This window comes from Lissotriton helveticus, chromosome 12 (assembly GCF_964261635.1).
Source record: "Lissotriton helveticus chromosome 12, aLisHel1.1, whole genome shotgun sequence".
In the NCBI taxonomy this organism is placed as follows: Eukaryota; Metazoa; Chordata; class Amphibia; order Caudata; family Salamandridae; genus Lissotriton; species Lissotriton helveticus.
In genome coordinates, this window is record NC_136073.1 from 90,567,954 (window position 1) to 90,640,042 (window position 72,089).

Consider the following 72,089-nt stretch of genomic DNA (forward strand, 5'->3'; position numbering starts at 1 on the left):
GAGCCAGCCTCTCACACTGCATCTTGCTGAATATTCTTGTAGCCTGTAATTTGAAAGCCTCTCAGGCAGATATGAGAGCCACTTCCTTTTAAAACAATTGTGATTTGAATCTGCTTAGCTTATTAAAGTCTGCCTTCAAAGTTGGAATGGAAGGCCACAACAGGCTATCGACAAGTCCTTGCGTAGTGGGGGGGGTTTGAGATCTAATAAAACATGATCTTCCTACACACATTCCACAACAATGTTTCTTGCTAAGCATTAAATAACTGCCATGTGAAAGGACAATAATAAGTAGAAATATTGCAGAAGTTGGTATTCCTTTAACAAAACAAGCCAAATTCACTACTGAAGCATTACACGTGCTGTGCAAAGTAATGTGCTTGGAAACGTGTGAATGACAGACAGAAGAGTCACATTCTTTTCCAGTAAAGAATACGTCTTTGCCATGCGTTCACAACAACAGGAAAAGGAGAGTGACCATAAATCATGAATGAAGCTGCCTTCCAGGGGCTCATATCAACAGACTGGCAAATGTTTCATGCAGGATGTGAATTGTGAAATGTTGAAATAGGTAAAGATATTACCCTGCATATTACCCAGACAGCAGAAGGTGTGAAAAATAGTTGTTGTTTTAACTTTTCCAAATGCAACATTTTATAGGTTGATTTTTTATTACCATCAATTCTTATGTGCGTGTTAAACTGAAAGTAAAAAACAAGCTACTGGAATTCAGAAAACGCAAAGGTACGCGCCCATTCTTAAGGATTCAAAGTGCCCAGCTAAACTGCATAATAGATCTAAGCTTAGTCTGCCCATGATACAATGTTGACATGTCACTTTGCATAATATTAGTAACAGATGACACAATAGGCTAGATGTAGGTGGGCTAATACCAGTCCATAACGGCCGAAAATTGGTAAATTTCCTGTTACTGACCGGTATTTAGCCCTTTGCGATGTAGGAGGCTGGATTTAAGGATTCAGTAATTTACCAATTCGTTATTTTAAGGAATTGGTAAAATACCAATTCCTTAATTTAGGGAAATGGTAAATTACTGAATCCTTAAAGCCTATCAAGTGAGTGCATTTTTGGTTTAAGGATTCGTTATTCACCACCAACTACAAGTTGGTGGTAAATAACGAATACTTTAAAAAAAGCAATTTTGTGCTTTTTAAAAAGTTCCATGTGGCAGACATAAGTTCAAGTTCAAGTTCGGGCATTTATAAAGCGCACTACTCACCCAGAGGGTCTTAAGGCGCTTGGGAATGTGAAAAATTATTTGTCGAATAGCCAGGTTTTAAGTTCTTTTCTGAAGGAGATGTGGTTTTGGGTAAGGCGGAGGTGAGTGGGGAGTGAGTTCCAGGTCTTGGCTGCCAGGAAGGAGAAGGATCTTCCTCCCATGGTGGATTTCCTGAATCGCGGGACTGCGGCGAGGGCTTGATTGGACGATCTAAGTTGGCGGGTGGGTTTGTAGAAGGATAGTCGAGTGTTGAGGCATTCGGGTCCTAAATTGTAGAGGGCCTTGTGTGTGTGGGTGAGAAGACGGAATGTAATTCTTTTGTTGACGGGAAGCCGGTGGAGGTCTTTTAGGTGTCCGGTGATGTGATCTTGGCGAGGGATGTCTAATATGAGTCTCGCTGATGCGTTTTGGATGCGTTGGAGTTTTTTCTGTAATTTTGCTGTGATTCCGGCGTATAATGTATTACCATAATCCAGACGACTTGTGACCAGTGCGTGGGTGACGGTCTTTCTTGTCTCGAGGGGGATCCAGCGGAAGACCTTTTTGAGAATGCGAAGTACGTTGAAGCAGGAGGTAGAGACTGCGTTGACTTGTCTGGACATCGAGAGAGAGGAGTCTAGGATGAAGCCAAGGTTACGTGCATGGTCTCTGGGTGTGGGTGCTGTGCCCAGAGCGGAAGGCCACCAAGAGTCGTCCCAGGCAGAGGGGGAAGATCCGAGTATGAGCACCTCCGTTTTGTCTGAGTTGAGTTTTAGGCGGCTGTGTTTCATCCATTCTGCTACTTCTTTCATGCCTTCGTGCAGATTGGTTTTGGCGGTGTTGGGGTCTTTGGTGAGGGATAGGATCAGCTGGGTGTCGTCAGCGTATGAGATGATGTTAAGGTTGTGTTGGCGCGCGATGGATGCGAGTGGGCTCATGTAGACATTGAAGAGGGTGGGACTGAGTGAGGATCCTTGTGGGACTCCACAGATGACTTCAGTGGCCTCTGAGTTGAATGGGGGAAGTCGGACTCTTTGAGTTCTCCCGGCGAGGAATTAGATGATCCAGTCCAGGGCTTTGCCTTGAATGCCGATGTTGTTGAGGCGTTGTATGAGGGTGCTGTGGCAGACTGTGTCGAAAGCGGCTGAGAGGTCGAGTAGAATGAGGGCCACTGTTTCTCCGTTGTCCAGTAGAGTTCGGATGTCGTCAGTTGCTGCGATGAGGGCGGTTTCGGTGCTGTGTTTGGCCCAAAATCCGGACTGAGAGGGGTCGAGGGAGTTGTTGGATTCAAGGAAGGCGGCGAGCTGGCTGTTGACGGCTTTCTCAATGACTTTGGCCGGGAATGGGAGGAGGGATATGGGTCTTGCTGGAATAGTATAGAAAGTCCATCCAGGACCGGCTTGGGAGTTTGTGGCTTTCCCTGAACCTCTGTCAGTACTTTTCAGGGTTCAGCATAAATTTGGTAAGAAGAATGGCCTTCATGAGCGCATACGTGGTCTGGTCCTCCAACGCTAGTGTCAAGAGTATGTCCCTACCCACTGTGGGCATGTACCTTCACATGATTTTCCCCTGATCTTGTGTACCCTCAGAGACAAGTCATACATTGAGAAGCATTTACCTATATCATCTCCCTACACATAACTGGGCACCAGGTCCTTCAGAATGCAGACCCTCACCTCTCCATTGTACATCACTGGTATGCTGCCACCATTACTGCTGGACTCCAATTGCTTGGCCTTTAAGTCCAGCTCCTTGAGTTTTAGTCCATGGACCATCCTTTTCTACCCTATCCATAGCTTGGCCATCTCCAACTTGAACTTCCTCTCCTACCTCTAGTCCTCTAGTGCTAGAAACCCTACGGTCTTTGCAGAAGCAGAATAGCCGCTGTTCCCAATGCCCGCCCACCGGTACCGCCGCTATTCTAAGCAACGAGATACAAAAGGGGATGATGGACGGAGCGCTTGTATAAATCAAACACTCACCCCCGGTCAATTGATCTGGGTTTAATCCATCACCATTCTTTAGTTCACTCAGCCACCCCAGTTCAGACATGGCTATATGCAAATCAGTCTGACCCTGTGCCTTATGGGAACAGTCCAGCCCGAACTGCCAAGCCATGTCTTCCCTGGACCGGAAACAAGCATCCTGGGACTGGTTTCGGATTCATAATCCTCATCAGCCAGGCTATCTTGAATCCAGTGGCCAAGTGAACAAGGGACTCACGTCTGAGCATACCCTGCCACACTTAGGGCGAACAAAGCGATACAAAAGGGGATGATGGACGGAGTGCTTGTATAAATCAAACACTCACCCCCAGTCAACTGATCTGGGTTTAATCCATCACCATTCTTTAGTTCACTCAGCCACCCCAGTTCAGACATGGCTATATGCAAATCAGTCTGACCCTGTGCCTTATGGGAACAGTCCAGCCCGAACTGCCAAGCCATGTCTTCCCTGGACCGGAAACAAGCATCCTGGGACCGGTTTCGGATTCATAATCTTCATCAGCCAGGCTATCTTGAATCCAGTGGCCAAGTGAACAAGGGACTCGCGTCTGAGCATACCCTGCTATTCTAAGCAACGTCACGAGCAGGGGGGAAAAGGGAGTTGGATAAAAGGAGTGATACTCAGTGAACAGCTACCACCCTCATTGTGCTGTAGGATTCTTCTGTAGTTGTGTTCCTTGCCTTACAGTGGGTACCTAATGCACAGATGGAAAGATCATGTACATAACAACTACTACAATGATCCTCTACTACACATAACTCTAATAAGAATTTCTTCCTACCAGCTGTCTTCAAAGTTTTGCCTCTCTTCTGTAGTTTAGTGATTAATGTGATGTGGTGGGATACTTTGCTATCTGTAAAAGAAGTAACAAGGTTAACAAGAGACTCTATCTGCCTTTTCCTGTAGGGATGTGTAAGGTTGACTTAATACCTGCAATCTTCTCAAACGCCTTTGAAATAAATTCCTTGCGAACTGCACTCTTTTAGAATTACTGTTGAAAATAGATCCTTTCTTGCTTTTGAATTAGTCTTGTCTTATTGCTGCAGACCTTGCCAGTTTATTTACATCCTTATTTACATCCACTCGAAAAGCGCACAAAAAAGGGACAGGGAAGGAGAAAGAAGGAAATGGAAGGAATAGGTAAAGCGCCCAGAGGGAGGTTCAAAAGGTTACTGAGTTTGGGTGAGGCTCTGGTAACTCTCCTAAGATCCTTACTGTAACAGAGTCCGCTCATGTCTCGTAGTCCTTGAAAACCCCAGCATCTTCTCTTCAGAATATCTCCTCTAAGATTCACGCGACTCTGCGGAACAGAGCAGACCAGACATCGAGTGACGAAGGACTATACTAATTATACTTGCTAAAGATATTCTCTCGTAAAACACTAAGAGAGAATTATTTTGAAAGAGGAAAGTATGCTAATTAGAGGAGGGGGAGGCTAATATCCGCGACTACTTGGAACTACTGTTGAAATTCAGTCTTCGGATGTCGGCGGAACAGGAAAACGGTACTCTCTGAAGAAAATCTCAGTTGAAGTGCGCAGTTTGGAAAGCGTGCACTCCACTCAATGACTAGACTGTATCTGCCGATTAATGATACCAAAACGACGGCCACAGCGGCGGCCATCTTAGGGTGCGTGCAAACTATATCACAGTATACCAGTAGGTTTGATGATCACTCGCCTCTTTTTCCATCATGTATGTGTCCCTAAGTGTACAATGGAGGCAATGGTGTGTTTCCTGACATCTAGTTCCACTGGGGTCAGACCCCTGTCAGACACACTCCTTCATTCTCCAACTTGGGCATCTGGGGCATCTGGGAGCAAAATACAAAAACGTGCTGACTATGTGGGAAAATACAATTTGGCACAAAGACAAGATATTTGGTAATGTGTGCAAAGCAAAAGCAGCCTACAACTTGAATAGTTGGTCTAACATAGGGAACACAACAATGGGCTAAATAGAAAACACATGACACTCTCCCTATTGTCAGGGCAATAGCACAACAAATAACTAAATAATATGATTCTAATCACAAGATAAGCAAATTCAAAGCTCATCTAATAAACATGTTGACAATGCATGATTACAGATATGGAATAAAGAAAAAATGAATGTGTCGGTTTAGAAAAAAGAACCAAATTAGGATGCGTCAGAGGTATGTTGGAGGGATGGGCGGAAACAGAAGCGAAGGAGTCCCAAGAGGCTTGCAGAGGGGCAGAACAACACAGAAAGGAGTGATAAGTATAACTATTTAATTTTCAATACTCTTTCACCATACCCAAGTGGAGGAAATAGTGCCGAAATGAGGGAGCAGTCAAAAAGAGAAAGAAAACATGTGCACTCCTATAGATATATTCCTGTTATCAGTTTCCCTTTTTTAGTTTGTTCTTCAGTTTCCCTGTAACTGCTATGGGGCTTTTTATGAGGGAGAAAAAAAGGAGGGGGGAGTGCTCAAAGTGGTGGAAAAAGTTGTACTTGAAATAAAACATAAGGCAGAAAGAAAAACAAATGCAATTTCTTTTCTTTTCTTTCCCTGTCGAGAGACAAGGGCCCTTTTTAATTGGGGAGAGGACTCCTTTTTACAACGCGCTGCCTTGACCCACTACCCGGCCTTCTCCCTTGTACCAAGTGTCAAGTACTGCCCTGTGCCGCAACTCTCCAGAGTTGCGGCGGCTCCTGCGCTACCTCCGGGGACCACCACTCTTCGGACCAAACGGCGGGAATCTCCCTGGCTTCAGCATCTTTGGTGATGGTGTTGTCCTCTGCAATGCCTCTGCTGTTGGTTTCCTTCTTGGCTGCTACGTTTCAAACGGTAACATCTTTAACGGTGTTTGCCTCCTTGTCAGCATCTCCCTCCTTGTCGGCCCTCTCCTCAACGGTGTCCTCCTCCTTGCGAGCATTCTCTTCCTGGTTGTCCCTCATCTGTGTTTCCTTCTCCTTTTCCCCGTCCTCTCCTATGTCTGATTTGCCCTTGTGTATCACACCTTTGCTGCGTGGTTGGTCCGACCGCTGTATTGCGGTGTCTCCGCCCTATTGGATTGAACTATAGTACTTTTTTATTGTCTGCTTCTTTTCCCAGCCCTCCTGATCGTCATCAGGTCTCCTGAAGCATGGAAACCACAGAAGCGGCACGGGAGGTAAGTCAAGGGTTCCAGGGGAAGACTGTGGTGTTTTCTCACAGGGAATCCATGATGTCACTCACAAATTCGAAGGTCAGGAACCCCATAAAGGAGTCTGTCTCTGCAGAAGACCATTGATTGACAGCCCAGGCAGCAAATTCCAAAAAACCAACTTGATCCTCGGTCTCAGCCAATGCTGAGATAGCTACCTGGTATACTGCATCCGTGTTGGTAGATTCAGGAGTTAATGATCCATGTACAGATGCACATCTCTCCTCTTGAAGGAGTGGCTCAAAGCTTGCATAGTGGGAAAGCCACAAACCCAAGGGACATCTTTGAAAATTGGTAGTTAAAGGACTCATCAGCAGATCCATGTCCATGGGAGCAGGTGTGTGCAAAGCTATGCAAGGATCTAGTGCCCATTTGAAGGGGCAATAGTGGCAGTGTAACAGGTTGTAAGCAGTGAAATCAGGCAGGTCAGAATGTTAGCGACTAATCAAGGTCTAGTTCTTGAAGCAACACGATAGCCAAGTATTGAAGCATACACTCACTACACTGTCGGAGCGGTGGTAGCTCCAGGTGTGGCTTGCAAATGAAACATCCATTGCGGTGAAGCAAAAATAGAACCAAAAAACATCAAGTGAGGAATAACAGCAGCAGGAATCTTCCAACACACTACAAAAAAGAGAATGAATGAAAGCAGATTTTAGTCTGAAGATAGTTTGAAAAGAACAAACTAAGCCAGAACTTATGATCTGAAAGAAATGCGCAAGACCGACAGTGATAGATGCTCTAAAAATTCAACAAACTAATTCACCAAGGTAGGATTGTGTTTAACAGTGCTGTATGTAGGAAGGTAGGATCCTTTTGCATGGTTACCCCCACTTTTTGCCTGGTGCTATGCTGGTTCTGACTAGTCTGACTGGGATCCTGCTAATCAGGACCCCAGTCTCTCTGCTTTTTCTCCTAAATGGTAATGGTAAGTACTTAGGGGGAAACATTCATTACAACACAGTCATTACATCACACTCCTTTTACAATGTAACTGTTACAATGCAGCTGCCTTTATATCGCATGCCATTACATCGCATGCCATTACAATGCATGTCACCACAACGCATGCTATTATAACACATGCCAATAGAATGCATTATAAGGTAAGTAATGGAGGTTTTTTAGTTTTAGCGTGGGTATGGGTTTTGGTGTAGATGGGAATAGTAATTTTTACCCCTACACTATCCAACACTTTCCCTACTGTTGCACTCACTGGAGTGGGAATTGCAATTTTTACCCCCACACTATTCAACAATTACCAACTGTTGCACTCACTGGAGTGGGAATAGTAATGTTTACCCCTACACTATCCAACACTTACCCTACTGTTGCCCTAAAAGTATTATGTGTTGTAATGGTATGCGTGGTAATGGAAAGCGTTGTAATTGTAGTTTCTAAAAATGCATTGTAAGGCATGCATTGCGAAATCATGCAATGTAATGGCAGTTGCGATGTAAAAACTGCGTTGTAAAAACATGCATTGTAATTGTGTGAGCTGTAACGTCATATATTCGTACTTAGGTACATCCCAGATTGGATACTAGGGTACCCTTATAAGTCCCTAGTATATGGTACTAAGGTACTCAGGGCATAGGTACTCCAGAGTTTCCCAATAGGCTGAAGCATGTATTATTCCACCTATGGGAGACCATTTAAACTATCTCTAGAGTTCTGACATTCCAGCCTTTTAAGCTTGTGATAGCACCACTTACAAAAGATATAGGTTTACTTTTATCTAGGTTACTGCATTTAAAATCTATAAGTCACCCCTACAGCAGGCCTTTTCAATCCTGAAGACAGGGTGCTTTTTTCTCAGTGTGATAGGTGCCCCTGCATGAGCAGGACACCCCTACCACCTTTGGAGTCATTTTTCACGGTTTGTAAGTGAGAAAGCCACATAACATACACAGGGGCACCGTGCCATTATTTGATGCCCATCTTGAAACTGGCTATAATGAACTCTGTTTTGTTTAGTACCACACATGTTGAAATCATATCCCATACCATGAACTGTGTGGGAGGTATGATTCCAAGCACTGTAAAGGCCCTCCGTTAGGTTCTCAGTGCTCCCGGGTACCAGTCTGCCAGACCCGAACAGCAAACTATGGCTCCTGCCGACCAGAGACAAGATTCTACCCTCCTGGTGCTGAGCCAAGCTCGAGCAGAGGAAGGCAGAACAATAGGCATCCTGTCACGGGGAGGTGTGACCACCTCCCAGACAGGGTTTAGTGTATTGGGGTAAGGTGGGAGCACTTGCCAGCCCCACATAGTCTGCGCGCAGGGTACATTTGGTGTACTCCATGCACAGTCATGTTCAAACCAGTTCAGGGAGCCGTTGGCTCCTGCTCTAGCACAAAACTGGACAAAGGACAGGGGAGTATACTCCCCCTTGTCCAGCCCCTCCTTAAGGAGGGATCCCTGTATCATCCCAACCCTTTCCTTATTGTACTTAAGGACTCATCTGTAATTCAAAAAACACTTCAACTTCAACCGTTTGGGCATTCTGGACTTCGCTCCGGGTATCAAGGCTGCAATCGGGAAGACTCCTGCTGCTTTTGATCTCTTAGCCCTGCTGGTCTACTGCAACATCTGTGCCTGTGCTCCATACAGGAACCCGTCCAGGGCCTGTGGACATCCAAGACACCTGAAGGAATCTCCATTGAAGTGAAGGAGTCACTTCTCTGCATCTACAGCCACTGCAACTAAGCTGACCGGTCTACTGATCCTGGGCTCCTACGGACTCTGGAAGGCTCAGTAACACAGGTGGTGTAAGGTAAGGTAAGGTACATTTTATTATGCATGATTAATTAAAACTATTGCATACACTAAATACATGTTAAAATCTGGCTCATTGCTCAAATACAGCAACACAGATGGTTGTCCTTAACATCCCTTAAGACTTGCCCCATCCTCTCACCAAGATCAAGGCAAGTATCCCTTATCAGAGCTGCAGGAAACGAACCCCTGTGCTCTGCGACAATGTGCAGTTGCAAAGGCTTATTGGCTTCCTTCCACCAAGATCTTCGGGCTCCAAGTAGCCCCACCCTCAAGCATCTCCGTGATCAAGATCTTTGTCCTCACAGTATCACTTGCACCATGGGCCTGCATCTTTTGTGAGCTCCTCGAGGTCCTCTGTGAATCCAGTGCCTCTGGCCTGTGGGTCCTCTTGGAGGTCACTTTTGAATTCTTTTGGGCTCCCCAGATCACGCAGGGCCTGCCCTGACTCCCCTGCTAGTGGTGAGTCTCCTGGACCTTGCTGGTCCCGACATTGCACCTTCTTCTACTTCCACATTGTTTGCAGTTGCCAAGGTTTGTTGGTGCTGGCGCTGGACACTACCCCTCAACTCTCAACATTTGACATGGGACAGCTCGGGTATGGCACCTGGTCTTGCACACTGTTGTCTGGTTCACACAGCTGCGGTCCAAGGTCACCGTCAACTCTTTTACATCACCCAACATCGTTGGGTATTTATCTTCTGTGCCTCCCGTTCATGTAAAAGTGGCATAGACTCCTTCCCCTCTGCTTTCAGGTACTTTTCAACTTGAATCCACCTTTGAGTTCCACTGGACATTTTCACCTTCTCCAGCAGTGGCACTTTCCTGAAGTCCTCTATTATGTTCAACAGCGGTTTCTGATGCCACTTCACAGCTATTCATCTGGCTCCCCTGGGGCAGGTATCCAGGTTCCTAAGGTACCCATGGATGGGGTGGCTCTCCACCCTTCTGTCTTCCATGGGGTTTCTTCAGGGTCCACTGGGAAAGGTCTTTCTTCTTTAAAAGTGCAACTGCGACTTACACGCTGATTTGTACGGAGAACGCAGTCATGTTCTCACACTGCACACAACCTCCTTGGGGCTCCTAGATACTCACTGTGGGTTGTTCCTTGGGCTCCTGCATTTCTATGTCCTCTGGCTACTGTCTTGACTCGAGTCGTGGTTCACATACCACTATTTTAGTATATGGTCTGATCCCCTCCCGGTGACCACTGTGTATCCTGTGCTACATACCTGTTTCTATTGCAAAGTATTGTGTGTATTGTGTATATCTCCAGCTAGGAGGTATCTAAGTGTGTTTTAATAAATACATATTTTTGTAACTACACTGTGTGGTTCTTTTTCATTTAATCTACTACTATCAGATTATATGCTGGTGAAACAAGCTGCTCTATACTCCTTCCGGAATAAGCCTGAAGGCTGCTGTCCACAGCTACCACGAAGAGAGCTTTCTAAGGTTCTCTAAGACCACCAAAATCACAATAAGGTTTGTCTGGATCAGTGCAAGGTGTCCACTTTCACAGGTGTACATCATATACTGAGCCAGCCTCTCACACTGCATCTTGCTGAATATTCTTGTAGCCTGTAATTTGAAAGCCTCTCAGGCAGATATGAGAGCCACTTCCTTTTAAAACAATTGTGATTTGAATCTGCTTAGCTTATTAAAGTCTGCCTTCAAAGTTGGAATGGAAGGCCACAACAGGCTATCGACAAGTCCTTGCGTAGTGGGGGGGGGGGGGTTGAGATCTAATAAAACATGATCTTCCTACACACATTCCACAACAATGTTTCTTGCTAAGCATTAAATAACTGCCATGTGAAAGGACAGTAATAAGTAGAAATATTGCAGAAGTTGGTATTCCTTTAACAAAACAAGCCAAATTCACTACTGAAGCATTACACGTGCTGTGCAAAGTAATGTGCTTGGAAACGTGTGAATGACAGACAGAAGAGTCACATTCTTTTCCAGTAAAGAATACGTCTTTGACATGCGTTCACAACAACAGGAAAAGGAGAGTGACCATAAATCATGAATGAAGCTGCCTTCCAGGGGCTCATATCAACAGACTGGCAAATGTTTCATGCAGGATGTGAATTGTGAAATGTTGAAATAGGTAAAGATATTACCCTGCATATTACCCAGACAGCAGAAGGTGTGAAAAATAGTTGTTGTTTTAACTTTTCCAAATGCAACATTTTATAGGTTGATTTTTTATTACCATCAATTCTTATGTGCGTGTTAAACTGAAAGTAAAAAACAAGCTACTGGAATTCAGAAAACGCAAAGGTACGCGCCCATTCTTAAGGATTCAAAGTGCCCAGCTAAACTGCATAATAGATCTAAGCTTAGTCTGCCCATGATACAATGTTGACATGTCACTTTGCATAATATTAGTAACAGATGACACAATAGGCTAGATGTAGGTGGGCTAATACCAGTCCGTAACGGCCGAAAATTGGTAAATTTCCTGTTACTGACCGGTATTTAGCCCTTTGCGATGTAGGAGGCTGGATTTAAGGATTCAGTAATTTACCGATTCGTTATTTTAAGGAATTGGTAAAATACCAATTCCTTAATTTAGGGAAATGGTAAATTACTGAATCCTTAAAGCCTATCAAGTGAGTGCATTTTTGGTTTAAGGATTCGTTATTCACCACCAACTACAAGTTGGTGGTAAATAACGAATACTTTAAAAAAAGCAATTTTGTGCTTTTTAAAAGGTTCCATGTGGCAGACATAAGTTCAAGTTCAAGTTCGGGCATTTATAAAGCGCACTATTCACCCAGAGGGTCTTAAGGCGCTTGGGAATGTGAAAAATTATTTGTCGAATAGCCAGGTTTTGAGTTCTTTTCTGAAGGAGATGTGGTTTTGGGTAAGGCGGAGGTGAGTGGGGAGTGAGTTCCAGGTCTTGGCTGCCAGGAAGGAGAAGGATCTTCCTCCCATGGTGGATTTCCGGAATCGCGGGACTGCGGCGAGGGCTTGATTGGACGATCTAAGTTGGCGGGTGGGTTTGTAGAAGGATAGTCGAGTGTTGAGGCATTCGGGTCCTAAATTGTAGAGGGCCTTGTGTGTGTGGGTGAGAAGACGGAATGTAATTCTTTTGTTGACGGGAAGCCAGTGGAGGTCTTTTAGGTGTCCGGTGATGTGATCTTGGCGAGGGATGTCTAATATGAGTCTCGCTGATGCGTTTTGGATGCGTTGGAGTTTTTTCTGTAATTTTGCTGTGATTCCGGCGTATAATGTATTACCATAATCCAGACGACTTGTGACCAGTGCGTGGGTGACGGTCTTTCTTGTCTCGAGGGGGATCCAGCGGAAGACCTTTTTGAGAATGCGAAGTACGTTGAAGCAGGAGGTAGAGACTGCGTTGACTTGTCTGGACATCGAGAGAGATGAGTCTAGGATGAAGCCAAGGTTACGTGCATGGTCTGTGGGTGTGGGTGCTGTGCCCAGAGCGGAAGGCCACCAAGAGTCGTTCCAGGCAGAGGGGGAAGATCCGAGTATGAGCACCTCCGTTTTGTCTGAGTTGAGTTTTAGGCGGCTGTGTTTCATCCATTCTGCTACTTCTTTCATGCCTTCGTGCAGATTGGTTTTGGCGGTGTTGGGGTCTTTGGTGAGGGATAGGATCAGCTGGGTGTCGTCAGCGTATGAGATGATGTTAAGGTTGTGTTGGCGCGCGATGGATGCGAGTGGGCTCATGTAGACGTTAAAGAGGGTGGGACTGAGTGAGGATCCTTGTGGGACTCCACAGATGACTTCAGTGGCCTCTGAGTTGAGTGGGGGAAGTCGGACTCTTTGAGTTCTCCCGGCGAGGAATTAGATGATCCAGTCCAGGGCTTTGCCTTGAATGCCGATGTTGTTGAGGTGTTGTATGAGGGTGCTGTGGCAGACTGTGTCGAAAGCGGCTGAGAGGTCGAGTAGAATGAGGGCCACTGTTTCTCCGTTGTCCAGTAGAGTTCGGATGTCGTCAGTTGCTGCGATGAGGGCGGTTTCGGTGCTGTGTTTGGCCCAAAATCCGGACTGAGAGGGGTCGAGGGAGTTGTTGGATTCAAGGAAGGCGGCGAGCTGGCTGTTGACGGCTTTCTCAATGACTTTGGCCGGGAATGGGAGGAGGGATATGGGTCGGTAGTTTTTAAGTTCAGAGGGGTCTGCTGTGGGTTTCTTCAAAAGGGCGTTGAGTTCAGCATGTTTCCAGCTTTCTGGGAAGGTGGCAGAATTGAGCGAGCAGTTGATGACATCACGGAGATGGGGTGCGATGATGGAGTCGGCTTTGTTGAAGATGTGGTGGGGGCAGGGGTCAGTTGGCGAGCCAGAGTGGATTGAGTTCATTAGGCGGATGGTGTATTCAGTGGTGATTGCGTTCCAGGCGCTAAGGATGTTAGTTGGTGGAGTAGGATCAGAGGGGGGTGGGGAGTGTTGATCGCTGGAAGTATTCTCGAAGCTGTTGTGGATGTCGGCAATTTTGTTATAGAAGAAGGAGGATAACGCATCGCAGAGTTCTTGGGAGGGAGTGATGTCGTTAGATGCTTGGGTGGGGTTGGTGAATTCTTTGACGATGTTGAAAAGTTCCTTGCTATTATGTGAGTTGTTGTCGAGACGCTCCTTGAAAGCTGATTTCTTGGTTGAGCGGATCAGTTGGTGGTGTTTGCGGGTGGCTGCCTTGAGGGTGGCCATGTTATCATTGGTTGGGTTTTTTCTCCATGTTTTCTCCAGGGTGCGGCATAGCTTCTTGGATTTTTTTAGGTCATCATTGAACCAGGGGGCCTTTTTGCTGGCAGTTTTGAACTGGTGCTTTTTCACGGGTGCTAGTTCGTCAGCACTGTGGGTGATCCATTGCTTGAGATTGGTGGCCGCTTGGTTAGGGTCCAATGAGAAGGTGGGAGGGTTTTGGTTGAGTGAAGCGAGGAGTTGGTCGGCGGTGATTTTGTTCCAGTTTCTCCGAGGAATAGGTTGTGGGCGGTTGTGGGTCAGGGTGGTTTTGTAGCTGAAGTGTACACAGCTGTGGTCCGTCCAATGGAGAGCTGTGGTGCGGTCGAAGGAGATGTGCTTGCTGGAGGTGAAGATAGGGTCGAGCGTGTGTCCGGCTATATGGGTGGGGGTATCAACAAGTTGTTTGAGTCCGAGGTTGTTCAGGTTGTCCAGAAGGGTGGTGGTGTTGCTGTCGTGTTTGTTTTCAAGGTGGTAGTTGAAGTCTCCTAAAAGAATGTAGTTCTCGGAGGCGAGGGCATGTGGGGTGATGAATTCTGTGAAGTAGTCGCTGAATTGAGTGCGGGTACCTGGAGGCCTGTAGATGAGGGTGCCTCTAAGTGTGGTCCTAGGGTCGGTGTGGATCTGAAAGTGGAGATGTTCGGCGGTTGTAAGATTTTCGTCGGAGCTAGTCGTGATTTTGATAGTGTTCCTGTGAATGATGGCGATGCCTCCTCCTGTCTGAATGGTGCGGTCTTTACGGATAATCTTGTAAGCGTCCGGTATGGCTGTGGCGATGTCGGGTGCTGAAGATGTGTTCATCCATGTTTCTGTGAGGAAGGCGATGTCCGGTGACACAGTGTCGAGTAGGTCCCAGAGTTCAGTTGCGTGTCTGTGGACCGAGCGGGTGTTAAGCAGGATGCATTTCAGGCGGTCAGAGTCGGTGCTTTGTACAGAGAGAGTGGATTTGGTGATGGACCTGGAGCAAAAGAACTTGCAGGAGAGGCAGGCGAAAGGGCCGTGGGTACGTCCAGGGGTGGCAGCAATGAGGTGTGCGTCCGGGGTTGAGGGCGTGGAGAGTTGCGGCATCATATGTGACTCTAGTGGGTAGGGAGCGGCGGGGACCAGGGGGACAGGCGCTGGGCGCGGTCCAGGCGCGGACGGGCGTAGACGGGCTTACCTTTGGCGCACCTTCGGCGCGCATAGGGCGCGTCCGCTGCGCGTGAACGCTGCGTGCAAAAGCAGCTGTCATATGTGGATGGTGGAAGGGGAGGGGCGAGGGAGGGTCAGCTGGGAATGCGGGAGCGGGGTAGAGACTCGGGCAGGGCGACACAAACAACAATATCAACAACAAAATGGCCGGCAGCGCGAAACGGAGCAGGCAGCCAAAGTAATGCAAAATGTGCAGAAAAAACTCAATGAAAAGGCAGTCAAGGCAACACAGCGACGGCACAGTGGTACAAGCAGCTAATTAGCAGGCGAGGTGGTTCAGCGCTATATGGGACAGCAATTAAAAACGATCCTGCTATGTGACTAAAATAAATAAATAATAGCGATGTTTCCAATTAAGGCGGTCTTGCAATGCGAGATGATTAAATAAATATCAGCGATGTAGTCAATTAAAGCGGTCCTGCTATGTGAGTGAAATAAATAATTAACAGTGATGTTATCAATTAAAGCGGTCCTGCAATGCTAGATAATGAAATAAATGGCAGCGATGTTTTCAATTAAAGCGGTCCTGTAATGCGAGTTGAGTTAATGATAGCGATGTGTACAATCAGCTGAGCAGAGCAACGATACCAGGCTGTGAGGGTAGGCAGGTCGGGGAGTAGCGTGGAGGAGCGACCGCGTCTGTGGAACACATACATGCCCTTATGTGAGCCACATGTGCACACATGCACGATTCAGGGGTGCAATAGGGTGTCAATGTGACACCCTGCAACCCTTGAATATGCTCCCCCTATTACCGATTCGGTAGTTACCGAATCAGTAATAGTGAATGGCTTCCCATTCATTCCTATGGGCCTCCAGGCCCATAGGAATGAATGGGAAGGTATTCCTTATTACCGATTCGGTAAATACCGAATCGGTAATAACGAATATAACCGAATCAGTAAAATTAACCGATTTTTTTACCTACATTCTATTTACCGATTCTTAAATACCGAATCAGTAAAATTCGGTATTTAGGAATCGGTAAATAGAAATTACCTACATCTAACCCATTGTTATTTAAAATATAAATGTGAGAAGACAGCGTGTTAATACTATTATGAACAACAGCAAGCACGTTGTCCAAATGATCTTGATCAATTTGTCTTAAACATTCAGCAGCTTCGATTTGTGACAATTTACAAATGTCATATGTAGCATAGATAACACTTTTAGATGCAGACACCTTGCTGCATGTTTAATTGCAACACAAATGATTTTTTTTTAAATTACACTGTCCAACAGACTACTACATGAAAAATCCAAAAGAAGTTGATCCCCTGATGGTGGATCAGTATAAATGACGTCAGCTGCTTAAGACGCAGTAGTAAGAACATTACTGCTTGTTGCAGACTCATTCTCCCCATTCCCACAGCCAGGGAGTACCAGCTTTTGTGGTGCTCACTAGCTGCAAAGGAATATCCTGTGTAGTAGCACAGACACCTCATAGCCCACTATTTAGAATCAGCCACATGGTATAATTTGACAAGTTCAATGGAGACAAAGCATTTGTCTTTAGACCCAGGAAGCGGTGGCAGGATCACAGTCATTCACAAAATCGGTAAATTTTACTGATTCGGTAATATTCGTTATTACCGATTCGGTATTTACCGAATCAGTAATAGTGAATGGCTTCCCATTCATTCCTATGGGCCTCCAGGCCCATAGGAATGAATGGGAAGGTATTCCTTATTACCGATTCGGTAAATACCGAATCGGTAATAACAAATATTACCGAATCAGTAAAATTTACCGATTTTTTTACCTGCATTCTATTTACCGATTCTTAAATGCCGAATCAGTAAAATTCGGTAGTTAGGAATCGGTAAATACAAATTACCTACATCTAGCCCATTGTTATTTAACATATAAATGTGAGAAGACAGCGTGTTAATACTATTATGAACAACAGCAAGCACTTTGTCCAAATGATCTTGATCAATTTGTCTTAAACATGCAGCAGCTTCGATTTGTGACAATTTACAAATGTCATATGTAGCATAGATAACACTTTTAGATGCAGGCACCTTGCTGCATGTTTAATTGCAACACAAATGATTTTTTTCAAATTACACTGTCCAACAGACTACTACATGAAAAATCCAAAAGAGTTTGATCCCCTGACGGTGGATCAGTATAAATGACGTCAGCTGCTTAAGACGCAGTAGTAAGAACATTACTGCTTGTTGCAGACTCATTCTCCCCATTCCCACAGCCAGGGAGTACCTGCTTTTGTGGTGCTCACTAGCTGCAAAGGAATATCCTGTGTAGTAGCACAGACACCTCATAGCCCACTATTTAGAATCAGCCACATGGTATAATTTGACATGTTCAATGGAGAAAAAGCATTTGTCTTTAGACCCAGGAAGCGGTGGCAGGATCACAGTCATTGTGCCGTAGATCACAAGGACAAGTACTGGTGCTTGGTATGATGGCCCAAATTTAATTTTATAAGGCACCTCTTCTAGAATGCGATACCCAAATTTCAGAATCCAACTGGAATATTCTGATTTCACGTTGGTACTCAAAGAAGAAGATTAGTTCAAATGTTTGCTGGAGTTGGCATCACAGAACTTTTGTAGATCCTGTAATGCTGTAAGAAAGAACAACGATTATCTGCATCACCGGTTGCGGCAGCCAACATCATTTTTGGACCGTCAAGTTCTAGAACAAACCTCTTAATGCCAAAAAGCACTTCGCATGGGTTCCTCCCACCCAGAGATCATCTAGGGAGGTTATTTAGAGCCCTCTGAGCCCCACAGAGATGATGAATTCAACTATGCCCTGTGCCCAATACTGTAGCTGTTAAGGACTGCTTTAAGTCCCAGTTAATTCTTTCCACAACAGAATTGCCATTGGGCACATACGGAAAAATATTAATTTACCCATACACCCAGGGATACATGCTTGCCATACCACGGTAGTCAAACTAGCTTGGCTGATGAGAGGTGATACCTTGAAATCTGTCCCTAGATGCTTGTTTCTTTCCAGGGAGAACCTGAATTGACGGTGAAGGCTATAATGTTCCCATATGAAGCAGGGTCAAGACTGATTTGCAAATGGCTGGGTCTAAACTGGAATGACATGGTGGGCAAATCATTTTTATTTAGGCCCAGATGTCTGTACTGGAACTAAATGTTTGACATTGTTTCAGCATTCAGTCCATCAATTATTCCTTTAGCATTTGTCACCTTAAGTGGGAAGGGTATGCCCAGATATGGGTCCCTTGCTCACCATGTCACTGGAGTCAAGTTAGCCTGGAGGATGAAAGGTGATACCCTGAGTCTCTATATGCTTGCTTACGGTCCAGGAAGGACCTGGCCTGGCAGTTCAGGCTGGACTGTTTCCATCAGGAGGAGGGTCAAGACTGATTTGCATATGGCTGGATCTAAACTGGAATGGAATGGTGTGTAAAACAACAATAGATTCAGGCCCAGATCTCTGAACTGGGGTGAATGTTAGACATTGTTTCAGCATTCCATCCATCAACTGTTCTTTTTCCATAGAATCACGGTACACTTTTGACACAATAGTCGAGCTATGGTCTGAGTGGAAGGCACGGCATGCGTGTGCACAAACAGACTTGCAGTTCATGCATTAGCCGAATGATGTGGCCAAACCCATAGGAATCAAGAGCAAGGATCAACTGCAACTAAAATAAATTTGAATGCCGGGACTGAAATCCGTGGACTACAGTGATACAAATAAATGCAGCCAAAGGCTGGATAGAGATCAATAGGTGTATCTGTGATGGAAGAGCCATTTTGGAAGCAATATTCTCTTGACAAGTTTCACAACACAGGACATATTTTCATGGCCTGTTGATTTATGCCTTGCCACTAATAACATTGCTGTAACAGCAAAATAGTGGCTGCCACACCAAGCAAATCTTCATTCTTGGTTGGGAATCAAACAATCACCCACCTCAGGAATTGTCAAAAAAGCAGTATTTTGTTCATTCAAGTGATAAGAATATTTAAAAGAACAACCCTTAGGTAAAGGGTTGCAATCTTTTATTGCATTAACGGCAGCCAAGATATCACTATCTATCTTTGTTTTAGGATGAGTAATCACAGCAACAGTAGCTGTGGCAACTGCAGATTTGGCTGCTTCATCAGCTAAAGATTCCTATGGGGTGTGCTACCACACGCAGATTACTCAATGTATGTATTACCTGAGTCCTGGGAAACCGGTCTTTGAGATCTTACACCTTAATCCAAAGCATTTTATGTGTTATTGTGTTAGCTTTAGAATCTTTAAATCCATTCTGCTGCCAATAATGTAGATTGTCATTAAAGGACTGTACACAGAAATACCAATCGCACACTATAAGTGTGGGGAATTCAGGATCCGCATGTTCATGTGTAAGAAGTAAAGATTTCAGTTAAGCCAACTGCGCAGTGCAGTCACTCATTGCCTCTGTACACGTTATTTGAGGGTGTCATTCACTTTTCACCATAACACCAATAACAGTATTGCATGCCACTGAGTATTGCTGCTTAGAGCCTATAGCAGGTTAAGCTGAGCCATTAGTGTAAATAATATATTTATACTGATCAAGAGGCAAAAACAGAAGAGGGCTTGGTATAAACATGTTTGTACTGCAGAAATTCTTGTGTCTGTAAAGACGGGTCGAAGACTAATTTTACATCGACAGCTGTTGCAGGATGTTGCCGTCTGTATCCATCTAGGATTAAGGGCTTTAGCATTTGGAAAACTAGGCTTTGTGACAGCCTCTAAGGCCAGCACAAGAGTAATGACAATGATGTGTTTCACTTGTGTAAGTAGCTGATCTTTAAGGATAGCCATCTGCACTGCAGTCAGTAATTTTAAAGTGAATGCAAAACGCGTCTCTGCATTGGAATATAAATGCGATTTATAAGCAATAGGTACTGGTTAACCTTCATTAAAAGTGATGTATGTAAATCTAGTTGCACCTTGCAAACTATGGATGATCGGGTTTGTGGTATTGACACATGTGTACATTACATGTTTCCAGCAAATCAGATTGCAAAGATCTGAGTGTATCTGTGTGTTTCAATGTCCAACATGTAGTGGAAAAATCAGGGCTTATTAAATCATGAAGTTGTTTAATGTCTTCTCCATAACCTGGTATGTATGTTCTGAAAGAAATTTTAACAGGGACTGTAAGTTTTTACAGCATGTTTGGAGGTTACCGTTGTGCACATTTCTCCAAAATGTGCGGGGAAATGCTCTTTTCCTCATTTGTAAGTTCATATCCTAGAAAAGGGCACTCAGGAAAGCTGTATTCGATTTTTTGAAGTTGTATTTATAGCCAATTTCAGAAAATCCCAATATTATGGGATCTAATTTGGCCAGGTGAAGATTCAATTTGCAGTCTGTTTGGTAGATATCATCTATGTAGGACAGTGTATCAGGGTCAGTTTCTAGGAGAATCGACATAATGGGTGCAGCAAATAGACCTGGGCTACTGTTATAGCCCATTGGGAGTTGTTCATATTGCATTTGAAAACCAAGTGTGCTAAAAGTAGCACAATCTCAGCTTTCAGGTGCTAGATTGTGGCTGAAACAACAATTGGAAATGTCCAAATAATTTTTTATTTATTATGGACTACATTGTTATTCAATGCCATACTATGTGTGTTTTGTACTTCAAATTTACATGTATGAGTGTTTAAATGTCTGTAGTCAAAGACAATGCAATATGAATGGTCAGGTTTTACAACAGGAAAAAGATTATTTATCTGAGAAACACAGGGTCCAAATACCCCCGAGACGTCTAATTGAGAAAGTTTTTCTTTAGCGGGTGTCTTAGCATCTTCTTTTATATGATATTGCAGTTGCACTTGCAGGCTGTACCCTAAAGGTATAACATGATAAGGAGAATCTTTATCCCAGCCATCATGATTGCGATAGAGTGCAGGTGTTAGTGCAAGAGCTCTCTCTTCTACATCAGCTTGTTTGACTTGTTACAGGAAAAGAGTAGAAAAGGAAGGAAGTATAACATCCTCTCCTTGGAGAGATGTGAACACAAATGGTGGGGGCCAATCAACCTCCACCAAGAGGATGTCATAGGAAAAAGTCACATTTTACCAGAATATTACTTTAATGGTGCATTGTACGCCACCTTCTATTTAAATATATAAATTATGCAATCTGCCTGAAGGGGCTGTATGTCTATTCACAGTTTCAACTGTAGCAAAAGAATCCGTTTCTCTCACTGCCAGAAACTCCTGGAGATTCTGGCATACTATGGTGACTGCTTCCACAATGTCAAGGATAGTCACCACCCAACTCTTGTTCAGGAAGAGGGTTTTCTGTGTCTGTGGCATATTTAGTGGTTACAGTTGCAACTTTTCTTTTCTGAAACAGGTCCCTATATTGAGGAGGTCTAGCCTACTTCTTAACAAACTCATGGGCTGGCTTGGCTTCCTTGTCCATACTAGGTTTGCCAAGAGGTGGTTTGGCAGGTCTGGTTCCCAAATGATTGCGTCCTAAGGATATATATACATCAGCAATAATTATAGGCAACTAGTATTTTCGGTCTGCTGGTGCAAATGCTGCGAGCCCCTGGCGTATAGCCAGATATATTGCTTCACCTTTAACATTAGACAAAATAATTGCAGACACAATTAGAAAATTCCCTATTAGTTAAATACCCAAATCCAGGGCAGCAGCTGCTCCTTGTTTGTTTGGTATCTCTTTGAGTACTTCAAAGAAGTGATGTGGCAGATAGTCTAGACTCTGCCAAAATTGTCTCAATTCTCCAGTAGTGGTAACCATCCCATTGGGTAAGCACAAGTCAAAATCCTGTGCTTATCTTGTGACAGAGTAAGGGGAAACACAGCTTCGAGTTGATCACATGTTTGGGTGACCCAAAATGGAATTTCCTCACAATTAGTGTTTTTTTTGCCAATAACTGAATGAACAATTACAGGACTTGGGGTCAGCACTACAGATGTCTGTATAAGGCAACCAGACTAGTATATAAATCTTGTGTTTGGTCAAGATTTTGATTAGTCATATCAGGGTAAAGTGTATAACCTGCAAATAAATACCAGACAAGCATTGTTGGCACCTTGTTGCAGATATACTGCTCAGGAACAGGATTATGCGCGGACCCATAAAACATCAGCATGTAGGGACTGAGTCACCATACCCAATCAGTAACTACCCCATCAATAACTATGGACCCGAATCTGACTAACTTATAGCGCCCCGCTTACCCTCCTAACCATTCCAGAGAGACAAGTGATTTGGCACACCCAGACACAATACTCCCGACCATCTCAGGGATTGCAGGAGCAGGTCAGCCCCCTCATTCATGTACTCTTACTTGTTCAAAATAAATAGAAAAGAGACATGAAGGAAGCTTACAATATTTATTTAAACTATATGCAATAGCTGCACCACAATTAAAAAGTATACGCAGGTCAGTAATGTCATTAGCATGGTTAAAATACCATATACAAGAAAAAGTTCTGTCATATTAGCTGACGGATTTGCCTAAACCCACCCTCCCTATGAAGCTACATAATTATAGATTATAGATCTCTGGGTTTAGTGGTGGACCCCATACCTTTGCATACACAGATAGTTATTCTACATCTCAGCCGTTATCACCATCTCATCTCAGGACCTTTGTTCTGTGTGCAAGTTTTCTGCTTAGTGAAAAAACAGAAAAGCACATCCCGGGCTATATGAGAAAACATTGCTTTATTATGTGTAGATGCTAGTGTCTGACCAACAAGGAGCAGTTTTGTTCGACCTTGACTAAGCTGTTCAGACTAAAATCAAGGAAAAGTGAAAAATATAAAGCATGTGCTGACTATGTAAGAAAAAACAATGTGGCACAAAAAACAAGTGTGATATTTGGTAATGTGTACAAAGCAAAAGCGACCTACAACATGCATAGTTAGGCTAACATAGGGCAAACAACAACGGGCTATATAGAAAACACATGACATGCGCTGGATCCTCTCTCTCCTCATCCTCTGTTTGTGCTCTCTCCTCCTCATTGTCATTCCCTTTATCCTTTTCTGAGGTTGCCTGCCACCTCTACACTTCCTCAATGGCTCTGAGAGCTGCCTGGAGATCCAGCTTGGTAACCCTTTTGTCTGCTTCCAGTGCCTTCTTTTGCAGAGTTTCAGTAGGTCAGCCCTGCTTAGATTTTCAAAGTTGCATGGCTCCATCTCAATGGTGCAAAAAGGAAGTGTGGGAACTTAAATTCAGAAAAGGGAGAAAATAGCCAATGGAAAAAATAAAGAAGAACTTTAAAAAGGGTCACTTTAATGTTAAATTATTTGTCTCGGATAAGTGGTGCAGGCCCAATGGTAGCATTTAATGTATAGGCCCTGAGTATATGGTATACTCTGTGCAAGGGACTTACATGTAAATTAAATATACCATATTTACTATATTCTCCTTTTACATACCCTACCAGAAATTACAGGACATGAATTATTACTTCAGCCATTATTACTGGATGCAGCAATACTATGTCTGCAACTGGTGACCAATCCTTCCAGTTGTAACTTTGTGTCTGTTGGAATGAAGTGGATTGCCAGTGCAGTTTGTCTGATTTCCATCTGTAATTCTCCAGTCCATGGAGCCCTAAGAGAATCAACTTGTGATCCACTACTAATACAGGGACCCAAATATTACACATACCCCCCGGTATTTTTACAGGTGTGGTATTAGCTGACCTGATGGTCTGGATAATTAATAGGCCCAATATTCTACATAAGTAATAATCTCTACCCTATGCTAACACATCCAAACAACCTCTATTTGTATTGGGACCTTTTACATATTAAATTAATGAGCATTAAGACATGACTTTACTTTCCTGTTTACTACTCACACTATCTGACCCATACATGTATGAGTTAGTGTCATCAGAACTATTTTGACTCACTGGTTTCAATTCCCACTTTTCAAAAGCATGTATTTCATTTCTCTCACCTGCTTTCATCGGATTGACTAAAGCCTCCTTTGGTTAATGTTTCTGGTGTTAAACTATATCTGTATGTATGTATGTATGTATGTATGCATGTTTGTTTGTATTTGTATTTGTATTACAGCTCTGTACAGTGTGAAAGAAAAAGATAATGTCCACAAGGAATTGGAGAGGTATCTGGAATCTGATACCAGAGGTGGACTGCTTCTGCATTGTGATGTGGTGTTCTCCAAAGAGGTGCATCTTGAGCTTTTTTCTGAATTGGAGCATGGTGGGAACAGTTCTGATAAAGGCAAGAATTGAATTCAAGAAAAAACGTAAGTGTATATAAAGAAAAGGCCTGCTGCCTTTCGCTACCTTTATTCACTGCCTCCAGTCTGATGGTGTCCTAACTGCAGGTATTTCAAGAGCCACTAGATGTGATGAGCTTTTCAAACAGATATCCAAGATTACTGGTCAGGAATGGGTTTATATATGATTGTATCTCTTCTGTCTCTGGATGAGGTGTGCTGCAAAGGGTAGTATACACTTAAATGAAGCCAATGTAGTGAGTGGGATAACTGGAACAAGTTGTTGCCACCATCCAGATGGGAGAGGTATGAGGGTTTGAACAGCAGTTGTGAAGTAGGTTTCTTGTAGGAACAGATTCATATTCATTAGTAGAAAGAACTGGCACCAGGCCTTCTTTGTTTTCTTGGCACTTTGTTCCTTCAGGATAAAGATGGTGTCAAGAGTGACACCAAGTGGCGTGGCATTTTGAAAAAGTTGGGGTTTGAATCTGTACAGGTCCAAACCATTGAACCAGGTTATAACTAGTTGCTGCTCATGGTTCCTGGCATGTAAGAGGAATTTTTGTCTGAGTGAAGGTGAGCTTCACATAGTTGATCGACATCCAGGTATCAATGAGGTGCAGACAGTATTTGAGGTGTGGGATAGCTGAAGGGGAAGAAACTTCAAAGTAGAGCCATTTATCAATGGAATATCGATGAATATGTATGCTATTTTCAAGGGGCTCTATCTGCATGTTGAAAATAATGGTTGGCATGATGAAAACCTGATGGAAATCTTCTGGGACTTGAAGGTGCCCATGTAAATAAACTGGTCTGGAATGGATAGGTAAGATGAGAAGCGCTGAGGAATGTTTCCAGTGAATTCCAATCAAGACTACAGGGTGTGGAGGAAGCTGGGATGGTCAACTGTCAAAATTGCTCAAAGGTCCAGCAAAAGGAGGCAGGGGCATCATATATGATGTGTAAGGTAGCCGTCCACATGCTGCAGTGTGATCAGATGCTTGACTGGTATCATGAAGAATTGGATGGTGCTGTTGTGAGTTTGGAGTTGTGTAATCTATTTTTAGCAATCTTTTAGATGATGGTAAATGAGTGATGGGCCAGTATCTGGCAAGGTCATCAGAGTCTAGTTTAGGTTTCATCAATATTGGAAAAACTGGCCAGTTTTTAGGCTTTTGGGACGATGCCTTGCATGAGGAAGGCATAGGGAATGGTCAATATGAGTGATAGAGCTTTTACTAAAAGGGCTTTGATGAAGAACATGGGTAAGACATCATTTTCCTATGATGTGGATTTGAGGAAATTCAGTATTTCTCAAGATCTGCGGTAGATAAGGCCTTGAATGATGCCTATTATGTGATTCTGCCTGAAGGGCTGGGTCTAAGAGAAGAAGCATGCCTGCGGTTGTAGATGTGCCTATGGATCTTATGTATGTTCATTTGGGGGATGCAGCTAAATCTGAAAGTAATTCTCTAAATTAATCAGCCTGCCCGATTATAGATGGCTCATCCTTTCATCAACGAGATGGCTTGCACATGAGTACATTTTGAAATGAAAATCCTTCCCACTAGTTCCTTATATCTTGTCTACAAATGCATTTTTTGTAAGATATGAAAGAGTGAACTAATTTCCCAATTTTCCAAAGATTTCAGCTTTATAAATTTTATGCAGCATGTGCTACTCTCTAAAAAGGACTGGATTTGTATGCAAATGTTTTGGGATCATTTGTGAGTAACAATCACCTTTTTTTTACACTCAGATCCCTATCTCAGTCTGTAGTCCCAGTTGCCTCTCTGGATTTTGGAAAGCTGCTATAGAAGGAGAGCCTAGCTGCTGCTTCCAATGTGTCCCATGTCCGTTTGGAGAAACATCTAACCAAACAGGTGAGTGGATTGGCACTAGCCGAATTTACAGTGATCAAATAAACCCCTCTAGTACCTCTAGCGGACTTCTTTCTTCTTCCCCATGCTTGCTCAAAAGGTTTCACAGTAACTGTGGACAGGAAACCATCTATTGATTATGTATATAAGGTCCCCCAACATATAAGACCCAACCTGTGATTTCCAAATTTTCAAGTTATTTCTTGCACTAGATTATGTATGGGACTCAGATTGCAAGAACCTGCTTTCGAGTTACATCAGTAAGGCCTGCTGATCTGCCTTATTATTGGGGTTGATCTTGTAAGCTGTTACCTATCCTCAAGTAGAGGCAACAAATGGCTCTTGGAATATCAGTCCTTATTTATGAATGGCTTGATGCAGCAATGGCATCATAGTTTTTAATCATATTTAACATGGTGCTGGTTTTGTTTCAGATTCACTTGGGTGCTCCAGCTGTCCATGGGACATGTGGCCTAATGAAAGACAAGATCAGTGCATCCCTAAAAACATTGATTTCTTATCCTATGAAGACACTTTGGGACTCATCTTAACAGTCTTCAGTATTACCCTCTCCATTGTTTCTTCTGCCGTCTTGGCACTGTTCAACAGATATCGTGACACACCAGTTGTCAAAGCCAACAACCGATTTCTCAGCTACATTCTCCTCCTGGCACTTTCCCTATGCTTTCTCTCTTCATTGGCTTTCTTGGGATTTCCCAGTCATGAGAAGTGCCTTGTTCGTCAAGCTGCTTTTGGAATCATCTTTTCCAATCCAATCCAAAAATTCTTTATTTCGGCCACATGGGCCATAAAAGAAGCAATAAAATACAATACAGATAAAAGGCAATATGTACAATAAAAACCCAACTGAACCTGCAGTCTTTTTGGGAAGCGTGGTAGAGGAAATTTAGCCAGACATTTTCTTTCTTATTATCCATGCTGCCATTAAGAATTTGGAGACCGCAAACACAATGTGGCCCTGGGTATTAGTTTTCAGCACCCTGTAGGCTTGTGAGTAGTTGTTGAAGCCCAAGTTTCGACATAAAGGGGCTAGCCAACGCCTCCTCGGGCTCCAGTAAGCTTGGCAACAAAACATTATGTGCAAGTCATCTTCTTCCCTAACTTTACAGCATGGGCAAAGCTTGTCGCCCCCTAGCGACCACTTATGAGTAAAGACTTTAGTAGGGAGCGTACCAAACCTCCATTGCAGGAAGAGTTTCCTCGCCAGAAGGGGATGAATAAAATCCATAAAAAGTTCGAAAAGATAGGAATTTTTGGATGCAATAAAACGATCCGTCAGGGTGCCACTATCATGTGCGCTATCCATGTCAGCAAGGGTTTTATTCTTGTAGAGCTGTGCCAGGGTTTTGCGTGGGATCCTTCTACAGGCCTGAGCAGGGTCATCCCAGAGGTCTGGCAAGTTCAGGCTGGAACACTCCGATTTGATGAGCGCCAGCCAAGGGATCTTGCCGTTAACATCCAGCCTCAGGACATGTATGAGGTCCTGTCTGTAGTGGTGCAGCTCCTCAGTTGACCATAGCCGGTGCCAATACTTCACCGGCTTCGACCGTAGATCCTCTACGATTGACGGGAGGCCCAGGTCAAGTCTGAGGGGGAGGAGTGGTGTACCTTGCGGGAGAGCAAGAAGACGTCGAAGGAAACAATTTTCCACCCCTGCCATGGCCTTCCCAGCTTTGTGGCCCCACAGCTCACTGCCATACAAGGCAGCTGCCTTCGCCTGGGTCCTGTACATTTCCAGAGCCGGGCTAACAGGCTTAAAGGTGGACTTGTTGGATACCCTCAGGAGTGCGCCCGATATCTGAGAGAGTTTCAGCCTAGATCTTGCCACCTGGGAATCCCAAGTCAGATTTTCTTGGAGTGAGACCCCCAGGTATGTAAAGGTAGAAACCCTTTCCAGGCAGGTTCCCCCCAGTTTTGGATTGGGTCTGGTCCTGGCCGGTGGGTTGAAGATCATGAACTTAGTTTTCTCCGTGTTCACCTCCAACCCATGCTGTCTACAGAAGTGGCCAAAACCATCCACTATCCTCTGGATCCCCATAGGAGATTTGGAAAGAAGGAGGGTGTCATCGGCAAACATAATTGCCGGAACCCTCCTTCCTGCCAAAACCGGGGCATCGTTGTCCCCGACAGCGTCAAGATGTTCAATGACGCTGTTGATGTACAGACAGAAAAGTGTCGGAGCCAAAACACAGCCCTGTCTGACACCTCGGCGGACCGGGAATTTCCCCGAGGGCCTGCCATTCCTCCCACACCTCACTACCGCAAAGTTGTTCTCATGCAGTCTGATGATGATACCAAGGAGATGGGGGGGAACTCCCAGCTTCTGCAATACCTCCCATAACTTCCCCCTCGGGACGAGGTCAAAGGCTGACCTCAGGTCCACGAAGACCATGTACAATCGACCTCCCTCTAGCGTTACCGTCTTCCAGTACAAAAGAAGGAGGCGAAAGATTTGGTCCATGGTCGACGTGTTCTTTCTGAAGCCAGCCTGTAAAGGGCTCAGGATGTTATTGGCCTCGACCCAATCTAGGAGATGATCCAGAATGAGACGCGCAAAGATCTTTTGGGGCACATCTATAAGGCTTATAGGCCTGTAATTGGAAGGGAGCAGAGTGGAGCCCTTCTTGTGGATGGGCACAATCTCTGCCCCCAACCACGACCCAGGGATCGCCATACCTCCAAGGATGGCATTAAATAGAACAAGAAGGTATGGGCCCCAGATGTCCGGATGGTGCCTAAATAGATCCCCGGGTAACCTGTCCAGGCCTGGCGCCTTCCCCACTGCTAGACGTTCTATAGCAAGCTCCACTTCCCCCAGGGAAAGTTCCATTCCGAGCTCCCTGGTACCCAAAGGCAGATGCAGCTCCGCGGCCGAACAGGAACTGGCGTCTAGGTAGAGAGCCCCAAAATGGGACTCCCATACTTCAGGGGCTATATTAGGCTCAATTGCTTTGGATAGTTCCCCTGACCCATTGTTAACAAGGGCCCAGAATTGCCGGGGGTCCCTGGATTTAAGGGCATCGTGGAGGTCATGCCAGTGCTTCCAGTCCCACTCGGCCCTTGCAGCCGCCAGCACTGATTTATGGTTGTTCCTTAGGTCACGCACTTTGGCCTTGTCTAACCCCTCCTTTATGGCTGCAATAAGGTCAGATTTTGCTGCCCTGCAGTCTGGGGTGTACCAGGTGGGGAGGGGGGTCCTTTTCTTTCGAATTGGGACCTCCGGATGAAATACCTCGGCCAAGTCCCTCACTAAGACCTGGTGGACGTTTCCCAGTTTCTCACAATAATCAGCAGTTCTTGGTTCGTTCAGGAGAGCCTCCACCTCCATAAGGCTTGGTAGCGCCAGCTCATATAGTTTCTTAATGGACTCTTCCGACCTCACAAGCTTTCCCCACTTGACTCGGCGCCTGTTTGTGGTCAAAAGTAAGTCCCCCATTTCAGCCCCTTGACCAGCTGGGGATGGGTCCGTCAGGGGCGATGGGCACACAATATTTAAGCAAAGGGCGTTGTGGTCGCTGTCTGACCTCTTAATAACCCTAAAATCCAACACTTTAGGCCAAAGTGAAATGTCCACCATAATATAGTCCAGCCTCGACTCATGGCCCCTCCTGTTGAAAGTGCACACCGGGGGGGTGTCGGAAGGAGTACGACCATTACACGCCCTCAGCGCGCTATTCAAGGTAAGGGACAGGAGTTGCAAGGCTAGAGGGGACCAGGCTTTAGGGTGGGGAGAAGAAGAGGGTGGAACCCCCCAATGGTCGTCCTCAGCCGTAAGAGCACCATCAAGTAGGCCTTCCAGGGGCTCGAAGTGGCAATTGAAGTCTCCTCCAAGTACCACCTTGTAGTCTCCCGGAAGTTGGCCCAGGAAGGAAGCCAGATCATTTAAGGTGGGTGATTCACTCGGCGGGGCAACCGGGCGCGAGTAAACGTTGACAATGGCCCACGGAGTTTTGCCAGGCCAAGTGAGCCTCACACACTGGATGTCCTGCGAACCCGTACATACTTGCTCCGCCTGACACCCAATGTGACTCGCAATCCAGATTGCCAGACCACCAGATGGCCTCCCCCTCCCAGCCCATTTAGCAGGGATTTCAAATATTTCAAACCCTCTCTTAACATGAGCGGCCCTCGCCCAGGTCTCCTGAAGAAGAAGGATATCAGATCCACCTACCAGGGAGTCCCAGTCAGGAGAGCCCTCCTTGTTCGCAATTCCTGCCACGTTCCAGGAGAGAATTCTCAATCCTGGGTCAAGTGGCAGGCTGCCCTGGTCTCCAACATGAGAATGCGCGGTAGCCATGGGGAAACCGACATCTATGGCCCCAGTTCCGGTGACAGCGGCGGCAGCACAGGGAGCCTGCTCTGCCGTCCCTGTTTGCAGATTATGGACTGGCCCGATATCCAGAGGGGGACTCAACTGGCACAAATTGTCAGTTGTATCAGGCCCGCGCTCATTAACAGCCTGGGGCCGGGTTAGTTCCAACAAAGGGGTCACCCCCGAACCCACAGGGCCTTGCACCACATCCCCCCTATTCTCAGGGCGAGACAAGATTGGCCTAGTTTGTGGTCAATCGACCTGATCCAGACAGGAAAACCTATTATGATGTGTGAAGTTTGCCTGCACAGTTGATAGGGGAGGCCTTGATCTATAGCGTGAGCCATCTACTGCAAAGCCCACCCTAGTCCATCCCTTCTCACTCTCTCCCACCGTGTTGCTACCACTAGGATAGAAGTAAGAAAGGGGTACGAGTTCTATTGCGGACTTGTCAGGCCTTACAAGCCAGTTGCAGATGTAGTTTGCAACATGTGGGCTCCTAAAGCTTAGGACAATGCAGTCCCCTGACCTGTTCTTTTTGGTCGGGCCGATCCACGGGATCCTCCTTACCATCAGAACCTCACCCTTCAAGTTTGGGGGCAGCGGTCTGTTGATGTTGAGCCAGCTTACAACCTTGTTGCGTAGGGAGTCTTGTGACTCCCTACCACCACCCGCTAGCTCAGGAACTCCCACCATGATTGCCGTATATGGAACGGCTTCTGGCGGCAGATTGACCACCCTACGTCTGTCTGGGGGAGGAACACCACCATCACTTGGGGCATTTTTTGAACCCATTGTTACCCCTGTCTGCGAGGCAGGCCGCGGCACAGGGGGTGGCTTAGATCTCCTAGGAGCCGGAACAGGGGGACCAGGTACTAGTGGTAGCAAAGTGAGCGTCTGGGGGATAGACGCACCATTTGCACTAGGCACTACCCTGCTACAAGCCTGGGGTAATGTGGAAAGAGGTAAGCTATCCCCTATTAATTCCCTGGTGGTTACAGGAACGTTAGAAGCTACGCCAAGGCTACTCCTAGCGAAGACATTTTCCCGGGACTGGAGTAGGTTCTCTATAGCCTCTAATCTAGCTATGATGGGGGTTAACAAGTTCTTAATAATAGCTGCGAGGGAATTAATTACTACATCAGAAGTATTTGAGGATGACCCACCTAAGATAAATGGGCCTGCCGCCACTGGTGATAACACAGGAGTTGGCGAGGCCCCAAGATCCAACCCAGACCCAGATGAAGTGAGCTCGGGGGAGGCCGAAATATCAGTACTATCTCCGAGGGTTGATGCAGGTGCAACAAATCTTGCCCTTTTTGCACTCTCTATTTCAGCAGGCCTTTTCCTTTTTATGGGCTGAGACACACCACTATCTGCAAGGACTATTGGCAGGGCCGGTTGGCCTGCTTCCAGCGTGTTTATGCCCATATTGTCCAAGACAGCAGAGTGGTCGGCAACCCCCGATGACCCTGGGGAGACCCGATCCCTCTGTGTAACCGGAGTTCTTAACTGCCGGAGCACCGACTCAATAGTCTGATCGATACTATCCAGCAGAGACATGTGGGTAGCGTCCGTGGTAATTGGTGTACTGACATCATTAGAGGCAGATTCTCCAAGTTCCAGGAACACACTTTCAGGTTCCATCTCATGGTGAGAGTCCGTGGATGAGTGGCACTTGCTGATTTGAGAGCATGCCTTGGGGAAAAATTTTTCCAGGGTGCTTGCGCCATGTTGCACCGACTTGCTCCTTAATGCTCTGGATGCCATGGTGAGATGGGTGTGGGACAACTTAGCGTGGATGTTAGAGGGGCGGCCCGGTCCGGTCTCTGCCGGCCTCTAACGGCCTAGAACGGCCCGCTCTTTGCCCGGTCTTCGCCCCGGTGACCGCCCCGCGCGCGTCCCGCTGCGCGTGTGAGGCGATTCTCCTAAGTATAACAGGGGGGCGTGGCACTGGGAGGGGGCGCGAGGCGCGGCGGGAAGAGGAACCAGCTGGCGCTGCCAGATGGACTGCTGGTCCTCGCAGTCCCGCTCGCCTCCGCCTCTCACCTCCGCTGCGGCCGGTCGGTCCAGACAAGAGAAATCCCCGTGGTAAGAGCGCCCAATCAGTCCTGGTGCAAGGGAAACAGGCAAACAGTTCAGACTCCTTGCGCGAGCGGCACCCGCGAAGCGGGGGCCGCGAGGAGTAAAGTACAGCTTCAGGCAGGGGGGCGTGGCACTGGGAGGGGGCGCGAGGCGCGGCGGGAAGAGGAACCAGCTGGCGCTGCCAGATGGACTGCTGGTCCTCGCAGTCCCGCTCGCCTCCGCCTCTCACCTCCGCTGCGGCCGGTCGGTCCAGACAAGAGAAATCCCCGTGGTAAGAGCGCCCAATCAGTCCTGGTGCAAGGGAAACAGGCAAACAGTTCAGACTCCTTCCAATAATTCTCTTTGTGTCTCATGTGTTCTTGCAAAAACCATCATCGTGGTCATCGCCTTTAAGGCCATTAATCCCAACAATAGGTTAAAGAGATGGGTTGGACCTTGGTTGTCTTATCTGGTTGTCATTATCTGCACACTTATTCAGATTTTCCAAAGCATTGTATGGCTGGTAATCTCGCCACCTTATTCTCAATTTAATATCTACACTCAGCCTGGACAGATAATTGTTGAATGCAATGAGGGTTCTACTATTGCGTTTTGGTGCATGCTCGGCTATCTTGGGTTATTGGCCTCCATCAGTTTCATAGTAGCCTTCCTTTCCAGAAAACTGCCTGACAGCTTCAACGAAGCCAAATTCATCACATTCAGTATGCTTGCTTTTCTCAGTGTATGGCTCTCTTTTATTCCAGCCTATCTGAGCACCAAGGGTAAGTATATGGTGGCCATGGAGATCTTTGCAATATTATCATCTAGCTCAGCACTACTCTTTTGCATATTTTTCCCAAAGTGTTACATCATAATTCTAAGGCCTGAGATGAATACCAAGGAATTTTTAAGGGGCCGGTGAAGAACCATATCCACAGTATCAAGTTTGTTCATATTGTCATAGATCATAACTTTACATTAATGATGTACTTGTGTTCTTTTCTCTTCATAAATGTAACTGCTTATTTGATCATCTTTTTATGGCAACTTTATTTTTAAGAAGATTTTTCTATGGTGACATGCTCTTTGTTTTATTTTGTCAACAATAAATATTGGACCCAGGCACACAATAACATGTGTATTTGTAAAGTAAACGCTCAGCCCGAACAGGGTATCTTGGCTCAGAGTAACAGATGTTTATTGTTACCCAACTCAATAGTACTCATTTTATTGACCTGATTGATGAAAGGCTGAGTGGAACCGCCAAGATTTGAACCTGTAACAATGAGGTTGAAAAAAGCCCACTGCAGTGGAGGCATTAGTCAAGTGAAATACCAGACCTGGTTGCAATGCAGCCAATACTATTGCTCTCTTAGATTCTACCCTCAGTGAGAGAGGAAAGCACAGATCTCAAGAAGAGAGGGTTAGTGAAATTGCAAATTTTTCTGTTGTCAGTGAAATTGAATGATGAACCATTTACACACTGATCACACATCACAGCTGTTGGCACACTCAGGCCCTCATTATGAGTAGCCCTGTAAATGGGCCTGATTACTGCCCACCATCATTACTGATATTGGGGAAGCCAGTAACTCTTGCGGTGGGAAAAAGTCAGACCATTACGAGTTGCACTGTGAGAGTTCACTATAAAATGAGAAATTATTGGGGAGCAAGTGATTTTGGATCCGATCCCCTCGGTAACTCCTCTTTTTGGGCATTACTTTCACCTGGAGGTAGGGTGAAAGCTAAGATATCCACGGTGTGACTGCATTTCTCACAATTCCAGTGGGGCCAGTAACTGCTGTTACTGGCCCATCAGAATTAAGAGACAACTCACAATGAGAGTCTGAGAAGCTGTGCAGTAAAAAGAAAATAGGTAACAATTTAACAACATGCTATATCTCTTAAATAGTTATTTCTGTTTGTTACTAATATAATGTGGTACACTATCTCCATGATAAGGATGCACTATACATGTAAATTATATAAATACATATGTCAGTTTCATGTAGAACAAACTTTAGATAATGCAGGAAGTTTTTACCCAGAACTCTGAAAACACAAGTTTAAGAGAGAAGATCTTTCAGAGGTTTAATTTAAGGATTGTGTGGGATCACAAAGACAGTCATGTTTTGATGCTTGCAATGAATGTCACAAGATTTGCAAATATGTAATGTAACCAGTTTCAATGTTGAGTTTTTTAAGTCAGTAGGTGTTTTGGTTCCCCTAATGATTGTTTTTGCTGCTCAGTCTATGCATATTATGAGTCTCTGTTTATTGATATAAAGTTAAATCATTATCATGGTCAAAAGTCCATGTAATAGGTTCAAAAAGAAATGACGGCAATTATACTACTAAAGATTTGATTGAAAAAAATTCTAAGATCTTCCAATAATAGTCTGGACTTTATCATCAAGTGTTCTTTTCCTTGGAAGAGTTGACTAAAGGGAGAGTTACTCTTTACAATGTGAGTAATATTACACAATATGCTGTATAGGGATGTGAAGAGCACACAGGAAATATGTCTGCTTGTTTGTCAATTGTTGCACTGAATATTTTTGTGAGAGCATTAATAGTAACTTTGATGACAGAAGAAACAATCACACAAATGTTAAATACCTATTTTCAATGTGCAATAAACCATTAGCACTGTGGTGTTGGGAACAAATGACCTACTTTCTGCTCTAGGAATGCAGATGTAGATTACTGGATAGAGTGATTGTGGGCCCCTGGTCACAGCTGTTGGCCCACAACTTTGAGGTCACTCTTTACTGTGGGGCAGGCAGTGATGGTGCACAATGCCCTGGCCTCACCTGGGTGCCCTAATTTGAGGGTCTTTGGGGAAACCCTAGGAGTGGAAGATTGAAAGGCGTGGCCTTGAAATCCTCGTGGTACCGAAAAAAGTTGGTCCTGGACTTATCTATATAACAACAGAATATAAGAGTATTCGTAATTAGAATCCAAATTATTGCATGCATATAGCCAGCAAACAGGTATCCAATACACACAGAGTCCTAAGATGTGCACAGACATAAAAAACAGCATTGACACCTATTGATTTTGAAGAACATTTCAGTTTTTTATTTTTATTCACAAATACATTCCAAAATTGGTAAATACCATTCTCAGTAATAGTTTGAGGATTGCTCCTAAGGGACGGGCGTGCAAAAAGTAGTGCTCATGTGTGTAACAGATGAAATAAGGGAAGGAAGGAATAAGAGTGAATGTAATATGAAAAACAAAGCATTGCAATTATTCCAAAAGGAAACTGGTTATAAATAGCAACAAAACCAGTTAGACACGGCCTGTCCACCGGGAAACAACCTTTACAACGCAACTTTTACAACGAACTACCATTACAACGAAATTTTTACAACGCAAAAACTTTTACAACGCATACCATTACAACGCAGGATTTTAGAACGCTAGTACTTTTACAACGCATACCATTACAACGTAAGTATTGGTAAGTATATAATTATTTTTAAAATATTATATGTTTGTGTTTTTGGGTATGGGGTATTTTTAGGGTTCAGGGTCAGTTTTGGGTTTTTGGGTAAAGGGGTATTTTTAGGGTTCAGGGTCAGTTTTGGGTTTTTGGGTAAAGGGGTATTTTTAGGGTTCAGGGTCAGTTTTGGGTTTTTGGGTAAAGGGGTATTTTTAGGGTTCAGGGTCAGTTTTCAGTTTTTGGGTAAAGGGGTATTTTTAGGGTTCAGGGTCAGTTTTCAGTTTTTGGGTAAAGGGGTATTTTTAGGGTTCAGGGTCAGTTTTCAGTTTTTGGGGTAAAGGGGTATTTTTAGGGTTCAGGGTCAGTTTTCAGTTTTTGGGTAAAGGGGTATTTTTAGGGTTCAGGGTCAGTTTTCAGTTTTTGGGGTACAGGGGTATTTTTAGGGTTCAGGGTCAGTTTTCAGTTTTTGGGTAAAGGGGTATTTTTAGGGTTCAGGGTCAGTTTTCAGTTTTTGGGGTACAGGGTTAATTTGTAAAAATAAATTAAAATTATTTTTAAATTAAATTAATTAAATAAAATTACATTACATTTAATTATATTTTAATAATTTAAATTAATTTATATAAAAAAAAAAAATTATATACTTACCAATATTTACGTTGTAATGGTATGCGTTGTAAAGGTACTTGTGTTGTAAAATCCTGCGTTGTAATTGTATGCGTTGTAAAAGTTTTTGCGTTGTAAAAAATGCGTTGTAATGGTAGTCGTTGTAAAAGTATGCGTTGTAACGTCATACATCCTGTCCACCATTTGTCATTTTCTTTATAGGCATCTTCTGATGATTTCGAAAAACAGAGAGATATCATCTGTGGATAGGGCGGGATAACGGTGGCATGTGTTACTGGCCCACTTTGTAGGGTATGCCCAGACGTGAGTCCCTTGCTCACTTTGCCACTGGATTTAAGCTAGCCTGGCTGATGAGGGCTGTTAGCCTGAAACTGGTACCAGGATGCTTGTTTCTGGTGAAGGGAAGACATGGCCCGACAGTTTGGGCAGGACTGTTCCCATGAGGCACAGGGTCAAGACTGATTTCCATATAGCTGTGTCTGAGCCGGGGTATCAACGTGAGCTAAAGAACGATGATGGATTCAACCCAGATCTTTGACTGGGGGTGAGAGTCTGAAAAGTTTCAGCACTCCATCCATCATCTCCTTGTGTTTGCTTAATTCACTTATCTGACAATGCCTAAGTTACCATTGAAATAGAGAGACATCACAAGCATAACCACAGAGACCCAGGTATGAGAGGGGAGCTGTCTACTCAAATCACTTTAGCGTACTTAAATTTTTTTAATGAGGAGGTTACTCAGTGTAACCTGTGGGATGCGCTCAAGACTTCCCTTAGCGGGAGTTGTATTGGGTTAACAGCAGAGGTCAAAAAATGTAGAAGCCAGCACAAAGATCAAATGGAATAAAGAGCAACATCCTCTTGAATGAATGAATGAGGCATCCCAGCGCTGAAAGTTACGCAAATACCAGATTCAAGACATATCAGGGGAAGAGTAAGGTTTTTAGCTGTTTACAGAAGTTCATGTGGTTTAATTGAGAACGGATGTGGAGGGGAATGTTTTAACAACGTTATACAGGCTACCTCCACTTCTCATTCATTTAATTTTTGGAACTGTCATCAGATGTTTACTTTCTGATCTTAAAGCTCTTTTGGGCTGGTAGGGATGAATCATCGCCTTAATCATCAGGGATCCTTTTCCAGAAAGTGCTTTATGTGCAATGCACATAGCCTTAAACTGGATCCTCCACTGGATTGGAAGCCAATGCAGAGAGGCCAGAGCAGTTTTGGCTGAGAGATGATTCAGGACATTTAGGAGCAACCGGGCTGCACAATTTTGAACTGTCTGTAGTATTTTAGTTGTGGAAAGTGGGGCTCCTAGGTAAAGGGCGTTATCATAATCAAGTTTTGTCACGATCAGTGCTTGTACGACCAGCCTTCTGGCCAAGAAAGTTAATAAGGGAACGATTTTCCTAAGCATCCTCAAAAGGCCATATCAGGTGGATGCTACTTTCCGAGCTTGTTCCTTAAAATCCAGGTTAGAGTCAAGCACGACTCCTAGGCTTTTTATGTTCTTTTTTGGGGCAAGAGGGCCCAGACAGGTATCTATATTGAGGGAAGCAGCCTTGCCAAGAAGCATAATCTCAGTTTTTGTCCCATTAAGCTTCAAATATGAGGTGTTCATCCATCTGGCCACTTTTTCTAGGCAGGAGGTTAGGGCCGGTCCAGAGTTGTCATTTTTATTCAGGGAGACGACTAACTGAGTGTCGTCCGCATACATACCGATCTGCACCACAAACGGAATGACTATATACACCAGGGAGTTCAAGTAAACGTCAAATAAGGTTGGACTTAATGCAGATCCGTGAGGAACTCCACATATGAGGGGCACTTGTTTGGACATGGTTTCATCCTCAAAGACAGAGAAGACTCTGTTTTCTAAAAAGAACTGCAACCATTTAAGTGCCATTCCTGTCACTCCTACATCTTTGAGTCTGTTAATTCGGAGTGAGTGGTTGACTGTGTCGAAGGCTGTGCTCAGGTCTATTAAAATAATTGCCGCACAGCCTCCGCTCTCAAGGATTTTTCTGGTTTCCTCCACTACCGACAGGAGAGTGGTCTTAGCACCCTGCTGTGATATGAAACTTGTCTGTGAGGGATGAAGCAGGTTGTTATTTTCCAGGAAACCCAAAAGGGATGAGTTCACATGCTTCTCAGCAATTTTACTTATACCTGACAGTAAAGATTATAGGTCGGTAGTTTGCCCAGTCTTCCGGGTCCAGATTAGGTTTTTTTAACAGAGACTTGACCATCGCCTTTTTCGACAGCGGAGGCACAATTCCTGTGAGAAGGGAGGCATTAATCAGATCTTATATGATTAGAGAGATGGTCTTACTAATCCTCTGAAGAATGGTGGACAGAGCTGGATCTATTGGTGAGCCAGATGATTCAAGATCTTTTTTAAGGAGGTTTGGTTCAAAGGGGGAAATTCCTCCAACAGCTCCTGTTCCTTAATTGAATCGGTTGAAGGTACCAACTGCAGATATCTTTCCAAAGGGAAGGACTTATAGATGGTTTGTATATTAGCAAAGAAAAATTCTGCTAACTGGTTACATCGGAGCTGAGGGTTATCTGCAGTCTGTAAAGGGGCCAGCGGGGTCAAGAGTGATTTTGCAATAAGGAACATTTTGCGCGGGGAGTTTACAGCAGATGTAATATTGTCTTGATAATTGCAGCTTTGCGCAAATTTTATTTCTGACTATAGTGTTTTATAGCTTCTCTATATTTAACTTTATTGGCGATTGAGAAGTTCTTTCTCCACTTTCTTTCCGATATTTTGCACTTTTGTTTAAGTTTCCAGAGTCCGGGGGAGTACCAAGGGTTTCTGTAAGTTCCAGTTTTGATAGGTATCTATTTTTTGGGAAGGATTGTGTTAAGCGAGGACTCTAATCAACTACTAAATATATCTTTTGCGATAATGGTATTTGGGTGGAGTTTTGGCCATGTGGTTTCCAAATTGTTCTCCCATGAGTCCCACGGACGTTTAGACCAGGTACCAATGAGCTTTTTAGTTTCCATCGCAGGTGGACTTATTTCCCCCATAACCCAAGTAAATTGGAGCAGGAAATGGTCAGACCATGGCAGTGGAGTAGGTTGGGAGGTAACCAAAGTTTGAATGTTTGAAAAAATCGGGCCCATTAAGTGGATTTTGTTGTATGTTGGGCCTAGACCTTTTTGATTAAGCTGGAAGGCCGCTAATCCTTCAACAAGGTCTGATATTTAGGGGAGTTGAGCATTATCAAAATGCTTATTAAAGTCTCCCAATACAGTAAAATTGGACAGGGCACTTGCAAAGTTGGCTACAGTCTCTGGCATGGACTGACAGAATTGGCCATTAGGGCCTCCAGGACGATATATTAGGATACCCGACAGGGTAAAAACATGAGATACCCGGATGGAAAACAAGATACGATGCGTCTTCTCTGGTTTGTTTCAGTGCTCAGGGGACAATTGAGAGACCTAGATACATCCTTCCTTCAGTTACACAACACATACTATGTGTAGGCGAATAGAAGTGTTACATACTTAGTGAAAAATCTCAGGCATAAACAGGAGATAGGTTATGTCAAAGTGGTCATTTTGGTTTCTAGGTCACTGCCACCAGATAGTCTGAAAGGTAATGGGATTTTTTTTTATGCCAAACTCTACACCTTAGATGCTTTATCATAGGGGCCACAGCAGTTATATATAAAGGAAGACCACCTACCAAAGCTCTGACAGGAGCAGTGAGAGTCTCTTGACTCTCCAATAATTGAGGATGAGGTCAACATAACCATAAAGTAATTTGAAATCAATAAAGCTCCTGCCCATGACTGGTTTACTGGCAGATTTTATAAAACCTTTACACTTTTCTTGATTCCACATCTTGCTAAATTGTTCAACAATTATTGGCAGGAATGAGGTGGTACCCCTATGTGAGTGAATACATCCTTTATTTGGTTTTTTGCAACTATAAAGTACAGTACATAAAAAAAATCTTAGTCATTTTATAGAATATGCTGCTTACCAAAGTTAAAACGTTTACCAAAGCCCTAAAATATTTTATCCTTAATATAAAATCACACAGTGCTTGTTTCTTATTGACTCTTTCCTTTATAGTTCATAAAAGCTTTCCCTTTGTATAACCCTTTACTGTTGTGAGTATGCCTTTTGAAGGAGATTGCTGCTTCGTGTGAGAAATGTTTACCCCTGGCAGATCAAAATGTTGGATGAGCCCTCTATCCAGCAGATAACGGCTTGCCGACAGGTGCAAATGTTTAATTAGTTAAAAATTGGATTAAGAAATGCAGTTTTTAAGTCCTTGACTGTGGGGCATACACACATCAAGTGACTAATGGACTCTGTTCTGTAACCACATAGACAGTAGTTTGTGTTGTGCTGTGCGCCTTTCCAAGTCCTTTGAATCATGGGCTCATAAATGGTAGTGTACAAAACTCCTTTTTATCACTAGATGAAAATGCGCTGATAAATAGCTTTGCGGCTTCAAGTAAGTGTAGGAGTTTATCACTGTCCATGCATGTCGCCGTTTGGCCAGGATGTTTTTGTCTTCCAGAAAGGACATTTTCTTTGCTATAGCATTGCATATCCTTATAAATGCAGCTTTGACTGCCTTTCCGGTCCATGAATCATGGACGCTTAGTTCCCCTAAGGCTTTTTCCAGATGGGCACCCCATGAATTAGATTGCTTTTGCTCCATAGGTGCCGTAATTTTTTCCCAACATAAGTTGTTCAATTATCTGTTTTCTGAGGCTCGAAGATTCCAACATAATTTTACAAAGGTGTTCATACTTTGATATTACTGATTCTGAAGAACAAATTCCAAACAGCCCTGGGCTGGAGATGCTGGACTAAGAAGTCCAAAAACAGCCTTATACACCTTGGTCTGGAGCTCATTCACTATTTATATTTCCTCCCCACACCATATCTCCAAGCTGTATGTCACGGAGGGTAATATCTGAGCCGCCATCACTTTCAGCACGTGACTGTAAGAAGGGCAGCTCAGTTTCTTTTATAGAATGGTGTGTGTGAAGGTTAGTGATGCGCTTTGGCAGTCATTGACTTTAATTGGTCAGTGTTATGTTGTCCCTTTAAGCTCATTTAGAATTATTGCTTTAGGTTCTATTGTATCTTAGTTTCCTTCCTAGCAACCAAGGGCAGTTGCTGAGGAAGAAGACCTGTGTAGGATGTTGCCTACCTTGCTCCTGTGTTTCTTTTAATAAACTACTTCTCCACTAGAAATTCGTGAAGTCAACTTTACAATTTGGCGACTTGGCTGAGAAGAAACACCAGGAATCGAGAACCCTTTCTCAAATCTTGAAAAGATTCAGCGTTTTTATAATTTTTACTTCACTTCATCGACAGAAACCTTAAGGAAAAAGATTTTTCCATCAACGCTACTTTAATACGGAACGTACTTCATGTTCAAAAAAACATTTCAGACCTCTCCGTCAATGCCACCGTTTCAGAGACCGTCTTTTGTGAGTAAGAACCTTCCTTCTTTGTACTTAACCTGCGTTTTCAACCAGCGGTTAGATTTATTTCCGCTTGCGCTTTCACAAACTTATTTTCTTTACTTTCAACCATTTCAAGCACCCTACCTGTGATTGAATTTTTCAAAGGTACAACCGCCGGCGCTCTACAGCTCCATTCCTCGAGCTCTTTCCTCCTCGCTCACTCGCTCGTTCTGCTGTGTTGCCTTGTGACGTCAGTCCGTTCTCTTGCTGAAAGACGACGCCTCACGCTAGACGCGCTGCGCATTGACGTTCACCCACACCGGCCATGTTTATCGTCTCCATGGCAACCCTCACGAGTGCGAGGAAAGGATTTTGATTCTGTTTACAACACTCATATTTACAAAGAAGAAAAAGCAAACTACTCACTGCTTTATCAGATTTCCAAACCTTGTTTCCTGAGAAGAGACTGTTTTCTAAACTGCAAGTAAGCTTTATTTTTCTTCAGTTTTGGTTGTTGTATTTTCAGAATGACTTCGCAAAACTTTACCATTCAATCCCCCCAACCATTTTGGCCCTCTGGTTTAGAACCATGTATGAAATGGCTTCAGTGGAAAGCCTATTTCATGAATTTCATCGACACCATAGATGAGGATGGCAAAATGAAACCTGAAAGGAAAAGGAAATTATTTCTACACTCATTAGGCGCTGGTGGTCTCAAAATTTATGAAGAAATGCCTAAGAGTAGTGGTGGTGGTGATGCCAACGTTTTTGATATTATTTTAAAGGACTTTGATAGTCACTTCTCACCAAAGGTTTGTATTGGCATTACTCGTTACAAGTTCTTCCACAGGAAACAACAACCTGGAGAAAATATTGATGTATATATTGCTGAACTCAAAAAAATAGCTGAAGATTGTAAATTTGATCATTTACAAGAACAATTTATACGCGACCAAGTAGTTATGCATGCCTCTGACCCTTCTATTCAAGATAGACTTTGGATAAATGGCGATTCGGATCTCAAAGACATTTTGGCTATTGTCAGGAAGGCAGAACTTTCAGGTCGTAGTGCAAAAGCAATTAAAAATGAGGAAAAGGCTATTCTTATTCAGAAATCCACTGATCAAACTGTTTCTAAAGTTCAAAGCAAATCCAACTATAAACAAAAAATTCAAACTAAAAACAAACCTCCTGAATTTAAAAAAACTGATAATTTGAAGTGCTTCCGGTGTGGCAGCAGTTCACATCTGGCCAATTACAAGCTTTGTCCAGCAATCAAAGAAAAGTGCTCGAATTGTAGTTTGATTGGGCATTATTCAAGAGCTTGTAATAGACTTAAGAACAAAAAAGTTAATGTTGTGTATGATTCATCTTCTGATGATGAAGAAGATTTGTCCAACAAAGTCATGCATTGTCATTTCAAGGATGATTGTGTGAAAAATATATTGCCTTGTTCAATGAATGATGAATGTATTACAAAACCTCCTGAAAAAGTTTACATTTTTAATATCAAAGATTCAGGTAAAAGGAACGTACTTAAAAAACCTATATGTAATATGCTTATTGGTGGAGTCCCTATTAACATTTATGTAGATTCTGGTTCCCCATATACCATCATCAATGAAGGTGTCGGAATTCGAAATTTGTAGATTATTTAGGTAATGATCTCTATTCACCTGATATTTCTGCCGAAGGGTTTTCGGGCGGAAAAATTGATGTGATTGGTTACAAACCTTTGAAGTTTAGGTTCAAGGGTAGGGAATCTTTAGGCAAATTGTATGTGGCAAAACTCGGACCTTCTGTTCTTGGGTGGAAGGGTCAGTGGGATTTGGATATTATTTTAAATCCCAACAGTCCTGATCCTGTCTTAGTGGTTAATGAAGGAACAAAAATTGGTGAATCTATGCTTAAAAAATGTCCTAAAGTGTTTAGTGGGAAAATAGGCAATTTGAAAGGATTTTCCCACCATATTGTTTTAAAAGATAATGCCAACCCTAAAACCTTCAAAGCCAGAAATATTCCTATTTTAGTTCGAGGTGATGTTGAAAAAGAACTGGAAAAACTAATTAAAGAAGACATTATTGAGCCAATTGAGTCTTCCAATTGGATTTCACCAGTTGTTATCGCAAGACGTACCAATGGCAAAATCCGTCTTTGTGTCGATCTTCGCCATTTGAATGAAAATATTGTAATAGATAAGTTCCCCTTACCTAAAATTTCTGAGATGTTAGCTTCAGTTAATGGAGCTAAGGTTTTTTCCACAATTGATCTATCTGCTGCATACCATCAGATTTCTCTTGACACTGAAAGTAGACAGCTTACTGCATTTATTACCCCCATGGGGTGTTTCCAATTTAAGCGTATGCCTTTCGGCTTAGCGTCTGCGGCGGCCATACTCCAGCGCATTATGCATCAGTTATTTGGAAAACACCCTAAGGTTAAATTTTTCCGGACGATATTCTGGTTTACGGTGAGGACAAAGATGAACACAATGTTGTTCTAGAAGAGGTTTTAGGTATTCTTGAAGAAAAAGGCTTGACCATTGAATTCTCTAAATGTAAATTTGCGGTTAAATCAGTAACGTACCTTGGTCATGTTTTGTGTGGTGACGGCGTTTCAACCAAACCTAAATTGGTTGATGCCATAAAAGAGGCTCCCCCTCCCACCTGCAAGGATGATGTAAGGTCATTCTTGGGGATGGTAGAATTTTACTCCAAATTTATCAAAAAATTTTCAAGTAAAGTTTTCAATATTAGACAACTTTTGAAGAGCAAAGTCAAGTTTGATTGGTCCCCTTCTTGTGAGAATGAGTTCAACAGTATCAAGTTAGATATTATTAATGCTCCTGTTTTATGCCCTTTTGATTTAGATCTTAAATCTGTGATCACTGTTGATGCCAGCAACAAAGGGTTGGGCGGCGTTCTTTCTCAGATCGATAACTTAGGTAAAGAACGTGTGGTTGCATTCGCTTCTAGAGCTCTCTCTGTTCCAGAAAGCAAGTTTTCAGTTATAGAAAAGGAAACTTTAGCTGTGGTTTGGGCCCTCGAACATTTTCGCAGTTTTGTTTGGGGAAAGGAATGTGTAGTAAGATCCGACCATAAACCTCTTACCAAGCTTCTTACTACTGAAGGACTCTACAACGCTACAGCTAGGATAGCTAGGATGTCCATGCGTTTACAGGATTTTATTATCAAAGTGGAATATTTTCCTGGGAAAAGCAATGTTATTGCTGATTTTCTTTCCAGCATGCCCACTGATTTACAAAAATGTGAGGTCAATGAGTAGGATTCTTTTCATGTTGCTTATATTTTTGACAATAATCCTTTTTGTATTGAGAAAAAGTTATGGAGAGAACAATATTTGAAAGACAAAACTTTAAACTTAGTTATTTCTTTTATTCATGAGGGGTGGACAGGAAAGAAAGAAATTTTACCTGATTTAAGACCATACTGGGAAGTTAGAAATGAACTTACTGTATGTGACGATACTATTTTTCGAGGTGAAAGTGTCATGTATTCCTATAGGTTCTGAATCGATCCCCCTATTCCTGACCCTATTCTGGTTAAACAAACTAACAAGTTAACTAGCAGTCAGCCCATGAGGCAGAAAACCCCCATGATGCAGATACCGTTATCTGACGCAGTCACACTACGGCACAGGAACGTGTTATCTGATTAGGTCATAACGCTTGCGATCTAATTAGACAAGCGACATTCCTCCAGCCCCTGATAAGGCATACGGAGTTCTCATAACAAATCAAACCTATGACAACCTGGAAAATCCGTGCGGCCATTGTTTTGATTTCACAGAGAACTTCAGCAAAAGAATGTGCTAACGACCTGGTCGTATGACATCTTTATTGACGTATCTATGTCCATCCTTACGTCAATCTCGGCACCTTAAAGGTATAAATATTACCGATCTTGCCCTATGCAAACACACGGTGGTGACGAGACGGAGCAGCCATACTTGCCGAAGCCCAGAGCAGAGCAGACCCCGCTGGCAACAGCCCCGCCTTCCTGACGCGCTGAGAACGAGACGCGCTGCTTTCTCCTGCCGAGAGACCCAGCACCGGCGCTTCCGGGTAGCCCTCGCAGGCAGCCTGGAATATCGAGACCAGAGAGAGAGATACCATCCCTCATTCATCCTAACTTCCAGGTACAGAACTGAATAACCCCTCACAGAGAATTCTTAAGTTAGTCACTTGGCAAAAACCAAACTTAACTTAAACTGTAACTTTCTATTCCCGCCCACGCATCAGGCTTAGGTCAGGTACACGGGGTAGGCGTATTTAGAAACACCAGTTGAGTACGTTTAGTCAAATGTATATGTGTATGTAATATATTTTATTCATTTTAAACATCATATGGCTTAGAAACCATATCAATGTTTTTACAGTATTATTTTATACTATTGCTTTTAATGTATGCACTTTACTTAACTATAAGTATTGCAATAATATCGATCCATTTCTCTTGTATGAGAAAAGAGACTGATCAATAAATAACACCTTTTTATTGAACACGCCCGTCTCTTCCTTTTCTCTACAATCTGATGAGACTAAGAATGCACGTACTGACTGAGTAAAATAAATTGCCTTTTGTTCACACGACTCTCGAGATATACTCTTGATTAGGGGAGAGCAAAGTTGTCATGTTCTATGGTTGTCAGAAACTAAATCCCTTCTTGTCTAATCAGGGAAGTTAAGTCCTACCTGAACATTCGAGAAAGTTTCTAGTGAACTCTGAGCTAAGCTGGCAAACCCAAAACTTTAAGTCTAATATCGACAGTAGTAGACCTAGTTAACGTCTGATCTAGGCCTTTACTATTGTAGGTATTATTTCAATGCGCAGAGCCTATTGGGATGATAGGAACTACACTACATGGCGCCCAACGCGTTTGGAAAGGGCGATAAAACTAACGTAAGACATTTAGAGTAACTCAGTCGTGCTTTCTCACTCAGACCCCTTTTCCCATAATACTCCAAAGACGTCTGGAGTGGGTGAAAGGTTATATCCTCCAAAACCTCGCAGGAGGGAACTCCTATGTATGGTTCTTGGTATAGTCAACGTTGAAGGATACACTGTTCCAAAATATTGTGCATCTAATCTTTGTTTCCATAAGAAACCTGATCTGCAAACAAACAAAATAACCTTCTGGACAGTACAATGTCAGACAGTGAAGGAGAAAGAGAGGCAGTTAGATTAGCAGCTGAAATAGCAGCAGCTGATACTGCACTACAAGACGCGGACCGGGATATAATACTCATCCCAGTCATCAAAAGGAAATCTATAACCTTAAAACTTATAGAAAATGGACTGACACCTAGAGGTGGTACAGTCATATTCGTAATTGAGGCACACGAATATCGGCAGACAGAGGTATACTACTCATGGATAAACTTTCCAGCAGCAAATCCTGTAACAAAGTACTTCCACTATTACAAAATAGAGGAACCTCCTGAAACGTACACTCCTTTTGAGGAGGTGGAAGTACCACTCAAATTTCAAGAGAATTTGCTCTTATTTGATGGCGCCCTAAAACATAACAATCACATCACCAGGCTCGGTCCTTTAGGTAGACCAGGAGCAACGTGGCCGGTCCTAGCCGGATACACACCACATCCAGACATCGACGAGATGCCTGCACCACAGCTTTTAACCCAGCTAAAACAATTAATAAAAATTTATAGACAATTAGTCCAGTATGTGATGCGGACTTCAACAATTCAGCCAGCAATTAAACTTCCACAGCTGACCCCTCACCAGGGGAATACAAATAAAATTACACCACAGAACATCCAATCCTGCCTAGGTAAAGTACCGGCTAAACGGGAACAAATACCATTCTGGTTGGCACAAAAAATCACCCAAATAGAGGCGGTGTTTCCTGACACCACCCCGTTAGAAAAACACAGGATTCTGACTATCTGTCTTCCAATGGGAATCGCACCACACATAGAGGACTGTGACACTTGGGGTACAGTCTTTGCTTCCATCTACACAAAAACGCACGGTGTTCCATCCATTTCGGTAATACCAGATGTGCTAAAACAAATTCAAGACGAATACGGTCCAGAACCCGCTTTAACTCTTGGTATGAAATTACTAAAAGACTTCAAGCAGGTCTCGGCTATATTATTAGCCAACATAAAGGGAGAAGCAGCAAACGTGGCGATCCGCCAGAGGTTAAAAGAGACAGATATAGCAGACCAACCAGCTGAAATTGCCAGAATCATAGAAAAATCCTATGAGGAACTAGGTAGAGATAGTTTAGGTGGAATACCAGTAAAACCGCAACTGACTGAAAGTCCTGAAAAAATATTTTTTAATAATAATTCACCAAAAAAGAACTGGGATGGAAACAAACAATCCAATCCCAAAGAAAAGAAATTCCAGTCCAGGGGAAGGTCTCCTAGGCGAAGGGAGAAATCTCCGAACCAAAGACACAGGTCACCTCAGAGTGACCCCTCTGGGAAAAGATATAACCTTAGAAATAGGGATAATATAAAAAAACCTGATAGATATCAAGACATTGATACACGTCCCTCTCAATCTTTTCAGACTTCCTCGCAGAAATCGGAAAGAAGAGGACGATCAGAACAAAGAGAAGAGCACGCCAAGTCCAAAGACAAGGAACCTGCTCAGCTAAAAAAGAAATTACAATTTCCAAAAAAGAAGGTAGCCAGCATTAAAATAGTTAACAATGCCGAGAATTCTGAGGACACAACTGAAAAACGGAGAATGGGCTCAGACAATGCTAGACAGCGCAGCAGAAGTGAGCATAGCTCGCAAAGTCCTTATGAATCATCTGGAGACAGTGGACACGAATGAATATCTTCAAGTGGAAACTGCAGACACCAGAGTTAGCAAACCTCACAAAATATACGAAATAACATTGCGTATAGAGGGGGATAAGACTAGAAAAATAAGGGGACTATTTTGGGATAATCTCTCCAAGGGCTATGACATCCTTCTTGCTGAAAAAGACTGGCCACCAGAGTTTGTCAGGGAGTGCCCTCATGGCGAAGAAATAATTATGCCTGCCTTCTCAAATCATATCCCAATTCATAAAAAATACACACTTGCTAGAAAATGGGCAGTGGCTCTAGCTCCTGCTTTATATAAAAATCATGTAGGATGGGATGAGGACTCTCCTCCTCACAAAATCCAGTTAAAATCACAACCTGCTGCACAAAGGCAGTACCCAATTAAGCAAGAAGCTAAAAAACAGGTAAAAGAAATACTAGATCAGCTAGAATACCAGGGGGTGATTGAAACTTGCACCTCACAGATGAACAACCCTTTGTTTCCGGTCTCCAAACCAGACAATTCATACCGTCTAGTTTTGGATTACCGACACCTTAACACATGTTGCAAAACTTTTGCAGTGCAAAACTCACATAGTGCTGCACTAATGAATAACATAGTGCGCAAAAAATACAAAACAACCTTAGACATCTCTAATGGATTCTTTTGTCAAAACATAGCACCGGAGAGCAGATATTTAACTGCATTCTCAATAAATGGCACTCAAAAACAATTCTGTCGGTTAGCCCAGGGGTACAAGAACAGCCCGGGAGTATTCTCAGCGAGAGTAACAGAATTACTACAAATATATGATGATGAAGCATTATCTTATGTCGACGACATATACTTAACAGATGATGACTTGGATACTCACTTGAAGAGAGTGAACACCATAATACTTGGGTTCGCAGCAGAGGGTTACAAATTCAACTTTAAAAAATCCAGAATTGCCCATCTGAAAGTCCTGTTCTTAGGATATGAATTATCAAGTGAAGGCAAAAGCCTGGCGGACAATTTCCTAGAGAAATATGCCGTAATCCAAGCACCTAGAACACCAAAAAACCTACAGTCAATTCTAGGCTTCCTAAATTTCGGAAGAACATACATTGCGAATTACGCAGAAAGGGTTAAACCCCTTTATGATCTGATAAAACCAGATTTTAAAAGATCCAATTGGACTCAAATACACACAGAAATTCTGAGATCCTTACAAACAGACATGCTAATTAAAACAAAATTAGAAACACGTGACAATACACGCAATCTTGTGATTCGAGTCATCCCAGGGAGATGCGGATTCACATACCTGACCTCTAATGAGGGAGAAAAGGTACCAATTGCATTCAAATCACACTTGTACACAGAAGCTGAACAGAAATTCAGTAACAAAGAAAACATTGTTCATGCAGTTCAAACCGCAATAGCTAGAGAAAAAGATCAAGCGGACGGTAGACACATAACAGTCAGAACAGCAGAATCAGCCTTTGAGGCATTAACAACACCATGTAATTTACCAACAACAGCATTGAATCCAAAGTGGATACAATGGGTGAATTCAATCACAACGGACAAAGTATACTATTACTTTGATCCAGAACTAGAAGAAATGGAAAGTTTAGAATATGAAAAAACATATCCTCTGCCAATCGACATTCTGCCTTTACGACATTACGCCTGTGTAATTTATACAGACGGACATGCTCAACCCTCCGTTTGGGGAGAACAAGCATACAATCCCACATGTGGGATTACAAAAGAAGTGTGGCGCGGAGGTAAACTAAAACCTCTATTAACAAAAACACACTCAGTAGAAACTAATTCAGAACAACAAACTGAAATAATGGCATTGAAAATGGCGCTAGATAATGCGGATCGCGAATTCCCGACACTTATAGTGTCAGATTCATATTACTGCGTCAAATCATATAACAAGGATTTGCAGACATGGATTCAAAACGGTTACAAAGATGACACAGATGCACCAATAAAGCAGAAACTGCCATGGGAACAAGTAGCTCTTTTACAGAAAGAACTACCAAAGACTCATGTGACACACTCACTGAGTCATCAGCGTGATGGCGTTCACGTTGCAGGGAATTCATTGGCTGAGACAGCCACAGCGGCATCCACTAAATCGGCTCCCGTAGTTCGAAAAAAGCGTACATTAAAATACATTGACGGTGAAACGGTGCTGGCGGTGAAAACGTCATCAAAAGGCGACTGCTCAGCACTACCAATCAACTTCCCACTCAATTATACATACATAATCGATGCAAACTCCGTCCCTTTTGCTCGAATCCCTGGAGTGGGGGATAGAGTGATTCCAAACATGGACAGGAGAAACGTGTTAATCGCAGACGCACATATGGGCGAGGGTCTAAGACACCTAAAAATAAAAGATTCTCTGGAAGCATTAGAATCACGGTACTGGTGGCCAGGCATGAGCCTGCATCACACCATGTTTGTGAAAAACTGCCCAAACTGCAACAGAGATCGCAGTGGGGAGAGAACCAGTTTAATACCTCGTCGTTTTACTCCAGAAAAAATCAACAGTAAAAAGCAAGGCTTGCGATTAACATATACAGGCTAGTTTCCACTTATAATGTAGATCACCAGCACTCGGCTGACGTCTGGACTGTTATACAAAGATTAGCGAGTCTAAATGGCATATACGCTAAGAGCATGTTACGTTTGACCATCGTTTTCACTCTAGCCCTCCAGCCTGAGGGGAAACATGGCCAAATGAGCATAGCACAGCGGGAATCTTCTCACTTCCTTCCTGAGGGATACGGGATGGTGTAAAGAAAAAACCAAGGCATAAAGCAATCTATAACGGAAAGGATATTAGGTTCGGGAGCTGGGTGGGTCAAACATCTAATAAGTGTCCAACGTAGTCTAAATAACTTGCCAAGAAATTCTCTGAAGGGATTCAGTGCGTACGAATTATTATTTGGAACTAGGATGATGATCTCTGACATTGATAGTCAGACTTCAGTGGTGAAAGAAAAAAGCTTTGATATCAAAGACCGTTTGGCTATTTTACAGGACTTAAACAAAACAAGAAAAGACCTGAGCAACATAAAGTTGAAACAACAGCCAACAACCACTGAAGAACCACAACCTGTCCCAGCAAGACCTGTCTGGATTCCAAAAGTCGGGGATCTAGTCAGAGAAAAGATCGCAGTAAAGAAGGAATTTGGGCCTTCTTACAGAAAAGCAGTTCCTGTCTTGTCTGTCAACGGGACAAGATCAGTTGTACTACCGCCGCTTGCTGGTAAAAAGGAGAACCGAGTTGTATCCATCGACCTGGTAAAACCACAATCATGTGGCCGATAACAAACAGTAGGCCAAGTGGACTCCCAATAAGTAGCAGAACACCAAGGTTTGCTACCAGTACAGAGGTCCTATCGAAGAGGCTCATCACATTCAAAACGCCTACAGAAGAACAACAAGGACTATGCAACAATGCAATAGAACTCAGACCTCTGAAAACCCAAATAAAAACATTTAGCAGAGACACACCAATCTATAATGAAGTACCTAGTGAAAATGCAAGAAACGGTAATCCTGAAGCAATTGGAACAATTGACAGAACTGCATCCGGCTACTTCATAAACTTCGATGATTCCTCTGAAGGATTCAGTGAATCAAAGACACAGCCATCATCAAAAACCTTTAAAGATAAAGCTAAAGAACTTTTGAAACAACTGAAAGAAACATACCTGATTTCTCCATGGATCGAATTTTGGGTGGGTTTTGGTGCATTTATCCTCATACTTTGGCTCATCATGGTACTTACTTTGGGACGCTTCATTGAGGGAAAATATGCTAAAATGGACACAGCAAGTCAGAAAATCAACTTGATCCTCAAACCACACACATCTTCACACATCGAGAAAAGAGAACTTTCTTCAGTCAACTTCACAGCCAATCCGATACCGGGTGGGGTAGCCTGGGACAACACTGACTATGAAATTTATGGTCCGGTCGAAATCCTGAAATATCCACACCAAATTAAGATCTCCTTGAGTGACTTTGTAAAACCAAACTCATTTGCTGATGATTGGGACTTCGAAAGCATTAATAATATGATGTCTGACTTAGTAATATCTGCTAAATTTACCAAACATGATTATTTGCAGGGTTCTACAAATTATGATAGTATGTACTGTTATAACCACTATGGTAACCATTTTCTACATAGATCTGCACAGCCTAGAAATGTTTTAAATTATAATCAATGGGAACATTGTGCAACTCCCCTGAAAGGAAGCTCAAGAACCTTCTATGACAAATATTCATACTTTTCAGGTTTTAACACAAGTAATGCTGAAACATTTTATTTCAAATTGTCAAACAAGACAGGGACCAAGACCATGATAACCAACACAAAATTGATATATTCAGATTCATTCTTTGAAAAAATGAATACTTTTGGTTTTGATTATTGGGACAAAAATGTTGAATTGAAAAGTGTTTGGGGTACAAAAGATTGGCAAGTACAGGGTATAGAATCACTGTTTAGAGCCTGCATGATCCCAGAACAAATTATATTTTTAAATGACACTGTCCAACAAACCACCTGTCTTGGCTTAGCCAAAATCAAAGACTTAAATAAACCGTCTATTCCAAAGCCAACAATGTTTAGCAATAGCTCTGATACAGATGAAGAGATAGACGTAAACCATATATTAAACCAAAACAGAACACATCCAAATTGGAAACAGTGGTTGATCTGGCCCACAGATACAAATAACTGTCAAGACAGATTCCTGAACAAAACACAGGGGTTCAAAATGACCAGGCCAGACCCTAGATATCCCCAAAGACATCACCCAGGGATAATAACAACCTACAGTGTGGGCAAATTGTGCCTTCAATGGCTACAAACTTCCACACTGGCAGAAATTAAGCAACACCTAACTTTACTTACTGATGGTGCTGACTTGCGTGATTTCATTATGGGACCACGCAAACAGCGTCAAAAACGTTTCATAGCAGCCTCTGTATATGCAGCATACAATGAGGCCTGGAAGGTTACTCAAATTGAAACAGCAGAGAGAATACGGGAAATTGACCGTATTAATTTGGAAAAATCACTTTCTGTAGTGGACAATGGGTTAATGACTCTGTCCTCCAGAATTTTTTCTTTGGACAGCATTGTGTCTTCAGCAATCGACATATTATCGCAAGACTTACTGTTGTTACAACACGGTCAGTCACAATTGCGTTCTATTGTACAGCTTGGCTGGACGTTACAAAATCTGCGTTCAGGCTATGTGCCTTGGCGTTTAATCAACACAACGTCACTATTCCAAATCTTTAACCTTACTGATAGACAAATCAGTATGGCCCAGAAGGGTGCTGATTATACAATCCTGAGCATTGAGAAACTTGAGAGATTACCAGTGACAATGTCAGAACGACCTGTCAGTGAATGGATAATACATGGGATAATTAATATTCCAATCTCAACCTTCAGGTTTCAATACTGCCAAAAATATATACAGGCTGGCATGTACGAAAAATTGGGAAAGGGGTACATTAAAACAACATGGAACCTGCCCTATTCACATGCATGTGTCAGTAATAAAGGACAGAAAGTGTTTCTTAGTGGCAATAATTGTGCGATGTCACTAAGCGGCACGCTTCTGTGTAACGGAATTAGTTTGCATGGAGCCTGCGAAGGGAATTCATACAACCTTTCATGTCACCAGCAAGGCGCACCTGCAACAGAAATAGAACCATTCTTTCAAAGACTCTATAATGGGAGTTACATTCTAATTGTAGACCGCAGATGCTGTAGTCTTATGCCCGGGACTCCTTATCTCGTAACTACGACTGCGAAGGTCAAGTGCTGTGGACGCTCATTGTTCCCCAGCTCCTTTCCAGACAGGGAGGCAAGGGCATGGCCCAATTTGAAAATTACTTCTATTCGAATAGATACTTTAAGCAGAATGAAAACAGTGCTTCTTCAGACGCCTACAAGGCTAACGTCATCAAAAGAAACGTATGATCTACAAGTCGCAAGGACGACTGCAGAGATACATTCATTGTTATCGACTAATTCCCCCATACATTTCGCGGAAATCCTTAATGAAATCTTAAATATTTCTGATACCACTGGGGTCTCAAAGGTATTTAAGACAGTATTTTCAATGGCATTAACACCATTCAAAGCCATACTGGGTATTTTTCCAGATTTCGTCCATTCGATTTTTGGCGGACTTCCCCTGATCCTGGGACTAATTGCAGGAATCCTATTCTTAGTCCTTATTTTTTGTTATGGCAACCCATGTCACAGACCAAACTCTCGCGACAATGGAAGAAACAATCCTAGCCATTGGATACCGGGACCGGATAACAAAAGTCCTGGGACTTTCCCGGCTTAGAGACCTGAACATGACTTGGTTTCTATCATTTCGACCAATGTGGCAAAGATGTGTTTTACCTGTATTAAGGTGTCTGCTATGCGGAGAAGAATGCGTGTTAGACACCTGTCTGACGCTACAATCGGATGCGCCAATGGATGCAGAAACATTGTTGAGCCCAATAAAGGTTCACGCTTTGTGCTGCCCTCAAAGGCTGCCAATCCTGATGACGGCATTCGTGGAAGCTTCACCACTACGATTGATGGGTGATGAAGTTCAAGATGAAAGCAGCATCGATCAGGTACGACCTTCTGTCAGCAATGCAAATCAGAATGTCAATGGAGATAATCATGAGCACGAATGCATGGTTACACCTATTTCCGAGTTAGTGGAACTTTCCCATGAAACTGTTGACAGTTTTTTCGAAAGCCTAAATGATATGATGTTCTCACCAGAGAAGAAATAGAGACTTTTGAGCAAACTTGCACACGGCGTTCCCTGAATTCGGCCTTCAACTTTAAAAACAAAGTCACATGAACTATTTTCACTCCAGTTCACGGACAGCAATTTTTCAGCAGCCCCAAAATATTTTTTACAATTTTTCGGGACACTTATCTTCTGCTTAAAGTAAGAAACTATTCCTAGAGAACTAAGATTTCTATTATTGAGTATTCTTTATAGACATTAGCTGCCCGCTGGTATGTTCATAAATATTTTATTATGTGATGGAATGGTCTCGAACCTTTTTTCTGTATTAAGAGCCATTTCATGTGTAATTTCTCATATACCAAATAGCATTAATGTATGAAAATGCGTAATTACTTTGGCATTATTCTACAGCTTAAGTGCATACAATACATATGACTGCAATTTTTCCGTATATTTAAAAGTTTCAAAATGCATTTATGTATTTTGGGGTGGTAAGGTATACACACTACTCTATAGTATGTTGTACTATGTTATACTATGCCTAGATTAGTAAATATGTCCATAGTTAGCGTGGAGTGGGTGTCATGTATTCCTATAGGTTCTGAATCGATCCCCCTATTCCTGACCCTATTCTGGTTAAACAAACTAACAAGTTAACTAGCAGTCAGCCCATGAGGCAGAAAACCCCCATGATGCAGATACCGTTATCTGACGCAGTCACACTACGGCACAGGAACGTGTTATCTGATTAGGTCATAACGCTTGCGATCTAATTAGACAAGCGACATTCCTCCAGCCCCTGATAAGGCATACGGAGTTCTCATAACAAATCAAACCTATGACAACCTGGAAAATCCGTGCGGCCATTGTTTTGATTTCACAGAGAACTTCAGCAAAAGAATGTGCTAACGACCTGGTCGTATGACATCTTTATTGACGTATCTATGTCCATCCTTACGTCAATCTCGGCACCTTAAAGGTATAAATATTACCGATCTTGCCCTATGCAAACACACGGTGGTGACGAGACGGAGCAGCCATACTTGCCGAAGCCCAGAGCAGAGCAGACCCCGCTGGCAACAGCCCCGCCTTCCTGACGCGCTGAGAACGAGACACGCTGCTTTCTCCTGCCGAGAGACCCAGCACCGGCGCTTCCGGGTAGCCCTCGCAGGCAGCCTGGAATATCGAGACCAGAGAGAGAGATACCATCCCTCATTCATCCTAACTTCCAGGTACAGAACTGAATAACCCCTCACAGAGAATTCTTAAGTTAGTCACTTGGCAAAAACCAAACTTAACTTAAACTGTAACTTTCTATTCCCGCCCACGCATCAGGCTTAGGTCAGGTACACGGGGTAGGCGTATTTAGAAACACCAGTTGAGTACGTTTAGTCAAATGTATATGTGTATGTAATATATTTTATTCATTTTAAACATCATATGGCTTAGAAACCATATCAATGTTTTTACAGTATTATTTTATACTATTGCTTTTAATGTATGCACTTTACTTAACTATAAGTATTGCAATAATATCGATCCATTTCTCTTGTATGAGAAAAGAGACTGATCAATAAATAACACCTTTTTATTGAACACGCCCGTCTCTTCCTTTTCTCTACAATCTGATGAGACTAAGAATGCACGTACTGACTGAGTAAAATAAATTGCCTTTTGTTCACACGACTCTCGAGATATACTCTTGATTAGGGGAGAGCAAAGTTGTCATGTTCTATGGTTGTCAGAAACTAAATCCCTTCTTGTCTAATCAGGGAAGTTAAGTCTTACCTGAACATTCGAGAAAGTTTCTAGTGAACTCTGAGCTAAGCTGGCAAACCCAAAACTTTAAGTCTAATATCGACAGTAGTAGACCTAGTTAACGTCTGATCTAGGCCTTTACTATTGTAGGTATTATTCCAATGCGCAGAGCCTATTGGGATGATAGGAACTACACTACAAAAGAGCTGTTTCTCCTTTGACCTTGAGAAATAGTATTATCGAGCTGTGTCACAAAGACCATTGTGGTATCGTTAAGACCAAACAAAATGTCAAACAGTGGTATTGGTGGCCAGGAGTTGATGTCCTTACAGACAGGATTGTTAAAGAATGTGTTACTTGTTCTAATTCAGATAAAGTACTTAACACTCTTAAACCTGACATGTGTGAACCTTTGATTCCGGATGGTCCTTGGCATACCGTTGCAATTGACATTATGGGACCAATTGGTTTGGATCACAAATTTATAATTTCTGTGATAGATATATTTTCTAGGTGGCCCAGTATTACGATAGTTGATAAAGTTGATTCCTCATCAGTTTTAAATTTTATTGATAAGGTTTTTATAGAGGAGGGTCTTCCCAATCAGATCATCAGTGATAATGGTGTTCAATTTACTTCTAAGTTAACTCAGTCTTATTTTGAGAGAGTTGGTATTATTCATAAAACCACCTCCCTTTACAACCCTAGCGGTAACGGACTTTGTGAGAGGTTCAATAGAGTTCTGAAGAATGCCATTCAAATTGCTAATCAAAATGGTGAAGATTGGGAAACATCCGTTTTCAAGGCTGTGTGGTCTTATAGAACCAACATTCATGATGCGTTAAAAATGTCACCATTTGAAATCATGAGGGGTCGCGTTGCTAGAACCAAATGTAATCCCAGTTGGCTACATAAGAAGTCTTGTTTAGATATATGTATGAGTAAAGTTAGATCTGATGTTATTGATAAACATCTTGAGTATAAAAAAAGTTTTGATAAAAAATGTTGTACCAGTACTGCAAATGTAAGTGTTGGAATGTGGGTTAAAGTAAAGAAACCCTGGAAAGTTCGCAAGGGGGATTCTCAATTTTCTGAACCTCTGATGGTCAAGAAAATCTTGCGCAATGCAGTTCTTTTAAGCGACGGTAAGGTGTGGAACCTTATGAGAATTGCCATTTACAGAGGCAAAAAGATTGAGATGAAGGACTCTATTAAATTACACGACAAATTGCCTGCTCCTCAACCTATTCCTTGCGAGGATCATGGTGGTTTCTGTATATCTGAAAATCTTTCCATCAACAATGCCAGTTCCGATATTCCAGATTGTAGGAATGATGTTGTTGTTGTAGATTCTTCTCCAAGTGTTTCTAACTTGTATACCTCATTTGGTGCTATTCCATCTAAGCAAAGTTCTGATCTTACACCTGTCAATGATGAACCTATTTGTAACAGTGATGTGTCCATAGATCGGAAACGCGTTTGCTCCAAACCAAAGTGGTTAGAAGATTTTGTATGTCAATAATTTTGTTTTTTTTGTTTTCTTTCTATTTTGGTTTCTTTCCTTTAACTGTTATAAAGGGGAAGATGTGTTATGTTGTTCCTTTACGCTCATTTAGAATTATTGCTTTAGGTTCTATTGTATCTTAGTTTCCTTCCTAGCAACCAGGGGCAGTTGCTGAAGAAGAAGACCTGTGTAGGATGTTGCCTACCTTGCTCCTGTGTTTCTTTTAATAAACTACTTCTCCACTACAAATTTGTGTAGTCAACTTTACAGTCAGTTAATGACATACGTCGCCCCAACATTATTCCCAAGTACTTATAAGAGCCTGTAGATTCTAGTTGTTCCCCTTTAACATACCATTTGTAGTTGCTGAACGTCGAGTCCACTAGGCGTACCACTTTTGTTTTCTTTCTATTCAAATCCAACCCTTCCCATTCTATATCATTTGTCAGGTTATTCATGACTCTTTGCAAGCCTATCAGAGTTTGGTCAAAACCACAATGTCATCTGCATATTGAAGCATGACATTGGCTTGTTTGCCAGTTTTGGCGGATTGCTCTCGTTCTTTGTGAAGTAGATCTTTATGTATCCATGATACAAATGAAATAAACTTGGTGCTAACACGCAGCCTTGTTTCAGTCCATGTCTAATGCTTGTCTTGGCTGACACTCTGCTGTCGTCTCCGAATTTCACCTGGGCCCACGTGTCACTATATAGTGCAATTATGGCATCCAGTACATTTTGTGGTAGTCGTCATGCTTTCAATTTTGCCCAGAGCCTATCTCGCGGAACTCTATCAAACGCAGTTTTCAATCTATAAAACATGTGAACAGCCTGGATTTTCTTCTCCTTGTTTTTACTGTCTAGTTGGTTGCTGTGCCCATACCAGGCCTGAATCCTGTTTGGAATTTTCGAATCACGTGTTTCTCCTCAAACCATGAATAGATATGACCTAAAATGCAGGACGTGTGTAATTTTGTGTCTATGTCGCTCAGAGATATCATTCTATAATTTTCTGGCAGTGTGTGGCTTCTGTTTTCATATATTGGGTGAAATATGTTCCCTTTCCAAGAGTTTGGTATCCTGTTATTGCTATAGATATGATTGAAGAGAGGCATAACATACTCAGCCCATTAGCTTGGTGCTTGTTAAAATAAAGCGTTAGGGAAACCATTCGGCCTGGCTGTTCCTTCCGCCTTTAGTGTTTTTATTAATCCTTTTATTTGTTTTGCATCAGTTAGCTCTTTGAGTACAAAAATGTTTAATTCCAATGCTTCCACTTCAGATATTTCTCTTTCCTGTGGTTGGAGTCTTGATGTTACTTCTCTGTTCCTTCCCTCTAGTATAACTAAATCTTGTGGTTGAGGTGATCGGACTTCCAGCACCATTGTCTCCTTTGTGGTTTTGTTATTTTGGGGATTTGAGTACATTTTATAAATATGTGCTTTCCAGGTGTCTTTGCTTATTCCTGTATTTTGATACTGTGTCTGGCCTTTTGATAGGCTGTTTATTATGCTCTAAAAATTCCCTACTATTTGGCATCTTGTTCGCCCTGAGTATTTTGTCCTAGAGACCTTCCTTATGCAGCTTCATTGCCTCCCTACATTATTACCTATATTTCTTCCTCATTGTTGTGATTTGGTTTTTGTCAATTTTTATACCTTTGCTTGCTGCCGCAACCTGGATTCTCACAACTCTAACTATTTTCATTTTCTCATCACTCAGGTTTTTATCATACCATGATTGCTTCCTTATTTGTTGTCCCCCTGGATTCCTCTAGCTTGCTGGTTTTACAAGGAATATTTCCAATAGAATTTTTCCTAAATTTAACCATGTTTTCACAATGTTTTCTCGCTTGGGTCCCTGTGTTGTTTTCATGTTCGTATACAGCACCCATAATTTGTTTTATATTAGTTCACACCACTTTAGTTCTCTTAAATTATAACTTACCCGGATTTCCATTAAATCCTTTGCACTATTTGTCTGAAGCAGTGGAATATAAATGTCCAGCACCTGCGGGTGGTAGTCGCTGTTCAGACGGGGGCTTATTCCAAAGGAGTTAACCATATAGAGAAGCTCTTCACTTATGAAGGTGTCTTCTATGGTTCATTGCCTATTGCCAGTCAGAGAAATGTGACTGATGGTGAACTGTCACCCTTTGGATCTCCGTTCCAAATTTTCAGACCTAGTGCTTCCAGTTCTTTATGAAATTTCGATGCTTCTTGCATACTCTGATTCTTTCTGCTATTTGGGTGACTCCTTACAAAGTTGATGTTGAAATCCCCTGAAGCAATCAGATTACCATGTTGATATGTGGTTTGCAGCACCTTTATCAGGTTTATCAGATTTATCAATCTTTCTCTCTTCCATTTTTCATCGGGGTGAATGTATATGTTTATAATGATTAACTGCCCAATCTGTGATGAGTGCTACGTTTGGATTCAAGTTTCAGGACTTTCAGCCATTTCTCCCCCACGTCTTGTTCTTCTGAGATACAGTTGTATTTTGCTCTGGCGTATATGGACAGGCCCCCCCCCCAGGATGGCCAAATTGGGAAGATTTTTCTGCCAGTACATGATGTTCTTCATAACCTACTATGGGTCTTGAGGTTACGTTCCATGTTCCTTGTAGTAATATTAAATCTAAACTTTGTAAGAAAGTCAGAGTCTCATTACCTTGGCACAATTCTCCAAAACGGTGGACTTTCCATGAACATATCTTAATGGAATCCTCTATGTGTGTGTGTACAGTTGGCCCCTGCTGATACACCTGTTTTATTCTACCCGCTTGCATCATGTCCGCTGGTGAGTTAGGGCCCTGGGTACCCATGCCCAGTCCTGGTTTTCTTCTCTCAGTTGTTTGGATTGTATCTGGCTTTGCCTTGATTCCTTTTGGTTTTGGGCCAGAACTTTCCATGCTTTGGTGTGGTGTTGGGTTCAAATCAGGCCTACATACTCTATGAAACTCTCGAACACTTTAGTATAGAAGTTGGCACGGACACTGGAAAAGGTAAAAGACAAGTTTATTAAGACCCCATGGGGTGGTGATACATTCCTACAGCACCCTTCGGTAATGTAAGAAGTAGCACACCGAACATTGGTGCGCGACCTCTTTTATACAGTTTATTAGCAATAAAAAGATAGGCGGTTACAAGTTACACATTTTAGGTACATATAAGGTCATTTTTGGAACACGGCCAACATGTGGGAGGAGTTTCAACAGCACTGGTCAGTTAGTGTGAACATTCCTAAAGAGTGACCAATTGGTGCATAATGCGCATGTGCGCTTGACCAGTACTAAAAATAGCCTGTTGCCGAGCAGACTAGTGACCATGGGTATCGAGAAAGGACAAAAGGGCACACTGACCACGAGGCAGCGTGTTCATAGGAAACGGAAGTCAGAGGGATTCAAAATGGCCCCCGTTCGTTTTGGTCAAGTTAACAGAAAAGACCGTGTAGCTGTGCTAAACGCTAACTCAGGAGCTGCCAAAACACGACAGACGGCCCTTTTAGCGTTTAGCAAAAGCTACCTCATAGTGGACGTAGTCAGAATGTTCATCCTCAATGTTAATAGCCATTATTTTCAATACTTCATCATTGATCAGTTTCTCTTGCTTAACAATAGCTCGTTTGGACGGAATACAGGCTGTGATACATACAGAACATAATGTAGGGCCACATTGAATACATAGACAAAGAAAAAATAGTACTCCAATAAAAACACAGAGAATCGTTAATAATTTCCAACCCCAAGTACTAAGCAGGGTCCAGAACCAACCAGAAAAGGTCCATGTTCCATTTTCTGGGTGGATCTCAGCAGCTATTTTATGTAATTTTGTAATCGAATCATATACAGAAGGTGAGTTATCTGGTACGTACACGCAACAACTACTTCCGATGACGCGGCATGCTCCACCCCTATCAGCTAGTATCACATCTAGAACCATTCGATTCTGGAGCGCTACAATTCTGGTAATTTGTAATTCCTCAGTAATATTCCCTAAAGCAGAGGCAGTTTCATTAGCGACGGCTTCCACCACACGTGTAAGCCGCCTTATCTTCCTGCTATTCAGTGCAGCTCCTACGAATGAAAATAACCCCAAATTGAAGTCTACATATTGTTGTAATGTGGTATCAGTCTGGTCTATTTCATCAAGATCTATTGTTCGTTTCACTCTATTCAATATGAAATCATGGTACAAAACATAATCATTGTGGTACATGGGAGGAGCAATAAATACAGGTGGTAATACAAAAGCTATATAACACGTTCCTAACCATCCCAATGGTAGACGGTGGTATCCCTTATTTCCACAAATGAAATAGGTGTTACGTGAAGCTACAAATGCAATTCCAGTTGGTGTATCAAAGGTAAGTGTAATATTACATTCACTGCGGCCTACAGGGATTGTACCTTTATTTCTAATACACAAATCTGCTTTTGTATCAATGACTGTTATTATATGCATGCTCGTCACATTTATAAGTCTTTGATTCGTATATACACGAGGTGTAGAAACATTGTCCGGACGGTACTCTTCCCATTCGAATTTAGTTCCTTCAGCATGTGGATAGCCATCTTTATCGTTATAGCATATTTTATTCAACCGAAAAAGTAGTCCACCTTTCGTTGGCCATCGCAGAGTAAAAAGAAGAGTGTACCAAGCATGACAAGAACCATTATGAGAAAACGGGAGAGGAATGAGTGGTGTTCCTCCCTTCTTCTGGTGTCCGGGCAACATTCCACATACCCAACAATTGGACGTGTTGGTCATATTATGAGTATGATGCAGAATCTTAATAAAGCTGTTGTTCAAATAAGTCTGCCTATGTCTTTCTTCGTGAAAAGGCAGAGTGAAATGAAAATGTTCAGATGGACTTGGAGTGGTGGGCAGCAAATGTTCTCGTACAGGAAACAACAGTTCTATAGTCCAGGCTAATACTGCGATCACCACTACGGTCAAGACAAACAAAACAGCACCAAGAATTCTCCCTCTTCGTGTCGAAGGAGATGCCATAGTTCACAAAACAATACTCTTCAAAAACAACACTAAGCGGGAAAAATAAAAACGATGGTTCTGAACCGAGGCTGCCGTTGATTTGTTCTCCGGGATTCAAGACGGGTGTCGCTACACTGGGCAGAACTGATCCCCCCCCCTTGATATTCCCGGCTTCCGTTTCACAAACCTCAGAGCGGTTACCAACCAGTTTCAAAAACACAAAAGGAATCTTATTTCCTGGGGCGTAGATTATACTTCACTTTATCAGAAACAGCGTGGTCCGGGAAGGCTCCCTCCAATTCATCAGGCGTGACAGCTGGGCTCTTTTCTGTATCCAAAATCTTTCTGTAGTCGGATAGCACCACAGGGCTCACCAGATCCGGAGAGACACGTCGGCAGTGCGTTGAATGTATCCACCGCTTCTTGTTGGTGACTCTCACAGCAGTTCGCGTAGCCAGCAGCACTTGCTCAGGGCCATGCCATCTCGGTTCCAAACTGCTGGATCGCTCAAAGACTTTGACCATCACGTGGTCCCCAGGGCGGAGATCGTGAGCCTCACCAGTGGAGTTATCAGGGAGCGCCTCTCGAACCTGTTGATGAATAGAAAGCAAATCATTTGTTAATCGTGCCAGATAATCGTTCATCATTATACAAGGCATATCATGTATCAAACGAGGTTTTGGAACTCCCCAAATATTCATAGGCCTTCCAAACACCACTTCGTAGGGTGTGAGGCCAGATCGAGAATGTGGCACTGATCGAATGGACAGCAATGCCAAAGGCAAAGCATCCGGCCATTTCAGAGATGTAGATGCCACTATCTTTGCTAACTTCAGCTTCAGAGTTGCATTGTATCGTTCTACTAAACCTGCTGATTGCGGATGGAAGACAGCATGGAATCGTTGTTTGATTCCCAATCCTTTCAGGACATATTCCACTACTTTTCCAATGAAATGAGGGCCATTATCACTCCACATAAGTTTACAAACACCGTAGCGCGGGAAGTACTCCTTAAGTAACACCTTAGCTGTTGTCAATGCTGTATTGTCTTTCGTAGGGTAAGCCTCAATCCATTTGCTGAAGGCACACACCACTACTAGGACATACTTGAGATTATTACAGCGCTCCAGCTGGATGTAATCCATTTGTAGTACTTCGAATGGTGCAGTAGGTGGAACAAACCCACCTTTAGGAGTATGAGTCCCTTGTCCAGGATTGTGCTGCAAGCATATCAGACAGGTCTGCACTACTCTCTTAGCCGTGCTAGCAATGTCAGCATTTTCCCAAACTCGTGCAAGCAATTTAGTAATTGCGAGAGCTCCAATGTGTGCCAGCCCGTGTGTCATTTGCACCATTGTTTGTAAATAGGCCATGGGTAGTTTCCATCTCTCCATATCTTTACTACGCCAGCAACCCTCATCATCCAATACTCCTTCAGTGGCCCATTTTATACGTTCTGCCTCAGATGCTGACTTCTGTATATCTAGTATTTCTTCTCTAGCATCATGCCACCGCTCAGCTTGTGACTTCACCACATACATGGGGAAATTATTTTGCAGCATACCGGTCTCTCTTGCAATACGGTCTGCAAAAGCATTGCCTTGTCCTATTTTGTCCGTCACCTTTTTGTGTGCACTGCACTTGACTATTGCAACTTTCTCTGGGCATAACAGTGCATTAAGGAGATCGCGTACCAATTCTCCATGCATGATGTGTACTCCGTGTGAAGTCAGGAATCCTCGTTCCTTCCAAAGTAGGCCAAAATCATGCACCACTCCAAAAGCGTAACGACTATCCGTGTAAATGTTCACACATAGTCCAGCACTTAACTCACATGCCTTCGTTAAGGCTATCAACTCAGCCGCTTGAGCCGATTTTTGGGGTATCCGTGCTGCTTCTACCACAGTCTTAAGTGTCGTGATCGCATAAGCTGCGGAAGTCGTACCATCTGGTAACCTCACGCACGATCCATCAACCCACAGTTCCCCATCTACATCTGGAAATGGCGTATCCTGTAAGTCGATACGACCCTTTGTCTGTTCCTCAGTCAGGAAAACACAATCATGTTGTTCTTCCTTCTGGGTCTCAGCAACAGGGTCCGGCAATAAAGTAGCAGGATTTAGTGTTGCACATCGTTTTAGTGTGATGTGAGGCGCCAACAACGTTAGCTCATATCCTGTAAGTCGGGCACTGGTTAGATGCTGCGTTTTCGTTTGATTCAGTAACGCATCTACCGCATGGGGAACTAGCACCAACAATTTGTGTGACAAAACTATTCCCTCACTTTGTCGTATCGCAACTGCTGTTGCTGCAACTGCTCGAAAACATCCAGGCAATCCTCAAGCCACAGGGTCGAGTACCGCCGAGAAGTATGCACAAGGCCTCTGTTTGTCTCCGTGTGTCTGCACTAAGACTGACAATGCGCACCCATCCTTCTCGTGTACATATAATGTGAAAACCTTCGTGTAGTCAGGTGTACCTAACACTGGTGCAGAACAAAGAGCTTGTCTCAATTGTTCAAAAGCATTCTGACATTCATCCGTCCATTCAATGGGAATCGGTATATCTTTAGACAACAATGCTAACAATGGTTTAACAATATGCGAAAAACCCAATATCCATTGCCTACAAAAAGACGTCAAACCTATAAAAGCGCGAACATCCTTCTGAGTGCGAGGAACTGGAGTATCTAGAATTGCTTGAATTCGATCTGGTGTCAATGCACGGCCCTCCTTAGACAAAAGATGACCGAGGTAGGTCACCTTTGGTCTACAATATTGTAGCTTTTTCTTCGAAACTTTATGATTATGTTTGGCCAGGAAGGAAAGCAAGGAAAAGGTACTCTTCTCACATTGTTCTGGCGTGTCTGCAGCAAGTAAGATATCGTCTACATATTGAATGAGAACCACTCCCTCTTGTAAGTCAAAGGAATCAAGCTGTCTTTTTAATGCCTGACTATAAATGCTAGGACTTTCAGTATAGCCTTGAGGAACTCGACAGAATCTGTACGATTTATTATTTAATGTAAAGCCGAATAGATATCGACTGTCAGGATGTACAGGGATCGAAAAGAAGGCGTTCTTCAAATCGATGACTGTAAAAGTAGTTGCCGTCGATGGAACCAACGTAAGCAACGTGGTGATGTCAGACACCACCGGGTACTGAGGCACTACTATCTTGTTTATTTCCCTCAAATCAATAATGAAACGGTAAACCTTAGCATCTGTATCTCTTTTAAGGATCGGTAAAATTGGACTATTGCAAACATTGTAAGGAACTTCCTCAACTACTCCTGCCGAAATTAAATCATCTACAATGTGTATCAAAGCAAGTTCACCTTCTCTGGCAATCTTATATTGTGGGACACGTGGCAGAGATGCTCCCTCCTTTACAGTAATACGCACTGGAGGAATTATCATTTGCCCAACATCCGTATCGGAAGTGGCCCACAACGTTTTCGGCAAGGAGGCCAGAACTTCAGATTCATGGACAAAACACACTCGCTCTAATTCCGGGTAATTCTCATTCAACACAACTCGCACTCCTTCTGGGGCACAGCGAATAGTAGCTCGAAAGTGTTTTAACATATCGAGTCCTATAATATTATCTGGTGTATTTGGAGACAACAGAAAGGGACAAGGGGCAGCAAATTTATCAACATGAAATGTAACTGGTCGAGACAGTGGGCTAGAAGTAGGTGTTCCATCGAACCCTATTGCTGTAATTACCTCGCCAGACAGGGGAGCCCTTGGAACCAAGTATTTGGACAAAGCGCTACGAGTAGCTCCTGTATCGACCAGAAATTGATCAGTGGAACCCAGAACATGTGCTTCTATGTATGGACCCCTCTGATCAACTGGTACCTCAACCGATTCCACACCCCATCCTACGCAATCCTATGCGTAATGCTCATCCCGTAGTTCAGCAGGACCACCCTCATTTATCTGATATTGATTGCGATTATCAAACGTATTATAATCTGACTGACCACGGCCCCTTGCTCCATGTCCTCCACGATCATTCGTGCCATAACCTCCTCTTGACCCTCCATAATAATTCCTAGATCTCCCACTTCCTCGTCCCCTCAAATTACGCTGCTCTCGAAACACCGGACAGTCTGCAATCCAATGCCCAAACTGTTTGCAGTATGCACATTGATTCACAGAAATGTCAGAACGAGGGGGAGGAGCATAACTGTACGATCCTCGCCCCCCTCTATTGTTCCCTCTCGTAGCCTGAACCTGAGCTAACATTACCTTCATTTTCAATTCCTTCGCCTTCTTTTCACTACTTTCTTTCGCCTCCAATTCCTGTCTTTCATAATATTGAGCCATAGTCAATAAAGAAGCAGGGGTTGCTGTGGTCCATGAACTTTCACTCGCTTTTAATCGTTTCGCAATCTCCGGTAGGAGATTAGCTACATACTTATCAACGAATAGATGCCTGCCAGTATCTTCTGTCAATAATTGACCACTGTAATCATGGAACGCTTCCTCGAAGCGAGAGAAAAAATCGGAAACTGATTCTTCCGCTTTCTGCTTACAAGAGGCTAATATAGTCCAATCAATCTTTTTAGCGGGAGCAAGAGTCTTTAGTTTTGTTAGTATGGCCCCTGGAAGGTCTAATATTAATTGACACGGCTTACATGCTGGTTCTCTATCTAAATCAGCCTGAACAAGATCTTTCCAAGTGGCCCCGAGAGTCGTGAGGTCATCAAACCTACGAATTACTCTCCACATATCAGGGGGCAATATCAACCCGAAAAATAGATCAATATCAACTAACGTCATGATACATGAAGAAATTGCACTTTCAACATTTTCATAAAAAGCCGCAGGGTTTTTACGGGGATCAGGTAAAGCATTCTTAAGCGCCATGACATCTGCTCTATTCCAAGGCGTATAAACCCAATTATATACAAAATACCCTTTCGCGTCTTTGGATCTTTTATCATCATCTGTGCCATCCCCTTTATGAGGGACATATAAAGGCGCAGCTTCTCGCATAGGTCTAACATTAATCGCAGCGATCTTATCTGTTTCAAAAATAGGGCATTCTTTGGATATCCCCGTCGCTCCGGACGTAGACGAATTCTTCGACTTTTCCAACTCCCGTAGTCGTGTCGCCTCATTACGCAGTTCAATCAAACGCTTGAAGAAGTCGTCCGCATCTGAAAGAACAAAAAGACCTTTACGAAAATACTCACGACCCTTGGATATCTCCTTTGGTTCTAACTCGAGAGAATATTTTCTATACCGCTCAACAACTTCATCTCCAAAATGATCTAAAAAATACAGTCGTTCCTTATCAGGCCACTGTTCCATTTGTTCAGTAACGTCAGAAACAGTAACAGTATTAATATTTAGTTTTCGTGCAAATGAACGTAATTCCGCAGCTCGTTCCGCATGTAACCTGGTACGCTGTGTTCGATCACTATCCTCGTCTGATCCCTCGCTCGGAGCCGTTGGTGCGACGTACGGGGGCGGACAACGATCTAGTAATGAAAAATCATCCGTTTCATTAGTAAGGACTGGATAGAGAGGACGCCTGATAGGGAATTGACCATTAACCTGTAAATTGCGTTCTCGTCTCTCCCTCTCTTTCTTTTCCTGTAATTCCTTCTCCTGTAGCTGTAAAGCTTTGTCATGTGCAGCCTTCCGCTGCACTTTCTCCGCCAAGGCTTCCTCACGCTTCGCTCGTTCACGCACCTCTTTCTCCCACATACGCACACAATCAAACATCTCTTGTCTAGACCTTCGCTGAAACAAACACTGCTCTACATATTGTACCTTTCGAAGGTCAAACGACCCATATAGCGGCCACTGTAATTCATGATCAGTTTTAGTATACTTATGCCATAATGTACTATACATTATTGGTGGAATACCGAATTTGACATACATTTCACGATTTGGAGTCCCCTCTGGGGGAGCCGGCTGTTTTGCACTTAATCGATAATTGGTACCATTTTCAGAACAGCACATCCTACGGAGTGTGCTAAAAACAGGCATGTTTCAAAAAGTACCACGAAAACGCGATACTACAAAAATGCCACCTAACACGGTGCACTGTTCAAATCAAATAAATCAGAGAAATATCCCTGCATGCCTGCCTATGTGAGGTGCACTTCACATATTCAAATTCAAATTCAAAGATTCAAAACGTTAGCTAACAAATTCAAATTCAAATTCAAAGTTTCAAAAAGCCACAGTAAGTGTCAGTAGACTACCTCACCAATCAAAAGCTTACCAATTTTCTTTTCAAACGTCCAAAGTCCAACTGCCAAGTTCTGTGGTCAAATCAGCCAAAACGGCACATCACGACAATCCAAGATCAGAATCTCAGTCGAGGACCGGCGCCACCTGGAAGGTCAGATCGGAAGGACGGGAAAACACACCGTGGGTGCCGAGACTCGGGTCACTCAGTGGCAGCGTACGCGTCCATGGCGAGTTTCCTGACCTTCGTCACGACCTCTCCTTCGGGCATCCGAGTCGCCGATGAGTCCCTTCGTGGTCGCCAATTGTGGTGTTGGGTTCAAATCAGGCCTACATACTCTATGAAACTCTCGAACACTTTAGTATAGAAGTTGGCACGGACACTGGAAAAGGTAAAAGACAAGTTTATTAAGACCCCATGGGGTGGTGATACATTCCTACAGCACCCTTCGGTAATGTAAGAAGTAGCACACCGAACATTGGTGCGCGACCTCTTTTATACAGTTTATTAGCAATAAAAAGATAGGCGGTTACAAGTTACACATTTTAGGTACATATAAGGTCATTTTTGGAACACGGCCAACATGTGGGAGGAGTTTCAACAGCACTGGTCAGTTAGTGTGAACATTCCTAAAGAGTGACCAATTGGTGCGTAATGCGCATGTGCGCTTGACCAGTACTAAAAATAGCCTGTTGCCGAGCAGACTAGTGACCATGGGTATCGAGAAAGGACAAAAGGGCACACTGACCACGAGGCAGCGTGTTCATAGGAAACGGAAGTCAGAGGGATTCAAAATGGCCCCCGTTCGTTTTGGTCAAGTTAACAGAAAAGACCGTGTAGCTGTGCTAAACGCTAACTCAGGAGCTGCCAAAACACGACATTGGGTGAGGTATTTCTTGCTCCCCTCAGAAATTACTTAGGACCCTTTTCTGTATCCAGTTGTGTTTTTGGTGACTCTATTTCTTGTAACAGCGCTTATGGTGCATTACAGTTATTGAATTGAATTGAATTGAGTTGAAACTTATATAGCGCCGACTGCCACCCTATGGGTATCCTGGCGCTTAGATTTGAAGAAAACCACTGTAGCAGCAGAACCAATTATCAGTGGGAGGATCTAGTGTTCACCCCTTGGGAACAGCCATGTTTTCAGACTCTTCCTAAAGCAAGTCAAAGAGCTCGCCTGTCTGAGGTTCTGAGGCAGCTCATTCCATAGGCGTGCAGCAGCCACACCAAAAGCTCTGCCCCCATCCTGGATCTCTTAAATCTGGTGGTCGTTATAAGATTTATACTCGAAGAGCGAAGCAGCCTCCTGGGGTTGTACCAGGTTAACCTCCCCTGCCGGGGAACTGGGCCCAGGTCATGTACTGCTCTGTATACAATACAGAGAGATTTAAAACAGATTCTCTGCTTAATAGGCAGCCAATGAATGTTTCTCAAGGCCAATGCCATGGAAGACCTAAGCTGTCTATTTAACACCAGTTTAGCTGCCATGGACTAGACTCTCTGCAACCCCTGCAAAATATATTGCGGTGCTCCCAAATACAGGGAGTTGCTGTAGTCCAGTATACTCAGAATTATACTCCTCACTACAAGAGATCAAGTATCTTTTGGTAGTAGCGGAAGAACCTTCTGTAGCATGCCTAGCTGGGAGAGGCAGACACTAGCAGTTTTGTTGGCCTGTGATTCCATTTGGAGATTATAATCCACCAGGACCCCCAAATTACGCACCATTTTAACAGGAGTCAGGCGTTCATCCTCGGGGGTAAGCTTGAACTCCACCGGTAGATGACGGGACATTCTAGTAGCAGGACAGTACACCACCTCTGTTTTCCCCTATTAAACTTTAGGGAATTTTTCCTGAGCCAGCACTCCTGGAACGTATCCATAGATACCGCTTGT

At 43.2% G+C, this 72,089-nt stretch overlaps 1 protein-coding gene across 1 annotated transcript; it reads left to right on the forward strand.

Annotated features, from left to right (window-relative positions):
- Positions 1-6,335: 6,335 nt before the first annotated feature.
- Positions 6,336-33,501, forward strand: LOC144797908 (vomeronasal type-2 receptor 26-like). The gene is made up of 4 exons (XM_078668709.1): positions 6,336-6,362; positions 26,062-26,185; positions 26,617-26,952; positions 32,942-33,501. Exons 1-4 carry the CDS (start codon positions 6,336-6,338, stop codon positions 33,499-33,501), a joined length of 1,047 nt encoding a protein of 348 aa, XP_078524835.1.
- The last annotated feature ends 38,588 nt before the right edge of the window (positions 33,502-72,089 follow it).

Coding starts and splice junctions, on each gene's coding strand:
- LOC144797908 (XM_078668709.1), top strand. CDS start 6,336: ATGGAAACCACAGAAGCGGCACGGGAG. Junction 6,363..26,061: donor CCACAGAAGCGGCACGGGAG/GTAAGTCAAGGG, acceptor TTTTACACTCAG/ATCCCTATCTCAGTCTGTAG. Junction 26,186..26,616: donor AGAAACATCTAACCAAACAG/GTGAGTGGATTG, acceptor GTTTTGTTTCAG/ATTCACTTGGGTGCTCCAGC.